This window comes from Protopterus annectens, chromosome 4.part1, assembly GCF_019279795.1.
Source record: "Protopterus annectens isolate FY-2018-M chromosome 4.part1, PAN1.0, whole genome shotgun sequence".
NCBI lineage: Eukaryota > Metazoa > Chordata > Ceratodontiformes > Protopteridae > Protopterus > Protopterus annectens.
Window position 1 is genome coordinate 578369724 of NC_056734.1, and position 72089 is coordinate 578441812.

Consider the following 72089-nt stretch of genomic DNA (forward strand, 5'->3'; position numbering starts at 1 on the left):
GTAGTGTTGTAGTGTTTCTAAATGTGGGTTTGTCTCTACATTTTTATGGGAAGTATCCACAGTAATTTGGCAAAAGTTTTGTGCATTCCAGCAGTAATGGCAGTGTGTAGAGTACTGTAAAGCAAGTTAAAGGTATATGCCCTTTTCCCCACTGTAGTGCGATCCTGGAGTTAGTATATATAATTGGGGGGGTGTGGGAGGCACAGACCCCCACCTAGTTTGGTTGTACATTGTCCTGTTTCTGCTAAGAGGGTAAGTAAGTAGTTTTTTAAGTTATGGAAAGGGTTAGTTATTGGTGTTCTAATTGTGCTTGTCTATGGTTTAATATTTAGTATGTTGAAATTCAGTATTGTAAGCTGTTGGTGAAATGGGAGTCAGTCAAATGAGTTGACAGTCAAATGAAATTTAGGTCAACTGGGTGTCAGTCAAATGAGTTTTAGGTTAAGCGAAGTAGATCCATATATATATATATATATATGTGTGTGTGTGTGTGTGTGTGTGTGTGTGTGTGTGTGTGTGTGCTATTTAGAAAACCTGCTATGATGATTGCCTCATATGCCTCACAAGAATCTGTAATTATATAGAATATATATGCAACATGCAAGCAAACATAATAAAGCTGTACAGTAAAACTGTGAGGTAGTAGGTAAAGTTATACTTAAAATATGAAGTAAATTGTGCATATTTATTCTTCAGTGTGCACTTGTATAGTTGTGAAAACACGACACAAACAGTTTTTAATCTGTGGAACTGCAGAATTGTAAAATGCTCACACTTTACAGTTAAGATGTCTGTTCCATGTTAAACTGTGATTCTCAAAATGGTTTAAGTGTAAAAATGTATTAGCCTACTGATGTTTTACACTGAGAATGTTTTGTTTCACTAGTTTACATTTGATGGATAGTTGATTGATGACATTGTTTATATATTAATCAAGCACTGCTGCATTAATTGTCTGACTGGTTTAAAACTAAACGGATGGAGGCAGTCAGCTCTATTGCATTCCGGTACAAAGCCTTAACTACAATATGGCAGGGGCTCAGTTAGCTATCAAAGTGTTGGAGGAGCTGACTGGGGAATGTGTTAGTAAATTGCTAATGCCTGTTCACCCACTCTGAGGTAGGGAAGCAGTCTGGTCTGCTGTGATGCAGTAGGACAGCACACAACATACAGCACTGACATGGGTGCTTGGTTGTGGAGTGAGTAGGATGCCAACAGGGGAATACACAGCAGGCACAGCAGGCTCTTGCATAACTGAGCATGCATATCTTTCATAATGGTGGGGGTGATTTAGGCCATTCAGAAACAACAGTGATGGCTGCTTGAATGACGGCCTCCTGCAATCATTTGTCACCCCATGTGGAAATGAATGGGCCAGTCAATTGTATGGGGCTGATGATTAAGACCCTTTTGGGATAAATATATATATATATATATAAAAACACTTTATAACCTCAATTACTGAAATGTCGAATTTCAGTATTTTGAGACTATAAAGCCGAATGTTAAAAATAGCGAAAGGTCATAATCGCAAACTGGAATATATGTTGAATTCGTGGTTATGACCTTATGCTGCGTAATGTCCGGGATAGTGTTTTGATGGTGCGCGGTGCCATATGTCGATGTAGGTGTTATGTCAGGTAAGTGTTTTCTAAGGGTTTTGAGTGGGAGTTAGAGTGTGTGTGAGTGTGTTGATGTGTTTGATGTGTGTGTGAGGGGTTGGAGAATGTGCATGTGAGTTGGCTTTTGTTTTGTATTTGTGCGATCTCGGAGTTAGTATATATAAGTAGGGGGGTTGAGGGGTGCAGGGGAGCTTGCCCCCTGCTTATGTGTGTATGAGTTGTTTATGTGTGTAGTTTTGTTTGTTTATGTTGTTATGTGGGTGTTGTGGTGTACATGTGGTATAGTGTGTGCAGTGTTTTCGGTGTTCTGAATTTCGCTTTTTTTTTTGTGTTGGTGTTATGTGGATTCGGTTTTATAGTCTCAAGATACTGAAATTCGATATTTCAGTATTTCGAGGTTATAAAGTGAATCCATGTATATATATATATATATATATATATATATATATATATATATATATATAAAAAAGATAATCCACAGACAGGAAGAACCGAACCAAAAAGCACAAAGTGCAGCTTTATTGAACAACAAACAGGTCAATAAATCAAGCGCTTTCACCAGGCAAAAACCTGGCTTTCTCAAGATAAAAAGTAGTGTGACTGAAAAGTTTAAATACTTAAGCATCTGATCACATGGTACTTAATTAGTTCAACAAACATCCACTTAAGAAGGCAGTTAATTAGTAACTGAACTCAGTGAGTGGAAAGTATGCATATGAAAATGCAGAATAAAAGTTCAAATAGAGAAAACACTAAAAAATCATTTAAAATCATTTAAAATGATGTACAAATGTGTGCATAAAAAATCACAAATATGTAAGATAAAAGACATTTACTAATTGTAACAAGAAAATCAAAGCCTAGCCCTTCTCAGCTTTAGTACACTGGATATATTAATGGCCTCATTGAGGCCAGGGGATTTTGCAGCATTAAGTCTAAGCTGCCATAAAAGTACTTTATATTCAAGGCGGGCTTCCCAGTCACCTCCTCTGGCATCCTGGGTCACCTGTTCAAGAACCATAAACTTAAGTTTCATGTTAGGGCAAGAAGCAAGATGTTTAAAAAAAGCATTAGTGTCCTTCTTTTTTGTAATGTCATATTGATGTTCATAAATTCTTTTTCTAAGGGGTCTCTCAGTCTTCCCTATGTAGAAACTGCAACATTCTGTGCATAATCCTAAATACACCACCCCTTTTGCTCCGCAGTTGTAATATCAGTCAGCGTCAAATCTAAATTTTCTAGATGGAAGATAAAAAAAACTATTATTCATGATAAAGGAACACTGCTTGCATGCCCCACATTTATAGGTACCAAGTTTAGGGGAACAATGCCTTGAATCCGATAGATGCTTTCTTTCAAATAACCCTTTTAGGTTCATATCCCTTCTAGTCACAAATTTGGGACGTTCCTGGATTATTCCTTTAAAGTCATCGTGTAGCGTCAAAAGTGGCCAGTGTTTAAGCACTGTGTGTTTAACCAGTTGGGAATCCTGTGAAAATGTGTGAATAAAACTATTATGCAAGTTAAAGTATTCCAAATTCTCAAACTGTTCAACTTGCTGAAAGCCACTACCTAACAGCGGAAAATACTTGGTTTGTCTATTATCTGTCACTTCTTGGGCCATGTTGTTAACCAAGGAGGCAGGGTAACCTCTTTCTAAAACAGTTTTTTTAAAAACTCAACTTCTTCAAGAAAATATTCATCAGTGCTAGACATCTTAGATGCACGAATGAATTGCCCCTTAACCAAGCCCTTCTTCTGGTGAAATGGGTGACCACTGTCAAAATGAAGGTATGAATTAGAAAAGGTGGCTTTCCTAAATACCTTGGATTTAAAGGTGTGATTACAGTAGTCCTTCTGTATTGATATATCCAGGTAGTTCAGTACGTCCTTATTAACATTATAAGTGAAAGATAGAAAGTGTGTGGTAGAATTAATATAACTCATGAACTCAAGAAAGTTGCTCAGGGTTCTTTTCCACAATAGGCAGATGTCATCAAGGTATCGCTTATAATGGACTATGTATTGTACCCAATGTGTGGAAAATATAAAATTGTTCTCCCAGTAATGCAAAACTATGTTGGCGTATAATGAGGCACATGCAGCGCCCATCGCAACCCCCTTTTTCTGTTTAAACAGTTCTCCATTGAAAAAAGAAAATTATTATCGAGAACAATTTCCATAAACTCAACAATTAAGCTGATTGTGTTGGAACTAAGGCTGGATTCAGAGGCCAAAACTTCATTGAACCACTCTAATCCAATAGAGTGTGGGATGCTGGGGAACAGTTCTACAATATCAATGGTTGTCATAAGTAAATCAGGATGAAATAACCTAATTTCTAAACCCTTGAGAAAATCCCAAGAATCCTTGCATACATGCTGTAGCGTGGAAGAGAATTTCTTTGTAATGTGGTCAATAAACTTGCTCAACGGTTCAGTGATACCTCCAGCCCCCGAGACAATAGGTCTAAATCTCATGGGGTCTAAACCTTTATGGGTTTTGGGTATTCCAAAAATTACCGGGGTCCTGGGTTTATTGATGTGTAAATAGTTATATAACCTTTCGTTAATAACTCCCTGTAATAGGTGGTCCGATAACAAAAAATTGATCTTGGAATAGGCTAAATTTAACTCCTTCCTAGAAATCAATTCATACTGCTCAGGATCCTGCAACATGTTGTGGAGGTAGGTGTCATATGCAAAATTATACATCAGGACCACCCCCCCTCCCTTGTCGGGTTTCATCACCCTAACACCATCTTGAATAGGGGACTTGATTAAATACTGTGACTTAGAGTCCAAATTATTAGATGGAGAATGTGTTCTGCTAAAACACTGCTTTCTTAAATCCATTTCCACCACCTCCTCAAAAACCTTAAGAGAGGGGTGTAGAGGGGGATTGTAGGTACTAGCCCTTGCAAGCTCTTCTTTTGTGTGTGGTTGTCCATTAAATTGTAATGCTAGATTTAAATGTCTGACAAATAACTTTAAATCCACTAAAGCATCAGTCAACTTTAAGGGGCGTAGTGAAACAAACTTGAAACCCTTAGTAAAAAGCTCAAAATAGTCCGAAGTTATTACTAAATCAGTAAAATTAAATATAGTAAAATTACCTTTTTGTATTATAGTATACTTGTTGTCAGATGATTCAAGTAGTAAGTCAGAAGGTTCAGATCCTAGCATGTTACCTATCTGCGCCCCCTGTTCCATCCTTGCCGCTGGTGGGTGATGTCCCTGCCCCCTGGTCTGCCCGGGGGATAGTGAAAATCCTGAAAGCTGTTATTATTGGTCTTCTGAGCTAATCTTTCACTTCTCCTAGGCAAATCAGTTGTTGGGGTACCCTGAGTATCTACAGTGTCATAGTTATTAGCACCAACCTCTTTGGTGTTAAATTTACCCTTGCCAGGACCCGGATAAGCCCTTCCGTCCCTGTATTCAATGAGATCACGTTCAAGCTTTCTTATTTTCCTATTAACTATTTTGAAACAGTATTGATCAACTTCATCAAAAATATTATCATAATTCCTTTTAATACTTAAAAAGTTCTTATTTTTAACAATGGAATTATTTAACGTATTCACTTCCTTTAACAAAGAATCGGCTTTCACTTCATAATCCTCAATCATAAAATTCAACATTTCTAAGCTGACTTTATCAAACAAAACAACCAATTTGTTGTACAGTTCAGAGCCAGGGAGAGCACTATTTGGAAATTTGTAGCAACGTAGTCCTTTTGGAACACTTTGCACCCGAACACATTCTTTAAGATAGTCTGTTTCCAACTGCATGCTTTTATAAGCATATAGCTTGTCACTTAGATTATTAAATTCGTTCTCTGCACCAACATGAGAATTTGTTGTAGTTAAGACAGTACCTTGTTTAAAAAGAAATGTCCGCTCAGTCCAGGCACTAAAACAAAAATCTTTTTTAGAAGATGCCAAACTGGTAGCATAGTTGGTGTGTTTACTTCCCGACTTCTCCTGTAGATCGGTGTTGCCCAATAAGATCTCGCCAGGAATTGATTTCTAGGAACGAGTTAAATTTAGCCTATTCCAAGATCAATTTTTTGTTATCGGACCACCTATTACAGGGAGTTATTAACAAAAGGTTATATAACTATTTACACGTCAATAAACCTAGGACCCCGGTAATTTTTGGAATACCCAAAACCCATAAAGGTTTAGACTCCATGAGATTTAGACCTATTGTCTCGGGGGCTGGAGGTATCACTGAACCGTTGAGCAAGTTTATTGACCACATTACAAAGAAATTCTCTTCTATGCTACAGCATGTATGCAAGGGTTCTTGGGATTTTCTCAAGGGTTTAGAAATTAGGTTATTTCATCCTGATTTACTTATGACAACCATTGATATTGTAGAATTGTTCCCCAGCATCCCACACTCTATTGGATTAGAATGATTCAATGAAGTTTTGGCCTCTGAATCCGGCCTTAGTTCCAACACAATCAGCTTAATTGTTGAGTTTATGGAAATTGTTCTCGATAATAATTTTCTTTTTTCAATGGAGAACTGTTTAAACAGAAAAAGGGGGTTGCGATGGGCGCTGCATGTGCCTCATTATACGCCAACATAGTTTTGCATTACTGGGAGAACAATTTTATATTTTCCACACATTGGGTACAATACATAGTCCATTATAAGCGATACCTTGATGACATCTGCCTATTGTGGAAAGGAACCCTGAGCAACTTTCTTGAGTTCATGGGTTATATTAATTCTACCACACACTTTCTATCTTTCACTTATAATGTTAGTAAGGACGTACTGAACTACCTGGATATATCAATACAGAAGGATTACTGTAATCACACCTTTAAATCCAAGGTATTTAGGAAAGCCACCTTTTTTAATTCATACCTTCATTTTGACAGTGGTCACCCATTTCACCAGAAGAAGGGCTTGGTTAAGGGGCAATTCATTTGTGCATCTAAGATGTCTAGCACTGATGAATATTTTCTTGAAGAAGTTGAGTTTTTAAAAAAACATTTTTAGAAAGAGGTTACCCTGCCTCCTTGGTTAACAACATGGCCCAAGAAGTGACAGATAATAGACAAACCAAGTATTTTCCGCTGTTAGGTAGTGGCTTTCAGCAAGTTGAGCAGTTTGAGAATTTGGAATACTTTAACTTGCATAATAGTTTTATTCACACATTTTCGCAGGATTCCCGACTGGTGGAACACACAGTGCTTAAACACTGGCCACTTTTGACGCTACACGATGACTTTAAAGGGATAATCCAGGAACGTCCCAAATTTGTGACTAGAAGGGATATTAACCTAAAAGGGTTATTTGAAAGAAAGCATCTATCAGATTCAAGGCATTGTTCCCCTAAACTTGGTACCTATAAATGTGGGGCATGCAAGCAGTGTTCCTTTATCATAAATGATAGTTCTTTTTATCTTCCATCTAGAAAATTTAGATTTGACGCTGACTGATATTACAACTGCGGAGCAAAAGGGGTGGTGTACTTAGGATTATGCACGGAATGTTGCAGTTTCTACATAGGGAAGACTGAGAGACCCCTTAGAAAAAGAATTTATGAACATCAATATGACATTACAAAAAGAAGGACACTAACGCTTTTTTTAAACATCTTGCTTCTTGCCCTAACATGAAACTTAAGTTTATGGTTCTTGAACAGGTGACCCAGGATGCCAGAGGAGGTGACTGGGAAGCCCGCCTTGAATATAAAGTACTTTTATGGCAGCTTAGACTTAATGCTGCAAAATCCCCTGGTCTCAATGAGGCCATTAATATATCCAGTGTACTAAAGCTGAGAAGGGCTAGGCTTTGATTTTCTTGTTACAATTAGTAAATGTCTTTTATCTTACATATTTGTGATTTTTTATGCACACATTTGTACATCATTTTTAAATGATTTTTTAGTGTTTTCTCTATTTGAACTTTTATTCTGCATTTTCATATGCATACTTTCCACTCACTGAGTTCAGTTACTAATTAACTGCCTTCTTAAGTGGATGTTTGTTGAACTAATTAAGTACCATGTGATCAGATGCTTAAGTATTTAAACTTTTCAGTCGCACTACTTTTTATCTTGAGAAAGCCAGGTTTTTGCCTGGTGAAAGCGCTTGATTTATTGACCTGTTTGTTGTTCAATAAAGCTGCACTTTGTGCTTTTTGGTTCGGTTCTTCCTGTCTGTGGATTATCTTTTATCTTATTTGCCTTGGTTTCTTGGAAGTTATATATATATATATATATATATATATATATATATATATATATATATATATATGGATCTACTGCATTAGAACGAATTTGTGTTTCACCGAAACGTAAATCTGCGAATGCATTTAACAAAAGTGCGTTTCAACAAAAATGCACTTACGTGTAAATCCATAAAGCCCCCCTGCACCACCCATGTGGGGGGCTGTGCCCCACACACACCCCTACTTTAATATTTTCACCCAGAGATCGCAGTACAATGGGGAAAAGGGAATGTTCCCTCATCCCCACTGTACTATGATCTCAACAGCAGTCCACTTAGTTGTACATCAACACTAAACGTTGATGTACAACTAAGTTAACATGCAAACTGCATGGTTTTTCTTTATTGACATAATTTAGTTTTTTGTTTTACTTACTAATTTACGCGAAAGTGCATTTTCGATAAAATGCACTTTCGTGTAAATCCACTCACGAATGTCCCATTTCGGTGAAACGACATTTGCTGAAATCAAGTAGATCCACATACATATATATATATATATATATATATATATATATATAGATATAGATATATATATATATACACATACATACAATGGTAAAGTGATCACTGTGGCTTCCTATGTTTGATGCCTGTTTTGATTCCTGACTGCAGTGTCACTATAAGGAGGCAGTATGAATTCCTTCTGTGGTATCCCCGAAGTCTCACTAAACAAGTATAGTGGGTCCAAAAACAAAACAGTGTAAGAAACTTCTCTGTGTGGAAGATATATCTAGTTAATCGCTGTATATTAATCAGATCAGATAATGGTAGTAAAAATAGCAAACTTAAACTCGTCCTAAGTCTAAAAAATAATAAAAACTATATAATTTGAAATATTGTACAGAATTACTATTTATTCAAAAGTAATCCAAGCAGGGTAAGCCGTCTGTTTCCAGTCAAAAATCCTTTATTAAGTACACAGACAAACGATTCAAGTAAAACAAAAATATCTTCCACTTATAGAAATTCCTTCTATTAGCATGTTGTTGTTTTTTTTTTTTTGTGGTATCTTGCTTCTTTCACAAGGACCTTTAAGAGAAAGGTGAACTAATAGTTCTCAAAATTATCCATGGGTGTGTCTGTGTGAGTGTATGTGTCTTCGTGTGTGTGTGTGTGTGTCTGACTTTCTGCCTGTGATTCTGTGTGACTTTGTACGTGCATTATGAGTGTACAGGTAAAATTCATAGACAGTTTCCATAAAGGGCTGTTTTGCAGTTGTAGACAATGTGCAGGGTTGTGCCATCCTGCAATTCTTCACAATGTGCAGGGCTGTACCATCCTGTAGTTCTTCGCAATGTGCATGGCGGTATCATCCTGCAGTTCTTGGTGATGTGCAGGGCAGTACCATCCTGCTGTTCTTGCAATGTGCACTGTGATATCATCCTACAGTTCTTGCAGTGTGCAGGGTGGTACCATCCTATAGTTCTTGGCTATGTGCAGGATGGTACCATCCTGCAGTTCGTGCACTGTACAGTGTGATACCATCCTACAGTTCTTGAAGTGTGCAGGGTGGTACCATCCTGCAGTTCTTGCAATGTGCAGGATGGTATAATTCTGCACTTGTTATAATGTGAAGGGTGATACCATCCTGCAGTTTTTACAGTGTGAAGGGTGATACCAAATTCAGAGACATTAGTAACACATGTATGAAACAGCTTGCACAGTGCAGTTTGCAGTGCAAGCAAATTAATGCATAACCCCATAGATATTATCTAATAGAATCAAATGAGTAAATAATGAGAGATAAATGAATGGAATAAAAAAAAAATCTTATGTCATTGACATCATTGAAAGTGCCTGCATGCCACATGGCACATCTCTATACAGAGAGAAAGCACTCTCAACATTTCTGAATTGGATCATGTAGGCACGTTATCAGTTGCAGTAGTATGTGCTCAGTTTTATTTCATTTCTCTAGCTGCTAACAATGCATGCTGGTTTGTGAGTCCTTAGAGGGATACAGCTGACATGCCTTATGCTGACGTAAGACCAGCTATTGGAATGTTACTGAGTAGATTAGGATATCATCAACAGCTTGGTCAACAGATTTTGTCTACATGATGAATTTGTGGGAATGCATGGTCTCTGTAGTTCTTATCATCTTGCAGGAGAGACTTTTCAGTGACCACCAAGAAATACTGTGGGTATTTTGCAGGCATCTGCCTCCTGAATACTCAATATTTTTTTCAGTATTACTCTGCTGCATGAGGAAGAGCCTGCATGATTCCCAAGGACTGCAGAGGAGAAAGTCAGCACAGTGCATGGCTTCTACAAATACTCTCTGATGCACGAGATGCCATAGATAGCACCCATATGCAATAAAAGCTCTAGCTTTTGCACAGTCACAAAGGGATTACCAAGTCTGCAATACATGCCATTATTTTCAGTGTGCATGTGTATACACACACACACACACACACACACACACACACACAAATTCCATTTTCTGAAAGACAATAATTATTTCATTGTTTAATAAGAAGTGCCTTACTTATTATGCAGCATCTGGCATGTAATACATCAACCAGAATAATTGCTTCAATTTGAACCAAAATACATTCTCTTAAGAGTGCATACTCCTTATCTATGTAGTAATAAGGAACATAATCTTTATATTTAAAATTGGTTAGTGTGCATAATGAAATGTCAGTGATGCAAATGGAAAAAGTATAGATTTGGTCGAATACAATAACTAAATTTCCTTAAAAGTGCAAAATAAGCAATGTTAAATTTATTGCTATGTTAAAAATTGCCATTTCCTCACAAAGGATATCTTCATACACCCCTCCTGCAGTGATATGGGATTTTGCACTCACATAAATTGTCCTAAGCAGAAATATAATAATTGATTACAAATACAAAGGAGTGCATGTTTTTTGTCTATGTTCTACAATGTGGAATCCTTCCAGCTAAGGCATTTATTCTTTATGTGCTGAATAGTATGCAACCACATTTGCATGACTATAATAATTGCTTGTGCTATTTATTAAGTTAGCATTAAGCTGCTTAGGAAAACAAAGATTTACAGCTGCTTCACTGTCACACCGCGTAGAATAACCAAAACAGCATTTCAAAAGTGTGCATTCAAGTTCTAGCAGAAGCATTACATTCTTTGTCACTTGTATTTGTTTGTATTCCGAAGTGTATACACCAACTAGTATGTGTTTGTAATGAGGAATCATTTTGTGTTTTCGAAAGGAATATAGTGATCTTTCCATACAAGCTTACAGTTCAGTATATCTGTGTCACCAAAATGGTATTCTGAATATTCAAGGTGGTTTGCTGGGCAATGGCCAACGTTTTGAATGAAGGTATGGCTAATCATGGAGTTGAAATTGTTTCCATCTATAATCTTGTTAAAGGTTTGGACAAACTCCTACATGATAGGTACAAAAACTTTCACACATACAATATGAGTGTCACAAGTTTATTACATACAGTGGCAGATTCAGGAATCTGCAAAAGGGGGGGGGGTGCAGTCTGGTTAATTGACTACCGCTGTGGGAGTGGAAATGTGGGACATTGGGCTTGGTGGATATGGAAAGTTCACCTTAAGATGTTCTGACATTATGTGTGAATAGACAGCAATATACATTCAGTTGCTCATGATTTTGTTGTGGATGTGTTAGTAGAAACAGGTTTTTCCTGTGCAGCACACAGCACATTTACAAATAGCACAGGTTTTTTCAATGCATGCCTGAGAGATTGGTTGCCCATGCTAAGTCACAGTCTCCTTCCACGGTATACGTGGCATATGCACTACTATAACCTATAAAGGCATCCCACTGAAGGTGATATTACCCACAGTGAGTACCATAGTAAATTTAAGTAACTTTTTTGTAAGTAAAAAATGATATATATGGAAACAGTGAAGTTCAGTTAAGTAAAAGTAACACAACAAATCAAGAAAATAGATGTTAAGAAAACCTCTCAGAAAGCAAATACTCAGTTTAGTACCTGTAGTAATCTTATAGATGAAGTTAGTAAAACAGATATTTCCATATAAATGTCTTCTGACTAAATACTTTGAGTTTTTATCAGCAATGCTGTTTTAGTTTCATCTTGGATTTGTCTCTGTGTTAAACCTAAAAACCTCAGTGTCTTCCTTTTCATCTTTTCAAGGTATTCAGGTTTACAAGTCAAATAACCATTAATCCTGCCACAACCTGAATAATAGCACGTCCTATTTTGATTACAAATTCACAGGAATAAAAATGTTCGGCAACATGTTTTAAATACACAGGACACTTTGTTAAAATAAACTATTTCACAGACCCTGTTGGCAAAGGAGAAAACCTACATGTAACAATCTGCTTAATTCTGAGTCAGTCATTTGGGGCTTGCCTGCCTGTAATGATAAGAGACTCTTCATTGACTCCCTTGCCTCTGTGGTGGTTAGAAACCCTTTAACCTTAAACAACATATCCTTTGTATTATCCCACTATGGTTTAATGATGTTGTAGTACCCACTTTATCCACCTGTTATTAGGGCAATCATTAAATATAATGCCCGATTCAGCATGTATCTCATTAAATACTTAACATGCTTAAAATGCAGCAGTTTCCTCACTAGATAGACTAAAATCTAGGTTCATATATTTTGTTCCACATAGACTCCACAGGGGTGATGCTTGGTTATGAACAGCCAAGTATTCTAGGTCCTCTTTAACCTAACATGTTTCATTCTGATCAGATGTATATATACACAGCATTCTTCCTTAGGTCTACCCTCAAAAGTAAGCATCCTGTATATGTCTTATGTTTAACTGTGAGAAAAGTGAAAAAAGTGTACTCCAGTTTCTTTCTTCTGAACAGTATACAACCACTAGACAAGCAATAGTCAACTTTTACAAATCTCTAATGCATAATTGTGAGGAAAGTTAAAGAAATAATGACCACACTCACCCCAGCTCTCACGTAACCTAGAACATCTTAATGTGAACACCTTTGAAAAGGATTGATTTTAGACTAGACAAAGCCCAGTGAAGATGCAGAAGATGAAGACCTCTACTAGGTATGTGTGAAAAAAATGTTTTTACAGCTGGTGGTGTGGGGGTTGAAGGGCCAAAGAAGCTCTGATGGTCTAGATGCTGTGCGTTAATTGTGTTTCTACTGCTTTCCAGAAGACTTAATCCTCAATAGTGCATATGTCTACAGATAAAATCAGTGATAGAATTTTACACACACACGCATACTGACACTGCCCCTAGCAAGCCACACTTATCATAAGACAGATAAACACACACACACACACACACACACACACACACACACACACACACACACACACACACACACACACACACACACACACACACACACACACACACACACACAAGCCTCACTCTTAGCTACATGGCATATTTTTATGGAGTTTGTAGAAAATGAGAGCACCTGGCTAAAACCCACAAAAAGACACGGTGAATATGGAGGTTCCACACAAAAGTCACAGTGAAGAACCTTACCAGAGAACCATGTACTGTGAGATGGAAATGATACATGCTGTGTGACTGTGCAAGTGATCAACTGCTTTCTCATACATCCTGCCTAGGCTAGCCAAAATACTCATTTATTGCCACAGTACTGCTGTTTTAAAAGACGAATAAATGTAAATAACTATAAAAACAGAGATAGTTAGACACCAACTATCAGTGCAGCACTTTCCAGCACTGTGTATGCTTTCATTTCATACCACAGAAGTACCAGAACATGTTTATATGGTAAACTTTTTAATATATTTATTACTAAATAACATATATTCATAATATTTCTGGAGAATAACTCATATTTATTCTGGTTTCCAGAGCAAGATCATGGTCAAATGGGACGCGAGACAAGGTAATGGCTGAGGCCCCAGACAATGTAGTGTTTGGACATCCCCCCCCACAGCCATTCCAGTGTTCCATTACTTGGCTATTTCTCCCCATTTACCATTTAAACACTATTCAAACCTCTCAGTGTGCATACTATTTTATTCTTTACTTCTACAATGATTGCATATATATGGATTAAATTTAAAACTTTTATTTTAAATTTTATAGCACAAACACTGATAGACATTTGCTAAACAAAACAATACAGCCTCACTATGAAAACAGACTTAACATTAAGAGTAAACTTCTCTGGCACTCAAACTCACATTCGTTGAAACAGCATTGAAAGCCTCATTCAAAGAAAATGCATTTGACCAGTGGTGGAAAAAGTTTACCTTTGGGCTGTTTTCAAACCATAGGCCCCCTGCACACATTTGTAGGACCATGCATACATATATGTTCTCTTTGATTCACCTTACTGATTGTATTAAACTATATCCCTTGTATAATGCAGCACCACTTGTTAGGCTGCATTTTAAATGTGTAATTTTGAACATTTTTCCAGTAAGTAATGAAACAAAATGTAATACCCAATGATGACAAAACTGCCCATTTCAGAACCTTCCAACCACAAAAGGCCACTCAAACTTCTGTCACTACAATCCAAAAATATCATGTGATCGATTTAGTGTCAACTTCAGCCACCTCTCACCCCCTAAAGGGCCCATCTCAATACCAAAAGATTGCTAAATTCCGGTAATCATGGCCACACAGGTAGAAACTACACTCTCCAAAGCTAAGAATACAGCATCCATAGGACCAGATGACATCCCGGGGTGTGTACTACATGAACTACAATATGAACTGGTACCTTACCTAAGTGTCATGTTTAATCATAGCCTCACCTCAGGCTTTGTGCCCACTAAGTGGTGCACAGCTACAGTTATCTCACTTCACAAGGGGGGATCCACCTTGGATCCCGGGAACTACCGTCCCATCAGTCTGACAAGCCTGATCTGCAAGGGGATGGAACACACTATCATGGAACTTATAAACAAAGACAGTGGCAACCTTCAAACACTGGACCCCACCCAGTTTGGGTTCGTGAAAGGCCGGTCTTGTCTCCTGAACCTGATTGACTTCTTTGAATCAGTCTCCAGAGCTGTGGACGAGGGTAAAGTGGTCCACACAGCCTATCTGGACTTCGCCAAGGCCTTCAACACCATCCCCCACTCTGGAATCATAGATAAACTTACTAAGTCGGGCATAAATCCCTATGTCACTTGATGGGTTGCCAACTGGCTTACTGTCAGAACCCAGACTATAAAAGTAGCTGAATCCAAATCCAGCTCCAGACAAGTGGCAAGTGGAGTACATCAGGGTTCAGTCCTGGGACCGCTCTTGTTTGGCATCTACTTCTCTGAAGTACAGGCCAACACTAAGGGTCTCTGGCTAACAAAGTTTGCAGCTAACTGCAAACCTGGAGCCATTATTGAATCCCCAAATGATGTGGATATTCTACAAAAGGCCCTTACAGAAACAGATGGTTGGTGCAGAGCCATGGGCTCAAGCTTAATGCCAAGAAATGCATAGTTATCCCCTTTGGGAAAAATAATGTACCCATGAATTACCACATAGGTGGCAGTACACTAAACACCAAAAGTGTGATGAGAGACTTAGGGACACAGGTGGACAGTGGTCTCATCTTTGATAACCACATCGCCACAACAGTCAGGAAATCCTTCTATGTGGCACACCTCATCACTAAGGGCTTTTCATCCAGAAAAAAGGAGGTCATTGTCCCACTGTACTCATCCCTCATTAGACCCATTATAGAGTACAATGCCCCATTTGGTATGTACCCCACAAGACATCTGCAACAGCTGGAAAGGCTGCAGAAATACCTCAATAAAATAATCACAGGCCTAAAGCAGATGCCCTATGCTGACCATCTAAAAAAAAAACTCCAGCTACACTCTGTGGCATATTGTCTACTCAGAGGCGATCTCTGCTTAACATACAAGGCCATGTCAAACCCTGAGCTGTTGGACATGCCCCACTTAAAGAAATCCCAATCCCTCAGAGCCACATGCTCCAGTGATCTAAACCCTATCATTACAATGAACAAAAGATGATGGAGGGATAGGTTCCTGACCCAGAGACTCTACATACTCTACAATAGACTGCCCATACATGTCAAGCAGAGTGCCTCCTTGGCCCTTTTCAAAAGGAACCATGATGATTGGATGGGAGACAGGAAATTCACCCCGGGGATCACATCAGTCACCCTGCTAGAAAGGGGTCCATGGAAGTAAGTACTGTGGGAAGAAATATCCAGGGAATTGTTATGGCTAGGCTTGTACAGGCCCTAGGGCCAAAAGCCTAGTACCAACCTATGAACAATCTGTGCAGTGGTAAAGGTCTTCTGAATAAATTCCTCATTAAAGAAATCTGTAACTAATGAAGAGGGTGCTGCTAGAAAATGACTTTATATTTCAGTGTTTCATCTACAAATTCAGTGCTTGATGTCCTCGAAAAATAAATTTCCTATGTTGCAAAAAAAAATGGTAAGCTGATAAAATTGCAATAGGGAATGGATGGAAAACTGACAACAGGTTCATAGTTATTAGGCAACATACCCAAAGGAAAACACACTCAGGACTGCAGCACCCACACCCAAGTACAACGCATCAGCAATTCATCTACATGCTGTGGGAGTAGAACCTACAGCTTCCTTTATCAAAAACAGGTATGCTAACTGTTGTGCAACTAACATAGCTTTTATATTTTAAGCACAACAGTGATGACCATTTGCTAAGCAAAGTAGTTGCACATTGAAAACAGACTTGGCAAGAGCAGAAGTAAACGCATATACCACTGAAGCTCACAATTCCTTGAAAATGCACTGAACCAAGTAAAACAACCCTCAACATCAGCAGTTCCTCCATTTGTAAAATAATTACACTCCCTGTTACAACTTAAAATGAGTAACTAAAAATAACTAATTCTTATCACCACAGACATCGTGGCTTATGAAAGTTGCATTGTGCGGGTGACAGAGCCAGAACATGGTTAAATGAGGCCCAAGGCAGGGTAATGGATCAACCCTCCACCACAGCCATTCTTTGTCCAATTACTTGGCTATTTCTTCCCAGTTACCATAAACACTGTTCAAACCTCTCCATGTGCATACTGCTTTACTTCTACAATGCTTAGAGATATTTGGATTTAATTTACAACTTTTATTTTAAATTTTATAGCACAAATACTGATAGACATTTGCTAAACAAAGCAATCCAGTCTAACAATGAAAAGAGACTTGGCATTAAAACTTCTCTGCCCTTGAAACTCACATTCATTTAAATGGCACTGAAACCCATATTCAAAGAAAATACATCTGGCCAGTGGTGGATAAAGTTTACTTTTGGCTGTTTTCAAATCATAGGCCTCTTGTACACATTTGTGTGTTCTTTGATTCACCTTCCTGACTGTATTAAATGATATTCCTTGTATAATACAGCACCACGTGATAGGACATGTTGAAAGCAATGAAACAAAATGTATGAACCAATAATGACAAAACTGTACAATTCAGAACATTTCAACCATAAAAGGCCACCAAAACTTCTATCATTACTATCCACTAATATCAGTCAATATGCACAATCTCTGCAGAAGTAAGTCATCTGAATAATTCATAATTCCACATTAAAGATATTCTGTAACTAATGAAGAGGTTGCTGCTAGCAAACAACTTTATATTTCATTGTTTCATCTACAAAGTCAGTGCCACTGCTCTTGAAGAATAATTTGACTACATTACATTAAAAAATGGTAAGGTGGTAATATTGCAATAGGGAATGGATGGAAAACTGATATCAGGTTCATAACTAGGCATCCCAACTAAAGGAGGATGTACTGAGGACTGCAGCACCCACCCCCCTTGATGTCCAACACAGTATCAGCAATCCATCTACATGCTTTGGAAGTAGAACCCACAGCCTTCTGCATCAAAAGCAAGGATGCTACCTGTTGTTCTACTAACAATAATGTTTAACTCTACAGCACAATAGTAATAACATTTGCTAAACAAAATACTTGCATATTGTAAACAGATTTAGCATGAGCAGCAGTAAACTTCTTTTTCTTTGAAGCTCACAATTAATTGAAAAATGCTCCTGAAACTCAGTTCCTTGAGAAATGCACCTGGCAGCTTGGTGGTTGGGGTAAAGGATTCAGGCATTTATTTCCTGTAACTAACATGTAACTAAGGTACAGGGTTTGAGTGTAAGCAAATTAGCCACCTACTATCCCTAATTAGGGCATTTTACACATGAACACACACACACACACACACACACACACACACACACACACACACAAAATCTCTTAGCACAATATACCAGGACATGGCCTGAACAATAGGGATACATTTTAAATATTGCTGTCATAAAACTTAGAAAGTTACTAGAATAAAGGTCTTGTGTTACCATACATTTTCTGAAGAGTATGAAGTCTGAAACTCAAATGCCTGTCATTATTTAGTGAATTCAGTCCTCAATGATTTGATACAAAAATCCAGAAAATCACAAATTTTATGAGGAACAGGCCAAAAATATAAGTTTGAAATCTGGGCCATACCTCTCAACCTCTTAGCACAAAAATCTGGACAAAGCTTGACATAATAGGGGGTGGCAGATTTTAAATATTGCTCTTATAAATTTAGAAAGTTGCTAGAAAAACAGGATTTGTCTTAGTATGTATTTTTCTGAAGGATACGAAGTCTGAAACTCAAATGTATGTCATTATTTAATAACTTCAATCTTCATATCATCCAAGTGATTTGCCATAGAATCAGAAATGTTATGAGGAATAGACCAAAAATATGAAGCAAAAATCTGGACAGCTGAGAGTGATCTCTCTTACACACACACACACACACACACACACACACACACACACACACACACACACACACGCACTCCTTACATGTCCATCTGTGTTGTCTGCAGAACACACTAGTTTTGTTCCGTTATATGTGGAGCATTCAGTCATTTCTATTCATCATCATAGCTCTCTGTTGTTCTTGTGCTTTATTTTCCTCAATCCCACCCATCATCCCTTATGTTAGTAACGGGAAACGTAGTTTTCTTCCTCAGAATAAATATGTTGACACAAAATACGTTCTTTCATAGACTTTATAAGTGAATTTGATTCGTTTTGGAGTCCATCCAACTTTAACCCTTATCATTATTTCTGTATTTGTCCCTAAATTTGAGCAAGGATTTCAGAACTTTATTCGCCAAGAAAGCAGTTTTAATTATTTGCCATTACAGCAACCAAAATCGCAAACAGTGAGTATTAGGTGGTTATGTTAATTAACTTCTGATTTCTCTTCCTAGCATTATAGTGGATGAATAAATCTTATTTTAATTTTCCCCCTTTTAAGTCTTAAAATTAAACAAAGCATGGCTAGCACAAGGAAACTACACAGTTTTTTACATCTAAACAAAGAAACTAGGAGACTAAATGACATGAATGTACTAAGTTCAAAACTGCCTTTTCTCAGAATGTTTCCTTTTTCCGATGCACGGAATTCTCAGAGTTGGTAGTTATAAGTTCAGTGGTGTGGGGGACTTGACAAAGATAAAGGGAGAAGAGCGATATTCACTTTTCTATATTTTTAATGACTGCGGAACATTTCAGTATGAAGCCAAGGCATGTTTTTCTATTATTTTTTAAGGATTTTTGGCTCAGTGAAGTACTTACAGTTGAGTGAAAAGCTAGGAGGAAACTTTCAGAAGCGTCTGGAGGAACGTCCCTTGTCAGTCTATGGATGAAGCACACACATTTACTGAAGTAGCTTGAGGAACGTCCCAGCTGGCATTGCCCTTAACTTCTTAACAGGATTACTCGGACTTCTGGAACACGATTGGACTGTGGGAAACAGCTTACAAGGAACTAATCCTCACAGTTCAATTGTATTTCAGGAGACACCCTTGCAAGGCAAAACCAAAAATATAAAATGGCAAATGGCAAAGATGAAGAGCAAACTGTATCTCCAAAAGTGGTACAGTTGAGAGATTAATGGACATAATAGGGCACTTTAGCACTGCTGATAAATCTGCCATTGGTTGAAATGGAAAAATGTACACTCTTGGCTGTACATTTTCTAATTTCAACAAATAAAGAATGTGTTTAATTTTTTTTTATGCCATGGATGTACACTACTTTAAAAAGGGGGCGGCATGCATCCCTGCACCTAGGCCTAAATCTGCCACTGACATAATCATTTGGAAGGCACATGGAAATTGTTGATGCATTTTTTTGTTAACCTGCTTAATGTATATAACATTTCAGGTACAGTGTGTTCCGAATATTGACAGTGAAATTGCCAAGTATTTATTTGCAGTGGGAGCATTTCAGAAAGTGTATCTCTGGGAGTACATTCATCCCTTTTTCTGATTCCAGATCATGTTTGGGATCCCCAGGCAAAGCATTTTGGGGATTAGTAGTAATGTACTATATGCCAGACTAAGGAAACTCTAAAGGGCAGGAGCAGTTACAATTACAGTTAGTCTACTGAACAGTGCCAGCACTAGCGCTGGCTCCTTAGCATCAGGTAACAGCTACTAGGTTCTTGCCTCCTCATTTTCATAACACGCGGTAAGTTTCTTTGATGACAAATAACGACTGCTTAGATCACTCGGTGTACCCATTCTCTGTATATTGGATAAACGGAAGGTCCTTCTTAACTCACAGTGTTTTTATTTCAACCATATAACATTCACCTGCCTTGTACAGCAGTCCACTGCAGTTCATTTTAGTACATTGCAGAAAATCACTACCACCTCTAATTCCATACAGCCACTATCAACACAGTAAACACTGTACTAATGCAAAAAAGGAATATTTTGATTTACATCCTTAAAAGCAAAAAATGTGTGACATGAGATTCAAAACCATATATTTCAACCCTTCTGTTCTAGGGGACTAAAATATTTGAAAGCTGTGTACCCTGTGAAATAGCATGATACTGCTACTATAACACCATTCCCCCTTTGTTCGCTGTATAAGACACACACACACACACACACTGGAGTTGTAGCAGGGAAGAGAAAGACTCATCTTACTGTAATTTTGGTGCTGTGCTTAGTAAAGTTCCTAAGCAAGGGAATAACAGATAAGAATGGTTGTAAGCATAAGGGTTTAACTCTACATATTACACATTTCATGGCACTCTGTGATAAGGCTTAAATCTACACTAGTAGATTAACACTCAAATTCACTTGATTTCCTTATTTAAAAAATTGCATTAACTATTTTTTATGATCATTCTGGTGTGGTACTGTAAACCACAATTGTGTGTGTGTGTGTGTGTGTGTGTGTGTGTGTGTGTGTGTGTGTGTGTGTGTGTGTGTGTGTGTGTGTGTGTACAGTGAACTTTATGAGTAAGTGTATCTGTCTGTAGCTATTTACTTGTCAGTCTAAAACACAAAGCATAGCATACAGACAACATAAAAATCATCTTTAATTAACACTATGCATTACAGATATTCTCAGAAATAAAGAAAGAATGGCAGACACTTTATTAAGATTTTTCGGTTTGCATTCATTTTACATAAAGAATGATGAACCAACTAAAGGAAAAGAATGCATACTTTTCAACTTCTTAGCTCAAGAAATCTAGAGAGAGACAAAAGTAATGGAGGAACAAAGGCCCAAAACAGGAACGAACTGTAATTACTGCTCTTATAAACTCAGAAAGTTACTAGAATAACAGATTTTGCATTAGCATGCATTTTCTAAAGGATATGAAGTCTGAAACTCAAATGTCTCTCATTATGCAGCGACTCTGTCTTCAATTATTTGCCAGAAAGAAACACAAATGCAATCTGAGGGTCATGCTGCTAAACGCTAGAAGTCTAAATCTCAAAATGCACTCGCTCGAAGCATTCCTTAAAATGGAGAACGTCGACATTTGTGCCATAACAGAGACCTGGTTCAAGGCAGCAGAAATCACCCCTGCACTACCAGACTATAACTGATTCCACACCTTTCGGCCACACAACTTGGACTGAAGCTCCAAAAGGGGGTGTTTTCATATTCATAAAGAATGGGCACACCTCCAGACTGGTAGCCCAACATAATGCATCTGAGATACTTCAGGTGCAGCTAACATTGGGTAAGACAGCGATTCAGGTCGTAGCCTGTTATAGGTCCCCAGCCATGTCCCAAGACTCACACTCCACATTCCCAAGAACCCTGGAGAATATTAGAGTCCAACCTAACACTCTCATACTGGGCAACTTCAACTACCCCTCCATTAACTGGGAAAACTACTCCTGTACTAATACACTTGTCCAACTTTTCCTGGAATTCATTATTTCCAATGCCCTGGACCAGCTCATTCTTACCCCCACTAGAAGTAGCAACATCCTTGACCTGGTCATTACTAATATGGGTGACTGTTGCTCTACACCAATAGTCAACTCCTCCCTGGTTAAATCCGACCACAAACTAATCATGTTGGAAATCCACATCTGTCCCACCCACCCCCACCCCTGCAAAGGTAACCACCATGAAAACCTTCTCTAAAGCTAACTTTGGGCTCCTAAAAATTGAGGTGGCTAACCTTCATGGCACCAATGCAAATGCAGAATAGTTGCATGACCGCCGAATCATACAACAATGTACTGTACGAACATGTACACAAATGCATGGATCTCGCCATGCCTAATAGAGCCAAGATGCTCTCCTCCAAAAAAAGGAAGCTAATCTGGTGGTCCCCTGCCATAAACAAACTCTACAACAGGAGGAGGAAACTGATGCAGAATAAGGTGAATTCCCAAGACTGTAAAAACTCCCTTATCCTCAACAAAAAGTTGAGATCCCTCATCAAATCCTCTAAAGCTAGCTATTGCAGAAGACAGTAAAGACAACCACATGGCCTTCTATAGTTATGTAAAGAATCTCCACGGCAATACCCAGATTTGCTCTGAGCTACTGTACAATGGTACTTCCTATACCAAGCCAACAGATATTGCCAATATACTGGCAGACAGATTCAGTGCCAACTTTACCCCTCCCCCAAAAGGACCAGTCACAATACCAGTAGATTGTCAGACACCCAGTATTACTGCTGCACAGGTTAAAACAGCACTGTCCAAGGCCAAGAATACAGCTTCTATGGGACCTGACAATATCCCTGGCTGTGTTCTACATGAACTACAGAGTGAACTGGCACATCACCTGTGTGCCCTGTTCAATCACAGCCTCACCTCAGGTTTTGTCCCTACCGAATGGCGCACTGCTACAGTCATCCTCTCCACAAAGGAGGTGTGACTACAGACCCTGATAACTATCGCCCCATTAGCCTGACAAGTCTGATATGCAGAGCTATTAAACGCATCATCATGGACCTAATAAACAAGGATATAGAGAATCTCCAAACTCTGGATCCCACACAGTTTGGTTTTGTGAAGGGTAAATCATGCCTGCTCAACTTAGTCAACTTTTTTGAGTCAGTCACCAGAGCTGTGGATGAAGGCAAGGTGGTTCATACAGCCTACCTTGATCTGGCAAAGGCCTTTGATACTATTCCCCACTCAGGAATAATAGAAAAACTGACTAAGCTAGGCATCAGGCCCTATATCACTAGTTGGGTTGCAAACTGGCTTAGAGGCAGAACTCACAGTGTGAAAGTAGCTGTGTCCAAGTCAGATTGCTGACCAGTCACGAGTGTAGCCCCACAGAGTTTGGTCCTGAGTCCTCTCCTGTTTGGTATCGACTTCTCTGAAGTCCAGGCCAACACGAAGGGACTCTGGCTGACAAAGTTTGCAGACAATTGTAAGCTGGGAGCTATTATTAACTCCCCAAGTGATGCTGACATCATACAGAAAGGCCTTGTCAGAACCATGACCTTAAGCTCAATGCCAAAAAATGTGTCATCATTCTCTTTGGGAAAAACTCAGTTCCTATGAATTACCACATCAACTGTAGTCCTCTGAACATAGAAAGCATTATAAGAGATCTGGGAACACAGGTTGACAGCAACCTCTCTTTTGACTACCACATTGCTACTGTGGTCAGAAAGTCCTTCTATGTGGTGCATCTCATTACTTAGGGTTTTGCATCCAGGAAGAAAGAGGTCATCATCTCTCTCAACTCTTCCCTCATTAGGCCAATCATTGAGTACAATGCCCCATTTGACATGTACCTTACTAAACACCTGCAACAACTGGTGAGGCTGCAAAAGTACCTCACAAAGAAGATCCTAGGCCTTAAACAGTTGTCCTATATGGACAGACTTAAAAAACTCCAGCTATTCACTGTCTCATATTGTCAACTTAGAGGCAATCTCTGCTGGACTTACAAAGCCATATCTGACCCAGCTCTATTAGAAATGCTACAGCTAAAGAAATCCCAATCCCTCCACACCACATGCTCCAGAGACCTCAACCTCATTACCACAATCAATAAAACATGCTGGAGGGACAGGTTCATAACCCAGAGACTGCCCATGCTATGGAATAGACTTCCCATACATGTCAAGCGGAGCACCTCACTGGCCCTCTTCAAAAGAAATCTTGATGAGTGGATGGGAAATAGAAAATTCACCCCAGGGATCACTCCAGTGGCTTTACTCGACAGAGACACTAGGAACTAAGGTCGGGTGACACAATGCCAGGGTAATCCTATGGGCTAGGCTTGTAAAGGCTCCAGGGCCATTAGCCTAGTACACACCTATGAACATTTTATGAGGAACAGACCAAAAATAGAAGGCAAAAATCTGGACATTTCAGATGTATGAAATAATGAATTGGTTTAGCTTGCACTTTATACATATCCAGATACACACACACACACACACACACACACACACACACACACACACACACACACACACAGTGATGAATGGCCAGGACCCATCCAATGACCTTCAATCTCATTTCTGGGCATAGTACAGGAAACGTGTAACAGTAAAATTATGATGTTAGTTAATGCTTGTGAGGTGCCCTCTAGTGGCTATGCAGTGGATCTTTCACAACTTACCTGCATTACTACTTTTACCAAGGTCCTGCTATGACAATGTCAACAGTAAGAAAATCCGTGGATTAATCTAAGACTACTGTATAAATTGTCAATATGATACTTTGTTAAATTCAGCAAGAAGAAAAAGATAAATAACTCCGACAATACATTTAGGGCTGTCTCAAGAGCACAGTTTCAAGGTTTTCTTTCAAGTCCATGTTCCTCTCTTCCAAAGGTAAACTACATTTACTGTTATATAAAACCATGGATTTAAAAGTCAGTAATCTCATGTAGTAGCCAAGTTATTCTGGCAGACTGCATATAATTTATCTTATAGGGTAAACCTCTGTGGTAGCTTACCACAACCCTCAGCTTCCATGCCACACTACATCTATTTTTAAATAAGTCAAACTTGCAAAAATGCAGAATATGTTTGCACAGTGACTACTTGTCACAATTAATTTGGCCATTTTCCCTTCTTGCTAGAATAATAGGTATCCTTCTCACTACTGCCTGAACTTTTTCCATTTTGACTTAATTTTGTATATTCCATCCCTTTAAATATTTGCTTCTTCCACCACTAATGGATGAATGTTTTCATTCTTTCTATTAAAATGAACTGTTTCATATAATGAGGCAACAGCATCATGCCCCCCATTCTGTTTCACGGTTTACAGGTTGACTCTTTACTTGGGAATCTTATTTTATTTTTTTTTTCACCTATCCATTTCAGGGTCATGGGAAGTCAGAGACTATCTTAGCAAACAGGTAAGGCAGAAAATCAGTCCTGAAAAGAATGCCAGCTAGTCACAGGATACACATGCAATAATATACACACGCATACATGCATGCCCACACCCACACACCCTCATACTGCATAAAGTAATTCAAGAACTTCATCGGTCTACCTGTTGCATTGCATTTTGGATATCAAAGGAAACTGGACACCCATATGAAAACCCATGTGAATTCACAGAAAACATGCATGCTTAATGCAGAATATAACCCAGCTGGAAAATGATCTGAAGAACTGATCACTGTGAGGCAGTAACACTAATTATCTCAGCACTGTATCATTTCAGTTTCATTAATAGTCTGAGTTCTCAGTTGTACGTGGTCAGTTCCTTCTTTCTCTCAGAGTATGCCTAGTGATGTCCATCTGCCTGTCTTTCATTCCATACTAAGATGCCAGTACTGACCCAATACCATATCACTCATCCAACTCCACATAGCTTTAACTGTCCTTTGGACTTGGGGGGGGGGGGGGGGCATGGTTTCTGGAACTGGATTAGGTAATACGACTCATGCTTTATCGCTGACAATACAGGAACAGCAGTCCTTCCCTCTTTCTGCTAGTTATATATAGCTAGCCACAGCAACTCTGGCAAAATAATGAGAAGTTATGAGGTAGCGACTAAAATTAAAGACATGTGAAACATAAAAAATATATGCAAAGGAAGCAAAAGTCACTTCTCCAATCTTTATGAGCTAAAAAAAAGATTCAGCTATATAACAGCTGTCAGTGCACAATGAGGAGTAATATAACCTTAGGACAGCAAGAAGCAGAGAACACTGTAAGTACTAAGGGTTTGAACCATGCAACAAAAGTGCTATGCGACAAACCACGATTTTAATGTCTCTGTGAGGGCTGCTTTCACTCTAGAGGAAAGGTGTACCCTGTGAGATGTTGTTTAGGATTCAGTTGCAGGAATTTTCAAAATAATGCTATAGAAAAAAATATAAATAACAATAAAACTGATTTGTGTACAGTCTAACATAGACAACTGTATTTGAAGGTAAAACTGTGTAATGCCTTAAAGTGTGTGGAGATATTGGTATCGTTATAAATAAAATGTGGCCATAAATGATTGGGATTATAATGATGCCAGAACAGCATGATTGTAATGTTGTTGTTCAAGGCACGGATCATTATGTAGAAACAGAATGGGGCACTGGGAGAAGGAACAGATACACAGAAGAAACAGCACCAAGGACATGCAGTAGTATACAATTCACAATAAATTAGACCGTGTGGAGTTGAACTACATTTCATTTTACCTAGACCATGGAAGATCTGCTATTGTCATTGTGATATGCAGACCAATATCAGTGCTCACTAACTAAAAAAGGGCTAATGGAATTATGAAAATGATGACAGAGTGGTACAGAGGTTAGAATTCCTGCCTTACACAGTGCTTGTCTCTCCAATTTGATTCCCAGCTGCGTTGCTTTGTGAGCAAAGGATACATGCCCTCCCTATGTCCATGTGGATTTTTACTCAGTTCTTTGGCTTCCTTCCACATCCAATGGCATACTGATAAATAAATTGTTGATGTCCTTCTTCTTTCGGCTTTTCCCAGTTAGGGGTCACCACAGCGGATCACCTGTCCGCTCATGAATGGCAGTACAGTTTTACAGTGTCAAGTTGCCAGCCCAGAGCCCAACCTTCCACAAAAGGCACACAAACGCACGCAAGCACTCACACCTAGGGACAATTTAGAGTGTCCATTCCACCTACAGCATGTCTTTGGGATGTGGGAGGAAACCGGAACAGCCTGTGGAAACCACAGGGAGGACACGCAGATTCCACACAGAATGCACCCAGCTGAGGATAGAACCGGAGAACCTCTTACTGTGAGGTGACAACAAATTGTTGATGTCCTAATCTAGTGTGTGTGTGTGTGTGTGTGTGTGTGTGTGTGTGTGTGTGTGTGTGTGTGTGTGTGTGTGTGTGTGTGGGCACGCACCTCCTGCACTGGACTGACATCTCATCCACAATTAGTTCTCTGCCTTAAACATATTGTTAGGATAGGGCTTGGCTTTCTAATGACCGTGAACAATATAACATGGTAATGGAAGGTTTATGAAATGAAAGTGAAATTATTCTCTGACTACAGTACTACCAAATTTCTAACACCAAGAAATAGTGCTACTGATGTATACATGCAAAAAATATGAATCAATAAGTATCAGAACTCAATAATCCAAAGCTCTGTGACTAACATACTATTTCACACTGTTATGGGTGAATTCAGGGTATTATGAATCTGATAACAGAAGTAATATTTAATGACCACTGCAGAAAATGGCTGAATTTGGTTTACTATTGAAACATTGAAACTGCATACATTGACCAGTCGCATGGTCGATCCAAAATCTTGAATCCAGAACAGTGAAAATGTGGCCAGAATGAAACTGAATGCATCAACACCCGTAGTTCGATGTATTCGACGTTGCAGGAGGTGACATCAGTCACCCATGCTATGCAACATACCATACCGTGACATTCCACAGTCAATGCTATGTGTATTTTACTATTATGCCGGGGGGCAAGCCCCCCTTCACCCCCATGTGGGGGGCTGCTCCCCCCACACCCCCTGCAAATTATATATACCAACTCAGAGATCGCACTACAGTGAGGAAATGGGTTAATTCCCTGTTCCTCACTGAACCACGATCTCTGTTCAGAATGCCAAACTCAGATAATCAAGCTACACTACCCATTCTCTGTAGTGCAGTTAATGTTTTTTGAGTTGGCATTCTGCCCATTTGAAAACTGCCTTTTGACCACATGCCAGACAACAGCAGTCACTCTGAAGATTCATTAGTAAACCACTGAATCTAAATGTGGATGATAGGATAGCCCAGAGATGGAATACTACATTCTGAAGCACAGACTTGTATAATGAAAGGAAGTCAAAATTTACTCAGGAATAGCTGAAAAGTTGCTAGATAAAGTTTCATGCAGAGTAGTGAAACCTCAAAAATAAACTTCATCAAACTGTGAAATTTAAATTGCACTATATCCCTTCTCTGTAAATAATGCCATCTGCACATCCAGAAAAATGCCCTGCAGTAAAAAACATATTACTACCCTACTGTCCAAAAAGGGATCACTATTCTAGTAACAAATTCTTACTACTCATAAAGAAGTGAAATAATGTTGCAGGAGACTCACTGTACTCCAAATATGTTGCTAAAATCTGGAATAGTATTCCCACACAAACTAAAACTCTCCAACAAACTCAATAGCTTTAAACCACAGCTTAAATAACATAGGATCATAAGAAGTTACTAGGCTATTGGCCCTGAGGCTCTTATAAGTCTAAACCAACAGCAGAAAGTATAACAAACAGATAAACAAAAAATAGCTGTTGAAGGCACAAACCCCAAATGATGCTCTGTTGTTTAAGAATGCCTTTATTAAGTGCTTTTCATCCAGATAGTGCTTGAACTTCATCAGATACATTCTAACTCAAAATCCACTCTTTAAAATAGTTAATGGCTGTATCATGGGATCATACTGTGCAAATTTGCTTCCCCTTAAGTTAAAGTGATACACATATAAAAATGCATTCAATTACTAAATTTCTTCTAAAAAGTTTGACATTATCAAATTTCTTCGTTCCTACTATATATATAGTACACTCTATATCTCATCACATATACTTAACACACATACTACAAGTATAAAATATAAAATGTGAAATTTAACTTTCCAGGCTTTTACATTTAAGAACACTTAAAATCGAACACATCTAATTTATTCTAAGGTAATGGCATGCATCCAGTTGGAGTTGCCATAATAATTCAAGCTTTTCTAGATTCAATGAATGTGGCCCCCCCTAATGTCAGCTGTCACTTGATCAATACATTTAAATTTAAACTGGTGGTTTTCATTTTCTATATTGTGTCTAGCTAAGGCGTTCTCCTGTTTCTGCCGATTAATGCTATACACATGTTCGTATATTCTGCCCTTCAGCCTCCTTTTGGTTTTTCTGATGTAAAATGCAGGACAGCTGTTGATGTGCAGTTGAATTTCATTTCAACGTAGTACTTTCTGTCCCTTATTTTAAATGTTGTGCCTGTCTCCACATATTTGCAATAGTTGCACGTTACACTTGGACATCCCTGGATGTCTAACCTGTTGTGAACAACTTTTACTTAATATGTCTTTAATGTTCCTACCCCTTCTAAAAACAACCTGGGGGACTTCCATAAATTTATTTACCAAAAATGTATCATTTTTAATTACATTTCAGGTTTTACTTATAATGCTTCTTATATATGTCATGTCTACACTATATGTTGTAATAAATCTGTATCTTACAAGGGATGCTCCAGTGGTTTCTTCTACACCTCCATTTTCTTCCAAGATTGCCAATTCTAAGTTGTTTCTTAACACTAAAATAGGTGTAAATGCGCCATTAGATCTTTTTAATTTTACTTCTGTCAGTTGGCTAATCATCTAGTCAGGATACCCTCATTTAAGAAACATGTCCCTGAGCTTGTTACACTCTGTCATAAAATCAGAATCCAATGTTGTCATCTGAGCAGCTCTCACCAGCTGTCCCTTAACCACTGAACATTTTTGGTAATATGGGTGACAACTGGAAAATTGTAGAAAAGCATTTGAATACGTCTCTTTTCAGAAAATTGTAGCTGTATAACATTGTTGGTTCCAGTCTTTTCTCAGGTTTACATCTAAGTAAGCTATTGAATCCTTATCAAAGTTGCATGTGAAGTATAGGAAACTAGTTGCACTATTAAGTACTGCATAAGCTCCATCGCCCGCATGTTGTCCCCTTTAATAATCATAAAAATATCATCTAAAAACCTGGTCTAGAAATATATGGTGTACTTAAGGTATGGGTTGTTGTTAATAAATTCATATTCCCAGTGGGCCATAACTAAATTGGAAAAACTTGCACCAATTGGGGAGCCCATAGCTACACCATTTTTTTGTAAGTAAAATTCATTGTCAAAGGTAATATAGTTGTTAGTAAGGATGGTGTCTAAAAGCTCTTCTACTAATGCAATTTCCTCACTTGCAGCTCCCTTTATTCTCAACATATATGCTCCCCATTTGATCCCTTCAATATGTGGGACTGAAGTGTAAAGGTCTCATACATCTATAAAGTTATAGTGTTCTTTATATTCTAACTTATTGATGTTACCTAAAAACTTACAAGTTTGGGCCATGTTGCTAACATATTTTGTCAAAATTGTGTCTACCATCTTCCCACATGAATAAGTAATAGAATTACGTGCGTCAACCAAAGGTCGCATAGGAAGATTTTCTATACATTTATGTATTTTAGGAATCCCAAATAAATGGGAATCCTAGGGGATGGCATACTCAGATAGTTCAACATATCTATACTAATCCTTGATTCAATAAGCATGTCATTTAAATACATTTTTACTCGAGCATAGGCTGTACGTAACTCATTTCTTGCCACTAACATGTATGTGTCACTCTGAAGGATTTCTTTCATACATCTGTTATAGTCATCTGTACTCATAAAATCCACTCTTCAAAATAGTTAATGGCTGTATCATGTGATCATACTGTGCAAATTTGCTTCCCCTTAAGTTAAAGTGATACACATATAAAAATGCATTCAAGTACTAAATTTCTTCTAAAAAGTTTGACATTATCAAATTTCTTTGTTCCTACTATATACAATACACTCTATATTTCATCACATATACTTAACATACATACTACAAGTATAAAATATAAAATGTGAAATTTATCTTTCCAGACTTTTAAGTTTAAGAACACTTAAAATCGAACACATCTCATTTATTCCAAGGTAGTGGCATAAATCCAGTCGGAGTTGCCATAATAATTCAAGCTTTTCTAGATTCAGTGAATGTGCCCCCCTCATGTCAGCTGTCACTTGATCAATACATTTAAATTTAAACTGTGGTTTTCATTTTCTATATTGTGTCTAGCTAAGGCGTTTTCCTGTTTCTGCCGATTAATGCTATACACATGTTCATATATTCTGTCCTTTAGCCTCCTATCGGTTTTTCCAATGTAAAATGCAGGACAGCTTTGGCAGGTAGCAATAGTTGCACATGTTACACTTGTTTTTAGAAGGGTAGGAACATTAAAGACATATTAAGTAAAGGTTGTTCACAACAGGTTAGACATCCAGGGATGTCCAAATGTAACGTGCAACTATTGCAAATATGTGGAGACAGGCACAACATTTAAAATAAGGGACAGAAAGTACTACGTAGAAAAGTAATTCAACTGCACATCAAGAATGGTGGTGTACCTAGCTACCTGCCACAGCTTGTGCCTTCAACAGCTATTTTTTGTTTAGCTCTTATATGCCTAGCCAAGAGATCACCTTAACCAGTCCTGTTCCTGCACATGCTCATCACAAGGTTAAGACTTTGGCTTCACCATATGATACTTTCCTTAAACAGAATACTCTCAACCTCTCACTGGAATGACAAAACAATTTTTATATATAATTGCTGCTTTGTACAATGCATTAAGTTGCACATGGACTTTCTCTTCAGTAACTTGTACCTCTGTAAAATCTTAGAATGTATAAACGTAAGCACTCTATGTGTAACTACTGTATGTGTAAAAATGTAAATAGAAATGTAACTACTTTGTGTTTAACTGGAACTAAGGAGAATGCAGTATAAACAAATAGAGCTTTTCTCCCCTGGCCACTGCTGAAAATAGGTATTACCTAGTTGAACTTTCCCGGTAAACAAAGATAAATAAATAAATAAATAAAGTTATGGTTTCAAAAAAACATGTCTCATACACATAAACAGCACCTACACAGATACACCATTTGAGTCCATGACCACACTCCACGAAAATGTATGGAAGTACATGCCTACTTCAATGCACTGCTATGTTTAAGTTGCTGCTGAATGACTCACAAGTAATCTGGTTATAAATGGTTTAATTGCGTCTCTCTCTGTCCCTCTCTCTCATTCAACACATCTTGAATGAATACTTTCCTGAGTACAAGATGGTATAAAAGATCTAAAACCAAATGCATGGCATTGGCATTATATGTTGATAAGTAAAATAAATCTTTTTGGAAATTATTCAAGTGATTGGAGAGGGCATCAAATGCTTTCAGAGGGTAGGTAAAGGAAGACAGTTTCAGATAAGCCAGTAGAATTAACAATGTTTCCAATAATGGTACTGAAATGTATAGCAGAGCTGCTTTGGAGAAGAAACAGGCAGAAATCCACTATGTTACTAACATACAGCACAAAATTTATATTCACTGAAAAGATGTCTGTATCAAAGGAAAAAAAAACAGTAGCTCTGAGCCACTATCTGTATAAAAACAAGAAGTGGAAAATTAAAGAGGAAAATAACACACATATTAAAGCTGCACGCAACAGACCATAGGTAGCATGCAAAACAAAGACATTTCCCCATACCAGCCACTGCAGTGAAATTAATTCAGAAAGTGTAGAATATAAAATGCATTGCAGCAAGGCACACAGCAAGTTACCAGAGTAATGTCATCAGGCATGTGACTGTGAGGAGCTGTAGTAGAAAAGAGTGTTTCACATATAAACACGTACACATTAGATTCAATATCCAGTACTGTTAATGTCAACAGCAAGTGGATAGAGATGTGTTTAATGAAATAACAGATGCTGTAAGCAGTAGGCTATTATCTTGTACGGTTATATGACATGGAGGTAAATGCCAAGGGAAGGACACAACAGTGGAATACAGAATGCATCACCCTAGTAATGTGAAGGAAGCTAGAGAGATGAATGGCCTTATGCAGCAAACAAGGAGAAACACCAGCCAAAAGAACAGTAGGATGCAGTTTTCCTCACATTTATTGTACTTAATCAGGGCACAGAATTCCACAAACCTAGTACTGTGATAAAGTTACCGCAAGACAAAAGTGCCTTGCTGTCTGCCTTTCAAGCACTGCCATCTTGAATATGACAATACAGCCTACAGCTATAGTACCACCAGCATAATTACCACCACAGAACAAATTGGGGAGTGTGGGTCCAAAACACTGTGAAGAAATGGGTACTGAATCTTACCTTGTTTCAGTCTTTACAGAGGAAAGCAAATGGAGGCTGCCATACAGTGATGGGCACAAGGAAGAATGGAGCAAACAACGGACAGATGCTGAATCAAGTGCAGACCATATGCCTGGATACATGCCTATCTTATGAGGAAATACACACACTACTTACTAAAACATCCTTAAAAGCATATTTACTAAATAGTAAAGTAACATATATAGCTAATCAACAAGAATGGAAGGAGTCAACTTGCTCCAGCAATACCAGATACTGTTCAAAAGTGATGTACTTGTATACCATTTGCTGAGGTCAGTTGTTATTTTCATATTTATTAATTTATAGGTCAGATGATTTTATATTTGTTCTGTTGTATTTACTATGTGCAAAGTTGCTCAAAGGATCATAAGTTCATAACTTGGTACCAGGCTGTCTTTGTGGGTCATTCCAAGCCCAGCCAATTACCCCATGTGTGAATCAAACCTTGCACGTAGTGCCTATAAGGTGAACACCTTACCACTACGTCAACCTCTCACCCTTGCAGACATATTTATATTCTTTAACTATATACATATTTACTTATTCTGATCTCTTCCTATTGCTGTTTTTATACTATGTCTTGTACTATTGCTATATTCCTAGGTTTTATATTTACCCTTATATATTTGATACTTTTTAATCTAGTGCTACTGTTAGAATCAGTCCTATTTTTCCTTACATATTATGTCTAACAGTAACTGAACAAACATCTGAAAAAATCTTCCCTTTTAGGATTCAAACTTTCCACAATAAATTGTTCTGAGATATTAAGTTTTGTTATCATTAAAAAGAGACAATAATAGAGATAATTTTTTAATCAGAAGTGTCATTCTATAGGTGAGTATATAAACTATCCTTTTGGTATACTGCAAGCACTCATTACTATTTAATAACTGGCAGTGGTTTAGAAGGCAATTCACTGTCTTTTGCTTATCATCTAATCTGCATTCATTGACATCTTAGCATACGATTCAAAATATTATGATTATTTACTTTTTTTCAGAACTCCCACAGCATCACCAAAGTGTTCATGACTCTAATTAAGATGCTTCAAGCTGGTCCTCATAACAAGGGAAATCACTTCAAAGTATGTTTACCACTAAAAAGATGTTTATATAAAGAAATAACATTTAATAATTCCGTAAGCACTATTTATATAACATATTGAATATAAAACAGGCTGTCATTTTTTAAAGGAGACATAGAATACAAACTTGAATTAAAAGAATAACAGATGTGTGATCCAGGTTTAACTTGTAAAAGTATGACTGTTACTCTAATTATCTGATAGCATTCCAATAATAACTTTTATATATGTAAGAAACTATACTTTTATGCTTTGTTTATAATGGAGCACAACTTTCATGGGTGCTATTGCATGTCAAGTATACTATCAGTAGCAAGAAATCAAAACTATGTAATAACTGGCAGTGGTTTGGAATGCAATTCATTGTCTTTTGCTTATTATCTAACTTGCATTTTTTGGCATCTTTGCATATTATTCAAAATATTATGATTATTTCATTTTAGACAGAGAGAAGTAACCGTGATAGTTCTTAGAATTTTCAGAACTCCAGCAGCATCACAAAAGTGCTCATGAATCTAATTCAGCTGCTTCAAACTGGTTCTCATGACAAGGACTTGCAAGGGAAGTAAATAGTGTGGGAAGAAATAGCCAGGGAATTGTCATGGCTAGGCTTGTATAGGCCCTAGGGCCGATAGTCTAGTACCAACCTATGAACAATTTATCAGCTACAATTCACACAAAAACATTGACCTCCACACCACACACCAATCCCTCAAACCCCCTCTAAAAAAACTTGCATTAAAAGAATGACAGTTATGTGTGATACAGGTTTAACTTGTAAAAGTGTGAAAGTTACTCTAATTATTTGATATTATTCCAATAGTAATTTATATATATTATATATATATATATATATATATATATATATATATATATATATATATATATATATATATATATATATACACTTGTTTATATGATAACATATCTTTTCTGGATGCTATTGAGTGCCAAGTATACTATCAGTAGCACATTAATGGACCATTTTAAGAACCCAGAATGTAACTTAACATGCCTCTCTAGTGTCATCTCTTGCATCTTGTATTATATTTCATAGTACATTACTCAGCTATGCCAAGATATCAGAAAGTGTGCCATCTAACATAAGCTTCATCATAATAATGATTAACTTTTAATAAAATGAAGAGTTTAGCTTTTTAAACTCTAAATAAAAATAAGTTCCCATGTTTCAATAAACTCTGTCTAGGCTTCATGCAGAGCCTACATGGAGTTTACATATTTGCGCAACAGTGCACAGTTATTGGTAGCTCATAATGCATGTTAATGACATGCAATACACCCAAGTTAAGTAGCTGGCAGCAGTGCTGCTGGCCAGGAAACCATGTAAGCAAACCTCGATACAATTCTGTTTAAAGCAGAGCACCTATGGTCTGCGGATTTGCACAGAATGGTACAATGACCACCAGGGCTTCACAGATAGCTGTGTATTTGTTACTGCAACATATCTCCACAAAGGCCAACATAATGCGGGAACACTTAAACAGAAATAGGGACATATTTGCCTTAGATGTGGTAGAATGAAACTCAAACATAGCTGTCATCCTCTTTGAGCAAAATATGAGGACAAAGGCATATATAATGGGGGAACAAAGAGCCAAAAAAAGATTTTTAATATTGCATTTCTAAACATAGAAAGTTGATAAAATAAATAGGTTGTACATTAGCATGAACTTTCTGAAGAACATGAAGTTTGAAACTCATATGTCAGTCATCAGTTTCTGACTTCACACCACAATGACATGCAATGATTTTCCAGAAAACAAAAATATTATGAGGAAAAGATCACAAATATTTGACAATCTGCAAAAATCAGAACAGTTGAGAGATATGTACTCAAATGTATGCAACAGTGAGTCACATCAGTCCAGAGATCATTCCAGTGATATTGCATAAAGCCACAAATTTGATAAGGAAAACATCTGGACATCCTGGCAATATCTGGACAGTTGAGAGGTATGAATATGAGGTATATGGTCCAAACATAGTACAGGACAGAGTACCTATAGTGCAGAGTATTGTGATATCCCATTCCTGGCATTCTGTACTGAAGCTGTGTTAATGATCTAAAACAGGACATGGACTGCCATATAAAATGATCACTCAGGGGAAGTGTGTGTATTGAATAGGGACACACAAACGAACTATAGGAATGAACACAGGGAAAGAGGACAGGTGAAACTCCCTCATGTACAGCAGAGGATGGCAGGTCAATGGAAGATTGTTGTAGTAGCAACATCAAGTACATATCTAAATGGTACGGTACGGACTTACAGTGAAAATGTGTTGTCTGTGACTGTCATATAAAGTGACACGACAATTGGGAGGATGTCTGCGTGAGATAAGCAACCTTACATGAACTTTGCAGAGGACATCTATAAGAGATCTGGCATGCAATTGGGGTAGGTTACATATTGTGAAACTGTGCAAACTGATATGCTTGAGTATGAGTGTACTGTCAGCAGAGGTCTCCAGCAAGGTGGCCAGAGGTAAAGGATCATGGAAAACATTACATGAACCAACCACAATCATGGACAATATGAAATATTACCACCGCTAATCTCATGCCTCTGAGATAACATATGTGACGTGGAGTGGTAAGAGATAAGTGTGCAAACGCACACACTTGAACAACTATTATGATACATCCAGACTCTATGAGAGAAACCATGCACACTGTCCTGGCACATATATATATATATATATATATATATATATATATATATATATATATATATATATATATATGTGTGTGTGTGTGTGGATCTACTTCACATGGTCAACATTTCAGAATGTCGAAGACCATATGGCCGAGACCATATGATCGACACTGCATAATTTTTTTTTTTTTTTAAATACATTAAATATTTTGTTGTTGTATTCTTACTAAAACAGGTTTAATACTTCAAGAAAATTGTTTAAATCACCCCAGTTCCTTTCACTGCTATGTCTATTACCCTACATTTAAAGCAATGGTCCTCACCCTTGCTCATAATGTGTCTACTTAGAGCATTCTTGTCATTACTCCTTCTTATATCCAACTTATGCTCAATACTTTATATATAGTGACAGGCATGTTTTGAATAGTAAGGATGAAGGTTACCAAAGATTTGTGGATGATTGTTTTTTGTATGGAAAGATAGTTTTGATGAGCTGCATGAATGTATTTCTTATTTAAATGTATGTGTTTGGAGACAGCATTGACAAAAAAGAAGTCCATGCTTGCCATTATGTGCATAAACAAAGTATGCATGCACTTCATGTGTTTTCAGGAATAATGAAGGCTCAGTTGGGTAGGGTCAGTAAGTTAAATACTGATGACCAGAAATTTAATCAGCCGCTAGTAGAAATGGTTGATGAATTTATAAATAGTGATTATAATCAAACAGAATTTCTTAGAATTTGTGATGGGCTAAAAAAGGATAGAGAAACCTCTTTGAAACCCATACTGTCTATGGAGGCAAAAGTGGTGCATAAGGGAGCTCAATGTAGTAAAATTAGGTATGTAACTACTTTTAAAGTAAGTACAGGTGATCTTAAAAGAATTATACAAAAGAATTGGACTATTTTTTATGGCTCTACCTGAGCTGCAGACAATTCTGAATGAAAAGCTTTATTTTTCTTATAGGATCACTAGAAACTTAAAAAGAAGGCTATATTATAAAGATTTTAATGTATATGCCAAGCAACAGATGGTTACGAAGCAAGGCACTTTTAAGTATATGAACTGTAGTTGTTGCAATGATATTTTAACAGGTAATAATAATGTGCACACATCCTGTGACCAACAGGCAATATTTTTTCCCTCACAGCCAGTTGTAATACCAGCTATGTGGTATACCTCGCCACTTGTGTAAAATGTTTTTTATTTTATGTGGGGAAAACCACCAGAAGGTTGAGGGAGTGAATTATTGAGCATAAGTCTGTTACAAGAAGTATAAATGACAAGAATGCTCTAAGAAGACACATTATGAGCAAGGGTGAGGACCATTGTTTTAAGTTTAGGGTAATAGACATAGTAGTGAAAGGAAGTGGGGGGGTGATTTAAACAATTTTTTTGAAAATAAAGAGTATGAATAGATTATTAGATTATGTGCAGAATTTGAACCTGGTCTTAATAATACTGTATGTATTGCACCTGTTTTAGTAAGAATGCAACAACAAAATATTTAATGTATTTAAAAAAAAATGTTATGCAATGTCATGGGATATGCTGGCTATGGTCATGTGATACTTGTTTGCTCTTATTTAAATGGTGAATATTCTGTGTAATGGTATCAGCACTGAGAAAGGGTTGTTATCTGAAAGCCTTGTTTTAATAAAGTTTTTGCTTGATGTTGGAGTGGTTTATTTCCATGTCCTTCTGCAACCCAGTACTTGTGTTACAGTCAAGGGAATAGTCAGCACTGTAACCACGTGCTGGTGGATGTACTACTTACCTTGTACCCCAGGGCATGGGTTACATATGTATTGGTCTGAGTATAGGGTATGATGTCCACATCATACTTAGGAGGTGCGTGTGTTTCCTAATTCAACAAATCCCTCCATGATTCTTGTCAATGCAGGCATTGTCATGGCTATGGCAGCTGTTTTTGATATGGATTGATACTGTCTGTATTATACTAATATCACAGTTGGAGTCATTGATTGCCCATAATCTGTAGTCATTCAGGCAGCTGTTTGGACACAGCATCTGTATGTCATCTGCAATGTCCATCACTTAACTAATGGTCAGGAGAGGGCCTAGCAGACACTCCTGGTGTACCGACCTGATCACTGAACCTGACATAGGTCACGTCACACATTTTAACATACTGAAATGCCACTTATGTCATACACTGGTTACTCATTTGGTGATATAGCTGTTTAGGGACACGTATGACAGTGTTGATCGAATACCTCAGTGTGGATTTGTGTCACATGCCTTGAACTGGTGAAGTTCCACAAGCTGACATGGTTGTCATCATTCATATCCTAGATGACCTTTTTGAGGACATCGAGCAGACTTAACGGAGTTGATGTAGCATTAAAAACAGGTTTGTTGACCACACCTGGAATATTACTAGTGTACATGTAGAAGAGTTCCAAGATGACATGTGGGTCTACCTCACAGTTGAGAAGAGTCAAGATGTCCCTATACATGCATGCATCAGGTGCTGTCTCCCTAACTCAGGTGGATGCATGCTGATGTACACCCTTATATGGGAACATAGTTCAACACACCCTCCACATGGGCTATGTATTCAACCATATCAGGAAGATGCATGTGCTGGGTCATGCTGTAGGTGATCTGTGATGCTGTCACAGCCCATTGATTTCATGTGATAGGCCTGGGTGAAGGTAAAAAAGTGCATACTGCCTATCGTGATCTGGGCTAGGGTTTGACACAATCCTCCACACAGGTATCATTGAGAAAACTTCCAAGCTGAGGATTAACCCTTACGTCAGTTGATGGGTACCCAACTGGCTAACTGACAAAACACATCATGTGAAAGATGGTGAATCAACCTGTACTAGTAGAGCTGTGACCACTGGCAAACCCCAGGGATCTGTGCTTTGCCCTTCATGGTTTGAACTTTATTTCGCAACAGTTCAGGCTAAAGTATATAGCCTTTGGATTACCAAGTTTACTGATTTGTGCATACTGTATGCAATCTTTAAGTCCACTAATGGTGATAACATAGTACAGAAGGAGCTACCACACACAACTGAATGGTGACAAAGGCACACAATCTACAAATAAATGCAGAAATGTGTGTTAGTAATGTTGTCCAACTGAAAAGTGGAATTACCTGTAACCACAACACTGACAACAGTCCTGCTATACAGAAACTCAGTGATACAAGCACTAGAAACACATGTAGATAGCACTCTGAACTTTGACCACAAGTGTCCACACCGGTATTGAAAGCCTATGTTGTGCACATCATAAGTCAGTCCATCATATTGAGATTTTAGGATTATATGACAGCACTGTAGTCAAACCTTACCACAACACTAATAAAGTATATTGCCCTCTTTTTGTGTACCTCACCAGACACATGTAGCAGTTGGAGTAATCACAGAACATTCTCCGCAAGATAACATAGGGTTTACAAACCATGCCATGATGTATGTGGATAGACTAAAAGCCATGTCACTGTAATCATTATTGTATAAGATGAGGTGACTTCTGCCTGGCCTCCAGGCCAGTGTCTGTCCCTGCCCAGGTGGGAGTATTGAATATCCAAAAATCTGATACAGCTGATGACATCAGCAGTATCTGTTGAGGAGAATATAACAGAGTCCCACATGCTGGTGTAAAATGCTCTCTGTAATGTCAAGCAACAGCTCGGGCAGACACACACACACACACACACACACACACACACACACACACACACACACACACACACACACACACACACACACACACACACACACGTGACTGTAGTGAGAATACAACCACTACCTATATAAGTGGACAGAATACAGAACCTAGTACTTTACACAAGTGCCATAGCACAAGTCCAACTTGAAGTGTCTCAGACAACACTTTATATCTGGTTGATGACAGCAGTGTCCATTGTGGAGAATATAACAGTGTCCCACATGCTAGTGTAAAATGTTCCCTGTAATGTCAAGCAACAGCTCACACACACACACACACACACACACACACACACACACACACACACACACACACACACACAGTTGACTGCAGTGAAAATAGAATCCCTATCTAAGTACACAGACTACAGAACACAGTACTTTACACAAGTGCCATGGCACAAGTCTGACTTTCACATTCCTGCAGGCCAACCTATAGTGGATGACATCAGCAGTGCATGTTGGAGTGAAGAAGTTGGGTCTGGAGGCCTGCATGAAAACTAGGGACACATTTAGAAAGTTGCTAGACATTCAGGATTTTTGTTAGAATGCATTTTTCTAAAGGATATGACATCTGAAACTCAAATACATGTCATTATTTAGTAACTTTAATCCTTAGCTCACCCCAGTGATTTGTCAAAAAAAAACAGAAGTTTTAAGAGGTTCAGACCAAAAATATAATGCAAAAATCTGGACATTCTGTGAAAATCTGCACTGTTGAAAGGTATGACACACATATACATTGCCCTACCACCTTAGAATGTGGAAATAACAACAAGGTTTGTATAATATGCATTTTCTGAGGATATGAAGTATAAAACTAAACTGTCTGCCATTATTTTCTGACTTCAGTCCTCAATGATTTGCCAGAAAAAAACACAATTTTATGAGAAACAAAATGAAAATATGAGGCAAAAATCTGGATAATTACAAGGTCTGCCCAACTTACACACACTACTACCCCCTCTTTCTTACATACAAACACACACACACACACACCTACCTCCCTCTTACAAACAAACACACACCTACCTTTATCTACCTACTCCTTAGATACTTGCATACACACCCTTACCTACCTACGTATCTTACAGAGGAATTTGTCTCCAACTGCATGACATATGACAGACACAGAGAAATCTGTAGTTTACCCTGTCAGGTACTGCTGACAATCTTATACATGTAATTAGTCATGCTGATACCAGGAGCTCAGCAGGTGCTATAAAAAAAGACAGTGAGGTGTGAATCTGTTTTCTACTTCTTTATTGCAGAAAGGAAGAAAACTTGCACTGATTCTCAGCTGCTTCCAATGTAGCCATGCCTTTCATAGCAAAACAAAGCAATTACATCAGTCATTGGTTCAAAGGCAGTTGTCACCTCGTCTGTCATGTTTGTATAAGCAGCATCACAGTATTGAAATGCTAAGCTTTAAACTTTAAATGCTGGTTGTTTATAGTACTTTATATATTAGGATGACTTAAATGTAGTATCAAAGATGTCTATGACATTTAGAGAAAAGTAAAAAAATAATTTTCTTTTAATTCTTGTAAAGTATTAGCACATTTACCATTTTCATTTACCCCACACACACACACACACACACACACACACACACACACATAACTGTCTAAATCAGGACTTTTCTGCAGGATGTGAGACAGTTGGCAACCCTACCATCTAAGTGGTGCAGTGATGCTGTTTATAAGAATGTATTTTATCCTTTCTTGTGACATCTTCTAGAGGAGGATGCATATTTGGTGCACAGATCCATGGGAAAAGACATCTTCCACTGACTTTGAGTCAGTCAGGCCTTACACAGGTGGAGTGCATGAGCATTTTCTAGTCTGCAAAAGAAATGTAACCATTGATGGCAGCCATGATATACAGCTGAATTTACTTTAGCATACATGTGCTATGTGCCCTTTTATTAAAACATTAGGAAAGGGAAATTAGAAGCACTATTTCTTTCTGTGTGTGTGTGTGTGTGTGTGTGTGTGTGTGTGTGTGTGTGTATATGTGTATATATATATATATATATATATATCTGAAGTACTTGTGTGTAGCACACATCTTACACGTATATATAGAAATATATCTGTGCACATAATGGAGACATAGATTTTATGCGTGCGTGTATGTGTGTCTCACCTCCCAATCTGCAGTTAAGTAACCTTTTCATGTAAAATAAATCTCTTTAAAGTATCTGCATTGTACACTGCAACCACCAAAAGTGTCTATTAATTTGGCATAAAAGCCATACCTTACTGTGTGTGTATTGCAAGTGCAGTTAATTCATTGTTTTAAATCTTGTGACGTCTCTGTTATAAATATATAAATGATTTTGCTTTAATATTTTTTTGCACATTGTCACGAGTTTGTATATATAACCATGAAGCTTTTCTTCATGGGTATCTACTGAAAAGGTGTTTTTATTCCCAGTTGGACTTTTCCCCGTAAACAAATGTAAATAAGTAAGTTCATAGTGGGAGTGATGGGACTGAAACTCCAGGCACACATGTATGAAATAGGCCCTATTTCCACTTTAGTCTGAAATCTTGTGCTATTGAAACACTAACTAGGACACTTATAATTTTCAGCTCCATATACATTAGACACATAGTCTGGCATTGAGTACAGGTGAGGAAGAGTATAGCTAAACTATCAAACAAAGATAGAGTGAAACACTGATACAAGGAAACCAAACACTCCATTTTTCATTAATCAGTTTACTAACCTTAGTTTCCTTGATTGTGGCACTCATGCATTCCATTTGTAAATATGGTAAGCAATGCGTATGGAAAATGGCTGACATATGAAATGAATGGGAAGACTAGAAGCACAATACAAACAGCAGACAAGATGAGCCTGAAGTGGGTGAAAGACAGAAGTCAAGGTGATGCAGCAGTTCCTGTTCAACAGTGTGAAACACAGCAGGAGGAAATGGGCTGACAAAGTACGTTATAATGCTTCTTAAAATATTAAGCGCATTAGCAACACACGATAGTTCCTGAAGTTGTCCAATGGATGGAGAAAATAGATGATGGGCAGAAATTCTTGAAGTTGTGCTGTTCCTTTTTAACACTGTACAAGGGAAAATCAATGCCAGATCATGGTCTAATGGGGCCCTAGGCAGGGTAATAGATATGGGCTCCCCCAAAGCAGCAGCCCCACCCCCACCCCTGCACAGCCATGCCAGTGTCCCATTAATTGGCTATTTCTCCTCATTTACCATAAACACTGTTCAAACCTGTCACTGTGCATACTATTTTTTTTACTTCAACAATGATTAGAGATATTTGGATTTAATTTAAAACTTTTATTTCAAAATTTATAGCTCAAACACAGATAGCCATTTACTAAACAAAAGAATGCAGTCTCACAACAAAAACAGACTCAGCATGAACAGTATACTTTTCTTCCTTTGAAAATTAGGTACTGAAACCCACATTCAAAGAAAATGCATCTGGACAGTTGCAAATGAAGTTTAACTTTGGGCCGTTTTCAAACCATAGGCCCTTTGCACACATTTTTAGGACCATGCTGACATGCATGTGTTTTTTGATTCAACTTTCTGAGTGTATTAAATTACATTTCTTGTATAATACAGCACCACTAGTTAAGAGTGTGTTTTAAATTTGTATTTTTATTTTTTCTAGAATTTTCCAGTAAGGAATGGAACAAGTATGAACTAATAATGACAAAACTATCTATTTCTGACCATTTCAACCATAAACGGTCACTCAAATTTCATCATTACAATCCACCAAGATCAATTCTGTCTATATTAGAACATCAAAGTTTCACAATTTCAAATGTTCTAATATCGACCCCTATTCAGCAAACGCTGAAAATAGCAAAGCTGCAGAAAACTGAATTTTTTCCTAGGGAAAGAATTTGGTTGTCCGTTTCTGTCGCTTCACTATTTTCAGCACTGTGGTGGAAAGTTATGGGCCGGGTTCAAGTAAGTGTGCAATTGTGTGGACGTGAGGGTTAGGGTGGGTTAGGTGAGTTAGAGTTAGGACGCAGGTCAGGTAAGTGTGCGATTGTGTGGACGTGAGGCTTATAGCGTGGGTGAGGTGAGTGTGCGATAGTGATGGACCTTAGGGTTAGGGTTTGGGTTAAGGTAAGTGGATAGTTAGTGGTGTATATACAGTTTAGTGTAGGGTTAGATGTAAGATTTAGGTGTGTGTGTGGATTGCTGTTTCTTTGGTGTGCTTGTGTTGTGTGCATGTGTTTCAGAACAGCAAATTTTTTCCCTAGAAAAAAATTTGCTGTTCTGGATGTTCGATGTTGTCAGCGTTCACTGAATAGGGGTCGATAATAGAACATTCGAAGTTGTGAAACTTCAATGTTTTAATATAGACCGGATCAATCAACATGTTCAATCTCTGTAGAAGTAAAAGTCATATGAATAATTACACATTAAAGAGATCTGTAACTAATGAAGAGGTTGGTGCTAGCAAATAACTTTACATTTCAATTTTTCATGTACAAATTCAGTGCCTGCTGCCCTTGAAGAATAAACTGCTTTTATTATATTAAAAAAATGGTAAGCTCTTAATATTGCATTAGGGAATGGCTTGCAAACTGACAGCAGATTTATAGGCATCTCATACAAAGGAGGACACAGTCAAGAGTCCAGCACCCCATTCCCCCTTAAATTGCACCACAATTTCTTTTCAAGCTTGTTGGCTGTTGGTGAAGCACCCACCAAGAGGAGAAAACGCTGAGAGAAGAAAGGAGCCACTTTTGAGATTTTAAGTATTTTTCCTCTGTTTATTTGCTAAGTTTTTCTGCATAGCTGCCTATTTTGAGCATTTTCTGGCTTGTTAAATTTGATTTCTGCATTAGTAACTGTATTTAGAGCACAACCTAGAGCTGTTTACTGAATTTCCTGTTTGCACTTATTTTTAAAATCGTTTTTTTCTCAAAACTTGCATTTTATCTGCCTTTGGCCTAGCACTCTTGTGTGGGGTCATTTACTGCACTGTTATAACTTGTTGATATTTTTAACCTCTGCTATCTCTGAAAAAACAAAAAGAACCAAAAGAAAATCTTGCTTTTTTCCCACTTTTCTGAGATTTAAAAAAGTTCAGTTACAGGCTTGCTGTTCTTGAACTGTTTGTAAGTTTCTGTGAGGCCATTTTTGCTTGGGCTAAAGGAAAGTCTCTCTGTTGATCAGTGGCAGTGAAAAACATTGAGCAGCCTGCCTGCCCCTGTGGGAGTGATTATTGACTTGAAACTGTAGTTTTATTGGCCATTTTGGGTCAATTCCAAAACTCCTTCAACTTCCTCTCTTAAAACCTGGTTGCCTCATGGTTTTGGCATCTTTTCAGGCTTGTTGGCTGTTGGTGAAGCACCCACCAAGAGGAGAAAATGCTGAGAGAAGAAAGGAGCCACTTTTGAGACTTTAAGTATTTTTCCTCTGTTTATTTGCTAAGTTTTTCTGCATAGCCACCTATTTCGAGCATTTTCTGGCTTGTTAAATTTGATTTCTGCATTAGTAACTGTATTTAGAGCACAACCTAGAGCTGTTTACTGAATTTCCTGTTTGCACTTATTTTTAAAATAGTTTTTTTCTCAAAACTTGCATTTTATCTGTCTTTGGCCTAGCACTCTTGTGTGGGGTCATTTACTGCACTGTTATAACTTGTTGATACTTATTAACCTCTGCTATCTCTGAAAAAACAAAAAAAAAAAAATCTTGCTTTTTTCCCACTTTTCTGAGATTTAAAAAAGTTCAGTTACAGGCTTGCTGTTCTTGAACTGTTTGTAAGTTTATGTGAGGCCATTTTTTGCTTGGGCTAAAGGAAAGTCTCTGTTGATCAGTGGCGGTGAAAAACATTGAGCAGCCTGCCTGCCCCTGTGGGAGTGGTTACTGACTTGAAACTGTAGTTTTATTGGCCATTTTGGGTCAATTCCAAAACTCCTTCATTTTCCTCTCTTAAAACCTGGTTGCCTCGTGGTTTTGGCATCTTTCAGGCTTATTGGCTGTTGGTGAAGCACCCACCAAGAGGAGAAAATGCTGAGAGAAGAAAGGAGCCACTTTTGAGACTTTAAGTATTTTCCCTCTGTTTATTTGCTAAGTTTTTCTGCATAGCCTATTTTGAGCATTTTCTGGCTTGTTAAATTTGATTTCTGCATTAGTAACTGTATTTAGAGCACAACCTAGAGCTGTTTACTGAATTTCCTGTTTGCACTTATTTTTAAAATCGTTTTTTTTCAAAACATGCATTTTATCTGTCTTTGGCCTAGCACTCTTGTGTGGGGTCATTTACTGCACTGTTATAACTTGTTGATACTTGTTAACCTCTGCTATCTCTGAAAAACAAAAAACAAAAAATCTTGCTTTTTTCCCACTTTTCTGAGATTTAAAAAAGTTCAGTTACAGGCTTGCTGTTCTTGAACTGTTTGTAAGTTTCTGTGAGGCCATTTTTTGTTTGGGCTAAAGGAAAGTCTCTCTGTTGATCAGTGGCAGTGAAAAACATTGAGCAGCCTGCCTGCCCCTGTGGGAGTGGTTACTGACTTGAAACTGTAGTTTTATTGGCCATTTTTGGTCAATTCCAAAACTCCTTCATCTTCCTCTCTTAAAACCCTGTTTTGCGTGGTTTTGCGCATTTTTGAGCATAGCGCAACAACGGGCAGCGCCGCCTAATTGGGTTTAAACTTTTCCTGGCTCCACAAAGTCTGCTCTTCACTTTTTCCCTTAGAACTGCTCTATCTCTCAATTTAAACACCATATTCTCATTCTAAGGCCCTTCACTGGTCCAATTAAGTAATCCTACAAGTTAGCACTATTAAACCATAAGCACTACTTACTCTTATACTCTCTACGATTACCCTGTCCTCTATTGGTCCATCTTAAATTCAGTTTCCCTGTTACTCTAGCACGTCCAAAGGTCAGTCAATGGTTTCCTCTCCAGTCCAGCTGGTGAATCTGGGAATTTTGAGGCAATGTTACAACTGTCTCATGTACACGGCCAACCCTCTCCTCCTCCAAACAGGTTCAAATATATGTGAGAGATGCAACTATTTAGCCAAACTGGAGGCTGAGCTTTCTCATCTCAAAACTGGTGTAACCAGTCAGGAGGAGAAGGTAACCTCACACAACACAATTCCAGTATCACATAGTCCCACCACATCAGGCAAACACATAAATACACAAAACATACTCGGAGGCTCTAAATAAAAATCTACCTAAGCAACAGAAACCTCCAAAGCAGACATCCAAGCAAACGCTACCTCAAAACAAAACACACACAACAGATAACCCACAAAGTCAGTGTGCCAAGCAGCCACAGCCCATTAGGCTGAAAAACACACCTGATACTCTTGTTATAGGTGACTCTATTGTCAGACACACTGACGTCCCACTCACCAGGCTGAATAAAGAGAAGGTCACGGTGAGCTGCCTGTCAGGTGCTAGGATCCGACACATAACGCAAGCACTCAGGTCACTCCAAAGCAAATACAAATATGACTCAGTCATTGTACATGCTGGTGTGAATGACCTGAGACGTACCTCCCTGGACTACATGAATAGGAGCTCTCTGATCATGTAGCCCAGGCTGGTATGACCCTGACCTTGAGCAGCATCTTACCCTCACCTAGAATGATGCCACAGTACAAAGACAAAATGATCGATTTTAACAATTGGCTAAAATTTTGGTGTCATTCAAAGGGGATCCAGTGTCCGTCAGCCTGGGATGACATGCTTGACAAGCCATGTTGCTTCGCTAGGGACGGCTTGCACCTGTCACCACTGGGCTTTCGGATATTGGCAAAGGCTCTTGCCACCCCCATAGTGCCTTTTTTAGGCAAGGCTCAAAAGTCAAACCCACCCCCATAGACAGCACAAGGAACAAGAAACTAAGGGTAATGCTGCTAAATGCCGGAAGTCTTAACCTCAAGATGCATCGCGCTCAAGCTCTCCTCAGTATGGAGAGCATCGATATCTGTGCAGTGACAGAAACCTGGTTCAAGGCTCCAGAGAGCACCCCAGCACTACCAGGCTATACCTCAGATCATGCTTTTCGCCCCAAAACCCGGACCGAACCACAAAAGGAGGGGAGTTTCCATATTTATCAAGGATATCCACACCTCCAGGTTAGTGGCATTGCAAGTATCGGAGACCATCCATGTGAAACTAACAGTGGGCAAGACTGCTTTTCAGTTTATAGCATCCTACAGACCACCCTCTCAAAGTCAGGAATCCCATTTGGCCTTCCTGAAAACATTGGAGAACATGAAGATCTCTCCGAACACCATTATATTGGGTGACTTCAACTACCCAAACATTGACTGGGAGCACTACTCAAGCCCCAGCACCTTAGCCCAAAGATTCCTGGAAATTATAAACTCAAATGCTATGGAACAACTAGTCACCACTCCTACAAGAGGGGACAACATACTAGACCTGATCATTACCAACATGGGGACTCTATGCTCCACACCAGAAGTATATCCCTCATTGGTAAGATTAGACCATAAATTAATTTCACTGGATGTCCACATCCCGACCCCACCCCAGCCCAGAAAACCACAGTGAAAAACTTCTCAAAAGCGAACTTCTCACTTCTCAAAACCAAAGTGGAAAAAAAAACGGGGGCCCAAAAAAAAAAGTAAAAATCATCCAAACTGCATTCCGGAGGTAGAAATTCCCTACCATTTCTATTTCCACTTTAGTCTAAAATCTTGTGCTATTGAAACACTAACTAGGACACATAATTTTCAGCTCCATATACATTAGACACATAATCTGTCATTGAGTGCAGGTGAGGCAGAGTATAGCTAAACTATCAAACAAAGATAGAGTGAAACACTGATACAAGGAAACCAACCACTCCATTTTTCATTAATCAGTTTACTAACCTTAGTTTCCTTGATTGTGTCACTCATGCATTCCATTTGTAAATATGGTAAGCAATGCGTATGGAAAATGGCTGACATATGAAATGAATGGGAAGACTAGAAGCACAACACAAACAGCAGACAAGATGTCCCTGAAGTGGGTGAAAGACAGAAGTCAAGGTGATGCAGCAGTTCCTGTTCAACAGTTTAAAAAATGGCAGAAGAAAATGGGCTGACAAAGTACACTATAATGCTTCTTAAAATATTAAGTGCATTAGCAACACACCATAGTTCCTGAAGTTGTCCAATGGATGGAGAAAATAGATGATGGGCAGAAATTCTTGAAGTTGTGCTGTTCCTTTTTAACACTGTACAAGGGAAAATCAATGCCAGATCATGGTCTAATGGGGCCCTAGGCAGGGTAATTGATATGGGCTCCCCCAAAGCAGCAGCCCCACCCCCACCCCTGCACAGCCATGCCAGTGTCCCATTAATTGGCTATGTCTCCTCATTTACCATAAACACTGTTCAAACCTGCCACTGTGCATAATATTTTTTTACTTCAACAATGATTAGAGATATTTGGATTTAATTTAAAACTTTCATTTCAAAATTTATAGCTCAAACACAGATAGCCATTTGCTAAACAAAAGAATGCAGTCTCACAACAAAAACAGACTCGGCATGAACAGTATACTTTTCTTCCCTTGAAAATTGGGTATTGAAACCCACATTCAAAGAAAATGCCTCTGGACAGTTGCAAATTAAGTTTAAGTTTGGGCCGTTTTCAAACCATAGGCCCTTTGCACACATTTTTAGGACCATGCGTACATGCATGTGTTTTTTGATTCACCTTTCTTGAGTGTATTAAATTACATTTCTTGTATAATACAGCACCACTAATTAAGAGTGTGTTTTAAATTTGTATTTTTATTTTTTCTAGAATTTCTCAGTAAGGAATGGAACAACAAGTATGAACTAATAATGACAAAACTACCTATCTCTGACCATTTCAACCATAAATGGTCACTCAAATTTCGTCATTACAATCCACCAAGATCAATCGGGTCTATATTAGAACATCAAAGTTTCACAATTTCAAATGTTCTAATATCGACCCCTATTCAGCGAACGCTGAAAACAGCGAAGCTGCAGAAAACTGAATTTTTTCCTAGGGAAAGAATTCGGTTGTCCGTTTCTGTCGCTTCACTATTTTCAGCACTGTGGTGGAAAGTTATGGGTCGGGTTCAGGTAAGTGTGCAATTGTGTGGACGTGAGGGTTAGGCGGGTTAGGGCGCAGGTCAGGTAAGTGTGCGACTGTGTGGACGTGAGGCTTATAGCATGGGTGAGGTGAGTGTGCGATAGTGATGAACTTTAGGGTTAGGGTTTGGGTTAAGGTAAATGGATAGTTAGTGGTGTATGTACAGTTTAGTGTAGGGTTAGATGTAAGATTTAGGTGTATGTGGAATGCTGTTTGTTTGGTGTGCTTGTGTTGTGTGTATGTGTTTCAGAACAGCAAATTTTTTCCCTAGAAAAAAATTTGCTGGTCTGCATGTTCGATGTTTTCAGCGTTCACTGAATAGGGGGCGATAATAGAACATTCGAAGTTGTGAAACTTCGATGTTCTAATATAGACCCTATCAATCAATATGTTCAATCTCTGTAAAAGTAAAAGTCATATGAATAATTCCACATTAAAGAGATCTGTAACTAATGAAGAGGTTGGTACTAGCAAACAACTTTACATTTCAATTTTTCATGTACAAATTCAGTGCCTGCTACCCTTGAAGAATAAACTGCTTTTATTATATTAAAAAAAATGGTAAGCTAATATTGCATTAGGGAATGGCTTGCAAACTGACAGCTGGTTTATAGGCATCTCATACAAAGGAGGACACATTCAAGAGTCCAGCACCCCATTCCCCCTTAAATTGCACCACAATATCAGTACTCCATCTACATGGAGTGAGAGTAGAATCTACAGCCTTCTGCACCAGGGGAAGTACGCTACCGGTTGTGCGACTAATAATGTTTTCAAATTCTATAACATAAGCATTGATGGTAGCCATTTGCTAAACAAAACAGTTGCACATTGAAAACAGATTTAGCATGAGCAACAGTAAACTTCTCTTCTCCTGAAACTCACAGTTCCTTGAAAATGCAATGAAACTCACAATTCCGTGAAAATGCACTCTGGTAGTTGCTGTAGAAGATTCACACTATTTTGTCTCCTATAATCAAGGTACAAGGACTGAGCCTGAATACACTCTTACTCTGTGCTTCTGTTCAAGGAACCAGCAGTAAGGCTTGGACCTTTCCAAAAGAGTTTCCTTCCAAACAATTTTGCCCTGAATTCTTTATCATTTCTCTTGGGTTTATATAGAACTTTTTTTGGTGGGGGGTGGGGGGGTGGGATGTCACTCTTGTAAGAGAAACTAATTATTCCATCCACTGAAGGGTACCTTTTAAGATGTAAAATATGTACTTGCCATAAAGTACGGCAGATGAGCACTCACAATACCAAATCTTTTAAAGCGCTGTTTGCAGTGTTTGCATTACTCCTTCCCTCCACCCTCTACATGGTACATTCCAGTTATTAGGACATTCTGCAAGTATAGTTCAGGTTTATAAATCAGTAATGTTGTTAATATATATTTAACTTCAGATGCACATCTCTCTCATGTCACTCATCTACTGAATAGGCACACATGACTCTCTCATCTCGCTCACTTACTGAACAGGCACCCCCCCCCCCACCAAATCTCTAATCTTGCTCACCTACTGAATGGATACACACACCCATCTCTCATCTCACTCACCAACTGAATGGACAAAAAACACATAACTCTCTCATTTCAGTCATCTACTGAACACACACACACACACATACCTCTCTCATCTCACGCACGTATTGAATGGAACACACACACACACACACACACACACACACACACACACAAACACCCCTCTCTCATCTCACTTAACTACTAAATGGACACACAAACATTCAAGTACTGAATGGACACACATACACACACACACCTCTCTCATTTCAGTCACCTACTAAACACACACACACACACACACACACACACACACACACACACACACACCTTATATCTCACTCGCCTACTGAATGGACGTACACAACTCTCTCATCACACTCACCTTCTGAACAGACACGCACACAAAAACACATTGCTCTCATCTCACCCACCCACTGAACAGACACACATACCTTGATTATTTCACTAGTGATGGACACACACAAACACACACCTCTCATCTCACTCACCAACTGAACGGCTCACTCGTCTGTCTCATGGCAGTTCAGCAGTTCTCCATGATCACGCACTCGGTCTTCCTTGTCTGAAATCCAGTACGAAAGCAGGCCAGTTCCAACATTTAAATCTGTATTGTTGTGCGTGCATCTTTAGTACAATGCATGCAAAGATGACTCACAGACAAAGAGTGCAACCTTAAAGAAGAAATTGAATGCATAGTGCATCCTTAAAGTTGAAATGTTATTTTCTTTGCTTGTTTGTTTGTGTAAATGAAATGTTGTGGCAGCCACCTGGCCAGTGGGCTCCCCCCAAGCCAGAGGGGCCCTAGGGAAGTGCATAGGTTGCCTACTGCTGGATCTGGCTCTGGGGAAAATGCAGACATACATATAACGTAATGTGTATGGAGCATCTTTATTTGACAGCCATGTTGCGTTTGTCTCATTGGCATTGCCTGTGTTCAAATCAGTCATCAAACCACTGCACTGAAAGTGCTTAATGTGTGGAAGTGCTAATGTGTGCTTTCAAAGAAAGTACGAGTCTGTTATGTTATAAAATATAAAGAAATTCCAATACACTTCCATTAAAATACAGACAGCCATCTATTCATCAAATTATGGGCAACCTCATTTTCTTCAACTTGTGCTGATTGATGTAAAAAAATACTTGCAGCACATGTCAAGATGTGTCAGATAGAAAGAAACCAAGCAATGGACCATAAAAACATAGGAATTTTCTAGTCTGACAATTGTAGAGTTTGTCAGGAGCAGAGTAACATATTAGTGGGTCATCAGAGGCAATTTTAATAGTAGCAAGCACTAGTAAAGTAGCTATGCACATCATTTCACATGAGATGATTACAAAACTGCTTGATAGAAAATAACGTGGGGAAACCTTGCAAAAGGCAAAACATACACTGATGACAAACAAATGTAAAAGAGTACTTGAGCAAGAGAATCGTCTTCTTTCAGCTTTTCTTGGTTAGGGGTTGCCGCAGCAGATCACCTGTTCGCTCATGACTGGCAGTGGAGTTTTACGGTGTTGAGTTGCCAGCCCGGCACCCAACCTTCCACAGAAGGCACACACATGCACACACTCATGCCTAGGGCCAATTTAGAGTGTCCAATCCACCTACAGCATGTCTTTGGGATGAAACCAGAGCACCTGGAGGAAACCCACATGACCACAGGGAGGACATGCAGACTCCGCACAGAAGGCACCCCAGCCAAGGATCGAACCTGAGAACCTCTTGCTGTGAGGCAGCAACACTAACCACTGCACCACTGTGGCTGCCCACTTGAGCAAGAGAATATCATACATAATGTAATATGGTACAGTTAAGTCTGGGAAGTGGGCTGAAAATAGAATGGAATGGAGCAGAAGACATTGCAGAATGGAAATGTTTGGTGCATGAAACATCACCACTGCAATTACAATTGGGGAAAAAGCATTACAGAAAAGATTAACATGCAGTAAAAAAGCATGAATTTCTTTAGCCACCACAGCTAGTACGTAACAGACAGAAACAGCATAACATAGAAACAGTACTGTGATAATTGTGATGTGTACTGAAAAAAAGAATAAATGGATAGGGGCATATGTTCATACAAAGTTGTTATGCATGCAGTCCAGGAACCCATTGGGAGTCTAGCTCAAATTCCCAATAACCCAAAAGCACTGCCTGGTTAACTGACTTGCTCATGGTCACATAATAGTTAAATGAAGATAGAAACATTCAAAGCATGTACTCTTTGCACTGGAAGCAGAACTTTACCCCTTATTCCCAGACACCACAAGTTCAGTTAGAAGGACAGGAATGGGTTGGTGCATGTCTAAATTCACTGATGGTTGTAAACATCAGGAGTGCAGTTTCCTGTTGAAGTACACAGAGTAATTTCTAAGCCTTACAGAAACCAAAGGATAAGTAGTACCAATGTCTTTATCAAGGCATCACTTTTACTGAAGAGTGATGTACATTAACAAATCAGTAGATGAACAGAAAACATCAAAATAGAACATAATCCTAGAAAACATCTGTGCCACAATCTAAATGTAAGGAACATAAAGTTGGCAATATTTATCTGTAGAATTACAGAACAGCATTGTAAGGAGAAAAAGAACATAACATTAATTATAAAACAAATGCTACTGATAAGGAATTTCCTACAATATTCAGCTCCCCTCCAAAATTGGAGAATAGAATGTGTCGTTATCAAGGAGTCTGGTTTGCAGAATAATTATTTCCTGTATAACAAATCACTATATGAATAGAATAGAATAACAAAAAATATAGAAAATGTAATGTCACACAACATCTGTGCCTCTGAGAAAAACTAGATCTGATTTTGTCAAATTTCATTCTATCCTCAATGGATGGGTTCAGATCCAATCCTCAGATCCAACTCAGCTGTTACTAAAGCTGGTGGCAACAAAAAACTCTTGAGCTTTTCCCTTACCTATAATGCACCAACCCTAATTTACCTCAAATCTCGTTTGCCATTTGCCGCATTCTGTGAAAGACATGGTTGACCTTACTCTCAGGCTTTAATAGATAAGTGATTATTATTAAATTTTCTTCTAATCTTTCCAAATATTTTCTAATATTTTCCAATATTTCCCTTACCCTTTAATGAAAGAGTAATTCCTCAATTAACATAGTTGGTATTTTTTCCTTATCTTTATCTATTGTACAGTATTCTACTTCTACATTTACTATCGCTTGTAAATTTTCCTTCCCTTTCCACACTTTAGTGTAGCCTTTTATTACCATCGCTGGTAGTTTTTTCTTTCTATCCTATTTCTTTCTAGAAAAAAAATCTGTTCTTACTTAACTTTGCTTGTTTATAATGGCTAGTATAATGTCAGAAGAAGGCCCCGCTAGATTTAAAAAGTGTGTTAAGTGTGGGCACTAGCTTCTGATGTTCAATGTCCACACTGTGTAACTGTGTAGGCCATTACTTTTACAGGAGAACTGTTCAATCTGTCATGGCTTCAATCCCAGGGCCTTAGTTGAGAGAAAAGCAAACTTATATTGAAAGGTTTGCTACCATCTGCTTTTGAAGATGCAATATCTGGGCTCAATCCACCAAAAGTAAAGAGCTGAAGCATTCTTCTCTGAAGCCATACACCTCATCCACCCTGGTTTTGAAGCCATCCAGGCAAAGGCATAAGCTGGATTCAGTAAGAACCAAAAGTTCCTCACCCTCAGATCCGAAAAAGAAAAAGGTGATGGACCCAACTACCTTGGATCTGACAAAAAAGATATTGGATCCAACTACATCGAGCCCTGTAGCTCTTCCCAGGACAAGATATCCGCCATCCATTGATCCAGTGCCTTCAAGGGTGCTCTCACCCTTTTTAGAGCAGCACCAATCCAAGTCTCCCTCTATCATTTTGATTTATTCTTCTAGAAGTTGACAGAGGGAAATGTGGAAAGAGTGGTGTGGAAGATCTTCTCAGCACAGAGTCAGACAGGTGTCTTATGGGCTCCTACTCCTTCGGGTCAGGAGGACCGTCCTTCAACCACACCCCCAATTCAAGTTCCTCCTCTGATTCCTTCAACTGCTTCAGAGTCCCTGGATCTGAGCCTTCCAGTTCTGTCTGGCTTGGATCCAAAGATAGCAATATCTTCGGATCTGAAGCTTACTCTGAGTGCTCCAGTTCTGTCAGATTTGGAGGGCTCTTGGAGCTGAAGCTTCCCTGTTGGATCCGGGGTGTTGGAGTTAACTCTGAAGTTGTCAGAGCCATCTCTGCACCTCTGAGCCTCAGCACAGGATAGCTCGGCTCCAGCTTCCACCTCTGGGAGATTGCATTTGGAACACGGGAGGACAGCAGTCCAAAAGCTTGTCTTTTTGGAGCCAATGTCTTCTCTTTCTCTGTCTGCCTTTGAGGTTGTGAAGAGGGTGTTTTTTACCCTGGCAGAACAAACAGATCCAACCCCCTTGGATCTTCAATTTTCCACTTTGATGTCTCTGCGTTTACAGCCTCATCACTCTTTACCACAGGTACAGCCCGTCCAAGAACCCCAAGCTTCCCAGCAAGGTATTACAGTTTATTCCAATACCTCCCTGCAGCATCCCACTGAGGAGGTCCCTAGGAAGAAGAAGTGCAAGAGGAAGCACTTGGACTCTCCTCAAGAGTCAGTCACGGAGGATACAGACCGATGAAGGTGAAGGGTCCCCATGGTCACCTCCTGAAGATGTCTCATTTGGAGACATCCATGACATCTTAAAACAAAGAGGTGGTTGGATGCCCATCAACCCTTCACCCAAGGAGTCGGTATTCCTGGAGGCTTTCCTTACTAGCCGATCTACCTCCTGGGTTACTCGGCCCACTGATGAGCTTATTGATTTGGTCTCTCAGTGGGCATGGAAGCAACCTGACACAGTTGAACCTATACCCAGGAGACCAGGCAAAATTTTGGCACCACCTTTGGATAAGGAGTTTTGGGGTAAAGGGGTGCCCATTGATGCCCACCAAAAATGAACTGGCCAAAGAGGGTTCCATTGTTCATCCCCCTAACATGAAGTCTAGGGCAATGGACAGGTTTAGGAAGCATGTCTATGCTTCAGCGACCTTCGTCTTAAGGTCACTGAATTATTTGGCACATTTTACAAGGTTACAGAGGGATTTGATTATGGTACTGTCAAAATACCCCCCTCACGATCCATTTCTGCAGAGGTCCAATCATCCGTGACTTCTCAGTTGGCTACCTTGCAATTTATTTAAAATTCATCCATGAGGCTAATTTTGCATGTATCCAAAGGAACCTCAAGAGCAGTGGGTTCAGGCATTTCCATCAGGAGACATTCCTGGATGCACTAATGTGGTTTTGTAGAGCCCTTCAAATCTTTGTTCGTCAATGCTCCTTTTGACAGCAAGTCTTTGTTTGGCCCCAAAGTGAAGAACACATTATCCAAATGTGAAAAGGATGGAAAGACCCTGTCTGGCATGGGGATACATTTTTGACCCCTCAGGGATCATTTTCAAGGAATTAATGAGGTGTCTGAAAGATGTGATTCATGAAATCTCAGGGTCCTTTCCAGGACACACACATGGAGGAACTTTCCCCAGAGGCAGGTGGGGGAACTCCAATGGTCAACGTTACCCTTGTGGCAGAGGATACATGCAAAACCAGGGGACCAGAGATTTTTTCTTGTACAGCAACTGGGGGCTGATTATCTCTGCATCACAGAGCCCGGCTAGACATAACAAAAGATACTTGGGTGCCCAAGATTATTTCCAGAGGCAACGGGCATTCCTTCATTGAAAGTTGTGCATTAGGCCTGGCAAGCCAGCATGTAAAACTCTACTGACAATCATTATCAGACCGGAGTTCCACTGTGGCAACCCCTAACAGGGAAAAGCCGAAAGACACAAACAAACATACTACCCCTTTTCCCTTTCACCTCCAATGTCAAGAAAAATCCCTGATGTTCCACCCAGTCACAGGGAACAAGGAGCAATTCTAATACAAAAGCTGCTAGGAAAAAGAGTCATCCAAGAGGTCCCATCAGACCAGACAGAATCTGAAACTTACTCAAGGTTCTTTTGAGTGCAAAAGAAAACAGGGGACTGGAGACCAATTTTGGACCTCAGCAACTTGAACAAGTCAGTTCAACACATCAAGTTTTGGGTGCTCATATTACAGTGCATTCTTCATTTCTGGGCAAGGATGACTGGATGTGCTTGACAGACCTTCAGGATGTGTACTACCACATAAAGATGAACAGATGATCCAGAAGGTATTTACCCTTATGGCTGGGAGCCAGTCATTACCAGTTCAGAGTTCTGCCCTTTGGTCTCACCACAGCTCCCAGGGTGTCCACAAAATGTATGGCAGTAGTAGCAGCATACTTGAGACTGTAGGGATTATGGGTGTTTCCATAGCTAGATGACTGGCTCATTACCGCCCCAACCAGGCATTAATTGACATGGGCAAGAGATCAGGTTCTCCAGACTTGCTCTCTTCTGGGAATAACCATAAACTATGACAAGTCTCAATTGGAACCAACTCAAAATGGGGAATTCATAGGACCAGTTTTCAACACAAGGTCATGTAATTGCCTCATGCAAGTGTTCAAACTATAAGATCACAGGTCAGGAAATTAATCTGCAGTTCCAAGATTTCAACCCACTTGGTCCTTCAAGCTTTAGGACCAATGTCAGTGGCGATAACACCAGTACCTTTAGCCAGATTTTACATGGGGATTATCCAGTGGATGCTAGCATCACAACAGTCAATATTTTATCAACCCATGCCAACTCTGATTTGAATTACTCAGATATGCAAGAGAGATCTCAGGTGGTGGATTCAGTCAGATCAAGTTCTACAAGGCCATCCATTCATTCCACCTCAGCCCAAGGCCATAGTGACCACGGACACTTCCCAGTTGGGGTGGGGGGGCATATTCTGGGGAACACAGTTCAAGGCACTTGGTACCCCAAACAGGCCAACTTGTATATAAATTTCCTAGAGATGACAGCAGTGCTTTTAGCACTGCCAGCCACCCAAGAAGCTCTCCCTTTGGAGATGGTTACAATTCAAACATACAATATGTCAGTAGTTTGGTACATTAACAAACAAGGAGGGACCAGATCATACCCCTTTGTGTCGAGAAGCGCTCAGAGTGTGGCAATGGGAGATCTTATCCAACCGCTTTCTCAGAGCAATGCACATTCCTGGGAAGTCCAATGTGATAGCAGACAATCTGAGCAGGTACAATCTTCGGTCTCACGAATGGTCTCTGAAAAAGAATATGATGTAAATGTTTTTTTGTCGATGGAGCCTGCCTTGCTGTGATCTTTTTGCTTCTCCCCTAAACAACAAATGCAGCAGCTATTTTGCCCTAATCCTTCCACAGGGGGAATCACTGAGGGATACTCTACATCACAAATGCCCCCCTGTCTACTTTATGCCCACCCACCAATCCCATTAATTCCAAAATTTCTACAAAACGTTATCAGGTTGAAGAGCAAAGTCATCCTCATTGCACCATACTGACCTCGACAGATTTGGTTTCCCTTCCTTTGGCCTCACATACTTCACCAACCTTGGATCCTGGATCTGACTTCAGATCTCCTGTCGCACTCAGTAGGCATGATCCATCCTGACATATCAAATTTCAAGCTGATGGCCAGATTTCTCCAATTCTGTTAATAGCCAGACAATTGTTGCTCTCTTCTCCTGCCTGAAACATTCTTTTATCTTCCCATAAACCTTCAACAAGAAAACATTATACAAACAAATGGAAAAGATTTGTATACTGGGCACAACAAAATCATACTGACCATTTTCATCTCTGATACATAACATGCTCAAGTTTTTAGCCATACTTTTTAAAGAAGGGGCTAGTTCCTCAACCATTAAAGTTCACTTAGCAGCCATATCAGATCTTTATATTGGATTAAAAGATTCTTCAGTAGCTTCTAAATTGTGCTGAGTTTTCTTGAGAGGCACTCTCATTTTGAGACCTCCATTTAAGGACCCTACTCCTCCATGGGATCTCAGTCTGCAAGCTTTAATACACCCCACCTTTGAACCAGCAGCTAAATGTGACATTAAGTATCTTACTTGGAAAACTGTTTTTCTAGTAGCCATTGCATCTGATAGATTAATTTATGAGATTTAAGCTTTGTCTTCAAAACATCCATACTTGATCTTTATCAAGGATAGCATGATGTTGCAAACTATTGCCTCCTTCCTTCCCAAGGGGGTATCAGAATCTAATATTAATCAGTCCATTAATTTGCCAGTATTCTTCCCTAATGTTCCAAACAAGGGTGAGTACATGTTACATTTATTGGATGTTCATAGACAATTATGTTACCTGCATAGAACAAAAGAAATCAGAAAAACAGATAAGTTATTTGTTTCCTTTGTCGAAGTGAAATTGGGAAAACCAGTGGCAAAAGTAAATTTAGCCACATGGCTAACTGACTGTATTTCATTTATATATAACAAATTGGGTATTTCTTTATTACAACCAGCACAAGCTCACATAACTAGGTCCATGACAGCTTCATTTTTGATTTCCAGAATATTCATGGATGACATATGTGCAGCAGTAACTTGGGATATTCCCCATACTTTTATTACTCATTACAAATTGGATCTGGTCTCCAGAGGTAGAGCATCATTTGGTTCAACTGTGCTCAGGAATACCCATCCTTAAAGTCCACCTGGGATTATGGGTAGCTGGGGAATCTATCCTACCAGTTGAGGATAGAATGAAAATTGACATCAGATAAAGAGGTTATGTACTTACCATAACGTTCCATCTGTCTTGTCCATTTTCATTCTTCCTCATCTTTCCACCCATCAACCCCCATCCTTTCTATTTACAAACTTCTGGAAGAACAAGCTCTTAGAGAGACACCATTGTCCTTATATTGAGCTCCAGGTATAGTTTCTTTCTATACTGAGTACATGCAATTTTATATCTCCTATATTTATGCATGTTAAATATTTCCTTTCTAGTAAAAAAAAAATCATCAAACAAGATCTGAGGTAACTTAGGGTTGGTGCATGATGGATAAAGGAGAAGGCCAAGGGTTTTTGGTTGCCACAAGCTTTAGTGATGGCCAAGTCAGATCTGAGGATCGAATTCAAACCCATTGGTTGAGGAAGAATGAAAAAATGGAAATAAAGCACTTTCTACAACATTTAGATAACTATGGCTAGATAGATAGATAGATAGATAGATAGATAGATAGATAGATACATAGATAGATAGATACATAGATAGAGGAATAGAGTTATAGCTATAAATACATAGCTATAAATAGATGTATAGATATAAATATCGAATGATGCACATCTATATATTTCAATACACCCTCTCTTCAGAAGTATTCAAGGTTCTCTGTATCCTCCTTATATTATCAGTTTGATGCTTTGCATTTTGATCTTTCTACCGCCCCAAGATTTTTTGCATGCATATCCTTTTGCAGTCTCTATGGCATTCTGATTTTCCTTATCAGGATGATATTATGATTCAGGTACTCTCTTCAGAGATTCTTTTATATGACCTAAATTTCACTATACTTCACAGTATGGGCTCCAAGCTAAATCTCAAGAAGTCAAATCTGATTCCTTCTAACGGCCAGATTTTCTTGGGGTGGAGGATTAAAATGCTTACTATGATGGCCTTTCATCTTCCTCCTTCCAAAGTTCTCTTTGACACCTTTCTTTCAGTCCCTTCTTCCTTTGCAATAGACCTCTGCAAAAGAGTTTTTGGGAGCCACATAGTTTATGGCATCCACTATTCCAGTGGCTCCATTTGCCAGACTCTATATCAGGAATTGCCAGTGGTACTTGAAGACAACTTGGCTATAGGATTGTTACCCATCCTCTGGACTTTCCCACTCATTTCTTGCCTTGCCTAAGGAATGAATTTCTATGGTGGATTAATCTGATTTCTCTGAATCCAGGTGTTCTCTTTTGGGTACCCTCCCCGCACTCAGGAAGTGTTTACAGATGCTTCAGACTTAGCCTTTGCAGGTTGTTCCAACCATATCTGAGCCTAGGGACTTGGTTTCCATAGAAAGTAAAACAGCATATCAATATCAATATTAATATCAATATCAAGGAAATGAAGGCTCTTATCCTGGCATTACTTTTGGACTCCTGGTCCACTTGGAGGTTTCACAGACAACAACACTGTCATGGGGCACATAAAAAAACAGTGGGGAACAAAGTCTTACTGTTGTTGCAGACTAGTCCTCTTAGCATGGGATTTTGCCATCTGCCATCAACCTGATTCTTCAGGCAGTCTATATTCCATCAGAACACAAAGCTATGGCAGACAAACTGAACAGATTCAGGACAGATCCTCATGAGTGGATGCTTCACAGAGGGGTTTTCCTGGATATTTTCCATTGGTTGGGCATTCCTCGGGTATGTCCTTTTGCCTCCTTTCATAACACACAACTTCACAAGTTTTGTTTCAGAATGCCAAGTTCTGCGGTTTGGAAACTGGATGCCATGTCTTTTTACTGGAAAGGGATGCTCCTGTATGCCAATCCTCCTCTTACTCTGTTGCTAGAGGTTCCATAAAAGATCATATCAGACAGGCCCAAAATCATGTTGGAGACTCACTTTTGACCCAGACAGAATTAGCTTCCCCATCTTTTTTACCTGGCTATAGCCAATCATCACAAGATATCACAAAGGATGGCTATAGTCAAACAGACAAGGGATCTCTAATTCACCCTCATCTTCTCACCCTGCAGTTGATTCTCTGGATGACAGTGTTTTGATTCCTTTTATGATCCAGTTTATTGAGAACATGCTTGAGGTTTTGCAGGAGACAAGAAAATCACTACTAAGAAATCACACATTGCAGACAGGTGTCACAACAATGAACAGGACCATTTTTTAGTGTGAATTTCTACTGTTCTTTCTTATATATGTGAGCTGCTCAATTCTGGTCAGACATACTCTTCTGTTAAAACGTATATGTCAGCTATTTCTGCTTGTCTGCTTCTGGATCCAGAACTTTCTTTAGGTTTGAGGTTAAACAATTCTTAAAAAGCATCCTTCATATTATGTTTCCAAGAAAACCAGTTCCTCCTTCTTAGGACTTTAACTTAGTTCTTAAAAAATCGACTCAGCCACCGTTAGAAGCAAGAGCTTCATTCTCCTTAAAACTATGTACCTGACAAACTGTCCTGATGGTGTCTCTAAATTCTGTGAAAAGAGTCTCTGAACTTCAAGCACTTATAGCAGTTTCTCCTTTTCTGTTATTTTCACAGAGAGTATCTTTTTGAACCAATCCTTCTTTTATTCCTAAAGTGGTCATTGATGTATCTTTGACAGACCATCCATCCATCTTCCTTCTTTCTTTCTTCTTTCTCAAAATAGTAGTTACAGGATTCTTCGTTCTTTGGATTTGCATAAATAGCTTAGATATCATTTAGACAAAGATATTAGGAAAGCTAAGCAACTTGTTTCTTTTCAAAACAAGACATTGGTCTTAGCTGTTTCTAAGCAAACCATCTCTTCTTGGATTTCTAAAACCATTTTTTGTTATTCTTTTAATGACAAGCACCTTCCTGCTTCTGTTCATGCTCATTCTGCTGGGGTACTTGCCTCTTCTGGAGCTTTTTTCAAGGTCTTAGTGCCATCTCCATTCTGAAAGCTGTTACTTTGACTTCTGTACTTACTTTTATGAAGCACTGTAAGATGGATGTGACTTCTAGGGCCAGAGCAGTTTTTGCCAGGTACAGCCTCCATAGGTTTCTGGAGGGTTCCTCAGTACCTTCTTCATCCTCCCATCTTTTACAGTAGCTCTAGTTTGTACTCTTTTTTTTGTAAGGAATGCTGCAACAGTGATTAAGGAAGGACCATAACAGTAGATCTCCTACTTACCACTGTTGCAGTATTCCGTCCCTTCCTCCTTCCCCCTGTTGGGTTTTTAATTCTCTGTCTGGCTGAGAGGTCTTTTTCCTTCCTTCTTTCTGGATGTACATGTACCATCTTTCTTTTCTTCCTCATTAAATACTCCTGTTCTTCTGAATCATCTCAGTTCTGGGGATTTGGTGCTCATACATCACCTAAGCACCGTATGGCTCAAATGTAGGATATACATCTGACTTATGCCACTTGGAAGGGCCCAAGGATTTGGTAGGCTAGCCAAACATATGGCTATCCTTGACAGGATGTCCCTATTGTACAGAATACTGAAACAGTGATAAATAGGACATCTAGTGCTATGGTAAGTTCTTACACAACTGTACTTTACATAAAATAGTACCATAACCAGTGACACTCAGGGAAGAGGTGATTCAGAGATAGAAACAGCATGACAGTGCTACCATAGAAATGACCAAATAACGGCATGCAAATGAAAACTCTTAAACTAAGCCAGTTTGGATTCATCAAGGGCAGATCCTACCTACTTAACCTGGTTGACTGCTTCAAGAAGGTTACTGAAGCAATGGATGAGGGGAAATCAGTACATATTGTATATCTAGACCTTACAAAGTTGATCAATACCATCCCATGCACTTTATACATGAGGCAGAGGTCAATCTCTCCCAGTTAAATTTAAATCTCTGTGTAAGTCATTGGATAGCAAATTGGATAAAAAATACAGCCCAGGAAATTTGGGTGAGTGGCTCTTCTTCCTGCAAAAGATCTGTCACTAGTGGTGTTCCCCATGGTTTTGTCCTTGGGCCACTCCTATTTGACATCTACTTCTTGGAATTGGAGGTCAAAGTAAATATTAAGTATGGCTGACCAAGTATGCAGACAGCTGTAAACTTGGTGCCATCACAAACTCCCCAGAAGATACTAAAATCCTCCAAGACAGCCTTTCCCGAGCAAATAGCTGGCATCAGTTGGACTAAAACAAATGCCAATAAATGCATAACTGTATCTTTCAGCAAGCATGACTTCTCTTGTAACATTGTCAACACACCCCTGAAAATTGATTCTGTAGTAAGAGACCCGGGAAATGTATGTTGACAATGAACTGCCCTTTGAAGTCCATGCATCTGCTGTTGTAAGGAAGTCCTTTTTCATCATACAGCTTACATGTGAAGATATAGCATCCAGGCCCAAGGATAATATCATTTCACTGAACTCAGCTCTCATTAGGCTGATCACTGAATATATTACCTCATTCCATAAGTACATATCCAAAGGCTTGTTACAATTGGAGTGACCACAGTGAATCACAAAAACTATGCAGACCATCTCAAAGCCTTGAGCCTCTTCTTGGTATTGTACAGGATGCTAAAAGTTAACCTCTGCCTCATGTATAAAGTCTGAATGGACCCAGTCCTGCTTGACATATTACACATTCACAAGTCCAACAGTAGCATCAACATAAATAGAACATGTTGGAGGACCAGGTATGTATCACAGAGAATAGCTCTTCTATGGAACTATCTTCCTTTCTACATAAAGCAAAGTACTTCTCTTACTCTATTCAAGCATTCCCAGGGTGGGAAAACAATTTTTGGACAAGGGGATGGGAAACCACAAATTCACCCACAGTTTATCATCAATGTCCATTATGGATAGGGGCAACAAGTAAATGCCCCAACATTTCCTTGATCTATTCACATCTGGCTTATTTTTATGCAAAATAGAATAGCTAAAATCAACCATGGGAATGTAAGGCTAGGTTTCTTAAGATTCCCCCCCAGATCTTTAGCCTAGAACATACCAATGAACCTATGTTGAATTTCAAAATAAGGTCTTCTGCAATATGGCAACCACACATTTTATCATGCTAAAATGCTAACTAAAGTGCTAATTATGCTAATGAAGTTATTTAGCATGAATGTCTTATGAAGTTCTGCTAAAGCACAGTCCGTGCTACAGTGCTTGATTCTGGACAGTCGCAGGCTGGGAGGCCATGTGTACAGCATTTTCATACACAGACACTGTGTAGCTTCTAGTGCCAACAGTCCTTGCTAGTTATCATTTACATTGCACACCCCTGCTCTCTAATGATCAGTGGCAGCTGGTGACTTCAAATCAAGGGGGGGGCAGCAGGAGACAGTTGAATGGGTGGGGCCAATGGGAAGGGGTGTGAACAACTAGAAAGGGGAGGGGCTATGCTCAAAAACCACAAAAACTGGTACTTTAATTAAATATGCTGCCCTGGGTGCCAAACCGTCACTATGAGAGTCCAATCAAGATAAAATGAATTGTATAAGAAAAAAATATTTCAATGCATTGGCTACATGACAGCTTACTTAATTTCTAGATGGAAACAAGAAGGTTGTATGGCATGAAAAAAATAAATTATTTTTTAAATACATTACTGGGATGTCAGTCAAAATCAAGTATAAAAAACAAGCAGCACTCAACTCAAACCACTTCTCCCTGCACTGCAGTTCTAATTATAATTTATATTCAGCTTTATAAATGTACCAAGTAACATGCTGAAAGTAACAATCTCGGTGATACCCCCACTTATACAAATGTTTCTTATAGAAAAAAGACCTACTGCCTGACAACAACTATCATGGGGAAAACATGATGAAAGTAAAAGATGAACAGCAAACAAGAAACAAGCTCAAGATAAATTGCTTAAAGGATTACTGCACAGGTTATGCACCACACATGATAGATTGGCATTCTGTTTAGTTTACTGGTAAAGCCTGCAAAGATGACTGCAAGTCTCCAACAAATGTAGTGAGCTTCTGAAAATACTGTAATCCTGTCCTTTATTACAAATACTGTCATATGCATTTCAGTACCTAAGGCTTATATGTTATCTAGTTATGTAAATATTCTCTGCATGGCAACAACAAAAATACTTTTAATGTTGGTAATTCTTTAACAGTATGCTTATGGAAGCTTACTTGCATTTTATAATCTTAGACAAGCTTACCTGATGGTCATTAAAGCATTGCTAAACACAGAGCAACAGGCAGTGCAACAGCATGCATTTTCTGAATAATAAGAGGCATAAATCAACAGTATAAAAATATGGCAGAAAACCAGGACATTCTGCAAAATCAAGGACAGATGAAAAGCCACTGCAGTACTTGTGTTGACCTTGGATGGGGGATACTCTGCACACTTACACTATATAACTGCTCCTTGCCTTGCTTGGACACATCCAGAGTCACGACATGGGGGAGTGAGTTGCAACAAGCATGTCACAATTTGAAATGTCTCTGGCTGATGGTGATGGCCCAGACACATTTGTCATACCTCTCAACCTCAGAGCAAGAAATCTGGATAAAGCCATAAATAGAAGTGGGATAAAGGCCCAAAAATAAGGACAATTTTTAAAGATTGCTTTTATAAACTTAGAAAGATAACAGAATAGTAGGTCTTGAATTAGTATGAATTTTCGGAAGGATATGAAATCTGAAACTCAAATGTCTGTCATTATTTTCTAACTTCAATATTTAACGATTTGCCATTCATTTGCTAGAAAACCATAATTTTATGAAAAACAGACCAAAAATGTGATGCAAAAATATAAAATAGCCACACAATACAGCTGGCAACCTGTCAAAGGGACATTTTTTAATATTAGTACTGTTAAGTTGAGCAGCTGACAAAGTAAGAGAATCTACATGCATTTCTGAAATAAAAGTAATCTATAACTCTGATCATTATAATTATTTCTTAATTGTAAACCCTCAACAGTTTCTTCCAAAATTGCTATTTTGCAGAGGGATTATTACGGGGAGAGCAACATTTTGAGCCAGAGTTGGGGACAGTAGAGAGGTTTGGATATACCTAATTCTATAAAGTAATTTATTTGCTTGTACCTCTCAACCTCTTAATGCAGGAAATGTGGACAAGGACAAATATATTGGGGGAACATACATACAGTACTAAAAATTGCTGTTGTATAAACTTAGACACTTGATAGAATAATAGGTCTTGCATTACCATGCGTTTTTCTGAAGGGTATGAAGTCTGAAACTCAACATCTGTCATTATTTAGTGACTTCATTCCTAAATGATTTACTAGAAAACCACAAACCAAAAATAAGAAGCAAAAATCTATTCATTCTGTGAAAATCTGGACTGTTGAGAGGTATAATTACAGGGCTGTCTTTGAGTTTAACACCCTACCCCCTCACAAAATCATGGTTGAATGGGGCCTACCCCCTTGCAGCCATTGCAATGCCTCATTACTTGGCTATTTCACCCAATTTACCATAAATATTGTAATGTGCATACTGATTTAAATCTATGATGATTTGGATTTCATTTAAAAAAAGAAGTTATGTACTCACCATAACGTTAAATGTTGATAGTCCATCTCACCCTTCATTTTTACATATGGGTTCGGAGCCGATCCTCAGCTCCGACTCAGCTGATTTATAAGCTGGAAGACTTCTGGTTGGCTCATGGCTAAGCAGGTATCCCATAGTGCACCAGTACAAACCCCAGATCTTGTTTGCTGCTCACTAGAAGAAATGACCATAACAGATAAACGAATACTAAAGGGTCTCCAACCAAAGATAACCAAAATATTAGTACCTCCAGATTCTTCCAGGATGGGGGCAGGAGGGCGGGTTGGTAAAAATGAAGGTTGAGATGGACTACCAACATGGAATGTTATAGTGAGTACATAACTTCTTTATGTTGTGTAGTCCAATCTCACCTTCATTTTTACATATGGGACAGCGTCCCTAGTGCCTTATTCTTGGGTGGCTCACTGGAAAATACTCCTGAGCACCGTGGAGCCAAAGGATGCTCTAGCCCTGGAAGCTAAATCCAATTTGTAATGTGTAATAAAAGTGTGAGGGGTAGCCCACGTAGCTGCTGCACAAATATTATCAAGTGGGACCCTGGCTTGAAAGGCTGCAGAGGTAGACAGAGACCTGGCAGAATGAACCTTGATCGTGAAGGGTAAAGGTCTGCCCTCCAAATTGTAGACAAAGGCTATACAACTGGAAATCCAATTAGACAGTGTCACTTTAGAAACTGGTAAGCCCAATCGGGATTCAGAAAAGGAAATGAATAGCTGATCTGATTTCCTAAACTCCTTGGTCTGATGCAAGTAAAAACGTAGCTGTCTCTGAACGTCTAGCTGATGAAACCGATATTCAGCTGCATTACAGTGATTAGGGAAGAAAACTGGGAGTTCTATGGATTGATTTAAGGTGGCCTGAGAACAAACTTTGGGAACAAAGGAGGGGTTAGTACACAGTGAGACCCTGTCTTTATGAAAGATCAAATAAGGTGGCTTAACAGATAAGGCTTGTAACTCTGATACCCGTCTAGCTGATGTGATAGCCACCAAAAACAAAGTCTTCCAAGACAAAAATTTCAATGAGGATGAGTGAGAAGGTTCAAACAGAGAAGATGTCAGTTTGGACAACACAAAATTTAAATCCCAAGAAGCCACAGGTTCTTGGAGAGGTGGCCTCAACAGAGTGGCTCCTTTCAAAAAGGTCTTGCATAGCTTATGCAACATTAAATTGGTGTCTGGAAATCCTAAATGGAAATAAGAAATAGCCACCAATTGAACTCTGATAGTGGCAGCGGCAGATCCTTGCTGAAAAAGCTCAGAGAGAAATTCCAAAATTACAGGGATAGAAGCAGTGTAGGGATCTACATTCATTTTCTGTGCCCAAATAGAAAATCTTTTCCATTTACTGCCATATAGTCTCCTAGTTGAAAGTTTATGGGAGGACATAAGGATATGTGACACTGAGGAAGATACATCATGAAGCCTGACTAGGGATGGAACTGGAGCAGCCACGCTGTCAATTTGAGGGTGTGGACTGAGGGATGTAGCGAACCTGATATGTGAGTCAACAGATCTGGAGCTGGGTCCATAATCTAAGGATCGTCCAGGGGAAGAGGCTCGAGGAAGGGTAACCAAACCTGACAAGGCCAGTAAGGAGCAATGAGGATTAACTTGCATCCCAGCCATCTGGCTTTCTGAATCACTTTGGAAATGAGAGGAAATGGAGAAAAAGCATACAGAAGACCCAGGGGCCAATCATGAGCTACAGCGTCTCTGGGTGTCTCCTCCAGAAGGGGAATGAGGGAAAAATAGCTGCTGCATTTGGCATTGACTGGACTGGTAAAAAAGTCGCAGCAAGGCTGTCCCCATTTGCGGAAAATCTGTTCCGCTGTTTCGTGTTTCAGAGACCACTCATGAGGCAGTAGGATCGCCCGTCTGAGCTTGTCAGCTATCACATTGGTCATCCGTGGAATGTGCGTTGCTACCAGAAGGCACTGGGAAGAAATCACACATTCCCAAACTCACATGGCCTGTCGACAGAGTGGGTAAGATCTGGTACTACCTTGTTTGTTGATATACCAAACTAAGGACATGTTGTCTGTTTGTATCGCAATAGTCCCTAGAGGAAGAAAGTCTTGAAGTGCTTGCAACACCAGGAGCACCGCCCTCATCTACAGAACACTGATACACTGATATGCAGGTGAGCCTCGTGTTCTTGCCATGTGCCTTGGACAGTCCTGCCGAGATAATGCCCCCCCACCACTCGATCTGGGAGGCATCCATGGTCACAGTGGAAACGGGTTGGGCAGGAACAAAGGGGGCACCCGTCGTCAAGTGGTTGGGTGCTATCCACCAAAGGAGGTCCTCCTTACATGATTGCGTCAGCAGAATAGGGTGATTCAGCGGAAGATATTGGAAGGACCATTGGGAAAACAGAAGCCACTGGAGAGCTCTCATGTGCAACCTGGCTAATGGTACTAATAGGATAGTGGATGCCATAGTCCCGAGGAGCTGAAGAACCCACTTTGCTTTGACCTTCCGCAATGGGAGAAAGCGCTGAATTTGAATGACTACATTTTTTGCCCTTTCGGCAGGGAGACGAGCTGAGATGTTCACTGTATCTACCTCTGCGCCTATAAAAATCACAGATTGAGAGGGCAATAATGCAGATTTTCCCAATTTATGGAGATCCCTAATTGAGCACAAAGTTGAAGAGTGGTGTCCCTGTTTTGGAGAAGAAGATGCCTGGTGGGGGCTGTCAGGAGCCAGTCGTCCAAGTACGGAAATACCTGGAATCCCTGATGTCTCAGGTGAGAGGGCAATAATGTAGATTTTTCCCAATTTATGGAGATCCCTAATTGAGCACAAAGTTGAAGAGTGGTGTCCCCGTTTTGGAGAAGAAGATGCCTGGTGGGAGTGGTCAGCAGCCAGTCATCCAAGTACAGAAACACCTGGAATCCCTGACGTCTCAGGTGAGCTGTCACTACTGCCATGCATTTGGTGAACACCCTGGGGGCTGTGGTGAGACCAAAGGGCAGAGCCCGACACTGATAGTGACCGGCTCCCAGCCAGAAGCGTAGGTGGCTCCTGGATGCCTTGTCCATTTTTATATGGTAGTAGGCATCCTGGAGATCTACTGAGCACATCCAATAGTCTTTCCCTAACAAAGGGAGTATCGACTGCAATGTGACCATCTGAAACTTGTCCTTCCTCA